A 72,089-nucleotide genomic window follows, 5' to 3' on the forward strand; every position below is an offset into this window, starting at 1 on the left:
AAACAGTTCCATTCAAAATTTTGAGATGGCCATTTTGTTCAACTTATTTGAAAGGTCTGGAAATTCTGTCTTTCAGGATAACAAATCCCCCCAGCCCCTCAAGGCAAGGATTGTAAGTTGTGCCCTGGGGGAATTTAAGGTTATATAGAAATTATCGTCATATAAACTTCTGAGGGGGCTCATTGCTTATATAATTGGTAATCAGGCGCTCTAGTGATCTTTTGAATAGTCAAAGTGATAGGAGAGCAGCTACCCGCTCCTCCCCCCCACACACACACCCAAACACACTTCGTTTTGTCCAGAAATGCATCTAACAGAAAATTTGAGATAGTCATTCTATTCAAAATATTCTAAATATCATAATAAGGCTTTTGGTGTTTAAACAAACCCCAGAAATTAGGGGAAAGGGCTGTAAGTTATGCCCAGGGGGTATTTAAGGTTTTAAAGGAAGGGATGGTTGTTTAACTTTAGAAGAGGCTCATTTGATTGACTATTGGAGGTTTTATTTCCTATTTAAGCGTCAATAGGGATGAACGGCATGTAGCCCCCCCCCCCTCACCCTCTTATACAATCTCTCCTTTCACCCAACGCATCTGATTGAAATGATGAGACAGTAGTTATTTACAAAATAGTCCAAAGAACATATAATAATGTTTTTAAAGACGACACGACCCCCCAGCACCCTGGGGATAGGTTTGTAAGTTATATCCTGAGGGCCTATAAGATTTTTATTGAATGGGCGGTCGTAAAAACATCAGATGGGGCTTATTTGATTTGAAATTATAAGTTATAGTGTCCTTTTTAAGAGTCAAATTCATTTTATAGCAAACAGCCTCCCCCCCTCCAAGCTCAGCCTTTGCCTTAGCACCCACATTCAAAAGTTGAAGATAACAATTTTTGTCATCATAGTTGAAGGTTTCAGAATACAGTTAAATTACAATTTATACAATTATTACAATTTATACAATTTATTTCGATACAGTTACAACATTGCCCAATATTTTCGCCTTGATACCCTTAGGTTTATTAGTTGGAGTAGTAGCACCAGTAAACATAGTAGTAGCATTAAGAGTACAGTTAATAGTAGTAGTCTTAGCTTTAGTACCAGCAGTAGTAGTAGCAGTAATAGTAATAGTAGAAGTCGTTGTAGGACGAGAAGCCTTAGTATTATGATGCAAATATTCACTTGTGATTAGTTCAACATCCACCAAAACAAGCGTTGTAAGGTTTAATTTCACACACGAAACTGTTCCTAAGATATTGCTGATATGCCCTTTTGACAAACTGCATCTGGATGGCAGGTTGTCATCCGTACAAGAGAAATGTTCTCTGTTCATCCTCATAACGTCATAGGGTGTGGATTTTGAGCGAGCCAGAAGACACTGTGTTTATTCATTTAATGCTGCTTCTACGGTTACTGTAACTAATGACACTAATGGAATTAAGTTGGAACTTTTAGGGAACATTTAGAAGGAGTTTCAATTAAACGAAAATCCTGTTTGCATGCAGGTATTGATAGGGCATATAAATACTATAGGGCGTATAAGGACATCAGCAGCGATGCTCTATCGAAGCTAGTAATATCACTGACATTTTAAAGGAGCTAATTTGATTGAAAATTAAAAGTTCTAGTGCTTGCTTAAGAGTAAAAAATGATTGGAGGGCAATCAGCCCTCCTCTTTAGCTCATAATGTTCCAGAGACTGCCAATAAAAATTTTAAGACAATCATTTTGTTCAGCATAGCTGAACGGTCTAGTAACTATATTTCTAGGGTTGTTGGGTAGGTCAATCCCTCCCCCCACAGCTATGTAAATTGCCCATTATGCTTAAAAACTAAATGCCGCTTTAAAATTAAATAAAAACACACTGTTTGTATGCGGGTGGCCAATAAGACATCTCAGCACTATACTAACAATGACTGAGGGTATTAAGTTCAAATTTTCGGGGATACTTCTATCGCTACTTCTGCTCTTAAAATTTTTCTAAATCAAAAGAGTGTAATTGTATCCACGCTGTAAAAGAGCATAGATATAATTTTTTTGGAATGGTATTAACTTTTTTTTATTAGGTCAATTAGATGATGTATTTGACTAAATTAAAGACTACTATTTGCGTCATGATTTTCAAAAGGGTTTATGTTCTTAAAAATTGCTGAAAAAGTTTCTCCAGCATACAAATAGCAGACCAAACTGTAAACTCTTAAAAGAAAACCGGAAAGATTCAAACTATGATTTTCATTTTCCCTGAAAAAGACTATGCAAATATCGAACGAACAGAATTTATTAAAAAAAAACTTTTTCCGAAAAATAAGTTTTTCAAAAAAAGTAAACAACTCCATTAAACAAAAATGAACCAAAACAGAATCAAATAATCTACCAAGCATACCACTAACACAAGTCAGTATCCATAAATAAATGAAATCCAAAAGAAAAGAAATTAAATTAAATAGCAGAGTTAAACTAAAAACGAGCCGAAATTAATAAGAGTTGGGTTCAAAACCCCTATGCTTTCTAAAAGCAAGAATATAATTTGTACTGTACTAAAAAAAAATCTTTCGAACGTTTTCACTTTTATAACTTTAAAAATCAAAAATTAACTAAGATTTTAACGAATAAATATCAGCATATGTATATTAAATTGACAATGCAAATTCATTTGAATAAAAGATGAAAAGCAAAGACACCCACAGTTAGAAGACATGTGACACCGAGCACGTGAGCAAGTCAAAAATGAAAATGAAGGGCAAATACACACGCAGTTGACAGCGGCGGCTTGTCAAAATCGAAAATGAAGAGCAAAGACACGTGGTTAGAAGACATGTGACACCGAACATGTGAACAAGTCAGAAACGAAAACAAAGAGCAAGTAAACACGCGGTTAGAAGACAAGCTAAACCGAAAAAGTGAGCGAATCAATGAAAATCAACCCGGACAGCAAGAATCAAAACGTGTCAAAATTGAAAATGATAGCGATGATGATTAGGTTTGGAATTTAAGATGGATAAGGTCATTAATACCTACCATACCCTTGTTAAAAAAAACAACAAATGTTTGGCGATATGTATTTCATAATGACAAAAGACAATCGAGGCAAAACTTTGACTTTTAGGGGGTGTGTCCCCTTTTTTCAAAAATAAGGCACATTTTCTCAAGCGCACAGTTTTTGATGGGTAAAAATAAACTTGATGCAACTTATATATTTCAAATCAGCATACAAATCTGATTCTTGTGATGTATCTATTGGTATCGAAGATCCTGTTTTAGAGTTTCGGTTACTATCGATGCGGGTCGCTCCTTACTTGCAGTTCGTTACCACAAACTGTTTGATGAAAGACATATCGACGAGCCTTTGTTTATTTTAATTGTTTTGGGGTGGGAAAAAAACTCCTTCTTTTGCGTCGGCTTGTTTTTTGTCGTTATGAAAGACATAAGGCCGAACCATTATTCTTTTAATTGTTCAGGCGGTGGGACAAATATTTCTTTTTTTCAACGTTTTATGTAGTCCAGGTTTTTTATTTTCAAAGGTATGGTAGGACATGATGACCACCTTTGTTTCTTTTAATTGTTCAGGTGGTGGGACAAAAACGTCTTCTTTTGCCTTGCTTGTCTTCTGTCATTATGAAAGACACATTGCCAAAACTTTGTTTCTTTTAACTGTTCGGGTGCTGGGACCAAAACTTCTTTCGAAAAACTTTCTATCGAATGCATTCGATAGATCAACGGTACACACATAAACAGGTGACATTTTAATCTCTGAATCCACTAGTACGTTTGTTAGTAATCTATGTGTCTCTGGGTAACCAACACCTTTTTAGAATCAAAGCTTGTTATCTCCAAAATGTCTGGTGTCTAGCTCGGGAAAAATACCATATCCAAACATTTTACTCAACAACCAGGATACACTGATAGGTCGGTAGGATTTACAAACACTGGGGTCTTTGCCTGTCTTTGTAATCGAGGTTATAATTCCTTTTAGGAAACTGTCGAGAACAATGCCCCTGGTGACGCACATATGAAAAAGAGGTTTAAGATAAGAATAGAAGCTATCCGGTTAGTTTTTAAAGCGCATCATTGAAAGGCCGTCAGCGTCAATCCTGTTCTTAGCTCCAGACAGAACTTTTCTTACGGTTGTTTTAACTTGTTTCAGTGATATTACGTTTAAGAGGTAATTACTTGGCAAAAAAAAAAAAAAAAAAAAAAATGTCGTCCAAAACAAGCAATTTAGACAAATGTGCACTTGAACCAGGCTTTTACCTTACCCATCTATCCAACTACCAAGGACCAAACAGTATACCCGAACCGTCAACCAAATAGAAATGTCCAAATCCATGCAAAGTCGTCATCAATAAATGTAAGTCGTTGTAAATTTACCAGCAAAAGCACCTTAAATCTCGCAAAATATTTTAAAGTAGAACCTTCCATTTAGGGCTCATCAGAAAAAATACCACCTCCCTTAACAGGTTTCAAGGCTTTACATTATTTACCCGGCACGGTGGAGCCTCTACCGTAAGATCTATATGGTAACCCTATGTCAGCTAAAACTTGTGAAATACATGCATACTAGTCAAGCTATTAAAAATTAAATACAAAAAGTGTTTCAATGTTTCCATAATAAAATCCCAGAGGTCACTGAAAGAGACCATTCTGGAACAAATGAAGACATGTCCAGATGTATCTTTTATTGGTATCTGGAACCAATTACAAATTTAAAGATGCTCAAGCTTGTTTGAAAACCCCTACAAACTCAAACATCCAAAAAAGAAAAGCGCAAGAGAAATTATATTAAAATATCATTTCTTTATAATTTCTTTATAATTTTTTGTATATTTACTTAAAAGTTCATGATGCATGAAACTAACTTTTTTGAATTGCCAACTAATTTTTTTGGCAGAAAAACCTCTTAAGATCAGTTTTTTGATCAGCTTTTTACATCTATTTTTAAAATCTATATAATTACTGCATATTTTTGCATACCTAAATAATTGGGAATAATAAGCCGAATAAGTAATATTTGAATGTATATTACTTTCAAGAAATAGAAAATTAATTACTTCAAAATTAAAATCATCCGTTTTATTATAAAATTTAAAAACTAATTTTTTATTATTTGAAATATTAATATTTAAATCTAAGAAATGGTCGGAGTGTCCCATCCCATAGCTAGGCTCAAGAATTAACTCTTGTGGATAAATATTTTTTTAAATCTCAATAAACTCTGCACAATTTATTACTAAGAGGTCGTCCAGATATCTTTTATTATTTGAAAGGTTATATTTTACATTGCTTGGGCTATTTTTATTTATCATATATTCATATTCTAATTGACTTAAAAACAGGTCTGCTATAAATGGACTCGCATTCCCACACATAGGAATACCTACAGTTTGTTTATATAAAATCCCATTGAATCTTATAAATGTACTAAATAGAACAAATTCCAATAAATCGCATACCATATCCAAGCTATAACATCTTGAATTAATAGTACTTCTAAAGAAATTCGTCCATCGGGCTTTTTTATTAAAAGTATCAATTTTCAAAAATCCGATATTAGACAAAATAAAAGATTTATTTATCACCATTTTGAATTTTTCTAATACTAAATTTAGTGACAAATTTTTATACAATTTATTAAAATCAAATGAATCGACTCTTTTAGCTGAAATATTCGCCAAAGAATCTATCACTTCTAACGAGTTATTAACACTCCAATATGGATTAAAGTTAGAAACTATTTTCATTCCGGAGCAATATGCCTTAAATTTATTTCTAATTTCTCCTAAAATTAAAGATAGATCAGTAGCCGCAATTCTGGTTGGACACCTTGCTGCCCCAGCAATAAAACTTGGTTTTGGTGGATTTTTATGAAATTTTATCATCCAATATAAGAAAGGAAACTGTTTATCATTATCATTTATTTTAATATTGAAATTTTTCAAAATTCTGTCTTCTATATTTTCAATTAAACTATTCTCCTCCATATGGGCCTTTTTGTATGTATTTGTTGTTTGTAACTCTTTTGATAAAATATCCCAATAGAGTTTCTGACAAATTACGGCAAAATTATTGCTAGCCTTATCAACTGGTACAATTATAAATTCATTCTGTGTATTAGCAATTGCTTGTTTCATATTGGCATTATAAAATATTGAATTTTTCACAGAATCTGTTGGATTAATTCTATACATGCTATTTCTTACACTAGTCAAAATCAAATTTATCCAATTCTGAAATCTATCTTTAGTAATTTTCTCCTTCTTCCATCATTTATCAATAGATACATTTAAAATGTTATGTAGTCCCCTTAGAATATATGTTGGCAGTCTGCGGTAAAAGAGACGGAACTTATCCTCCATGTTCATTATATTTTGAAAATAACGGTGTTCTATAACATGCAAATCTCACGTTACAATATGCTCATAAGTTTGATCCACAATTCGGTAAAAAGTGCTCACAATTACAAACCGGTTTCCAATTACTCCCCCTGTCCAGTTTTTTAAGTATTGAATTATAGTTAAAAATCCTTTGACCAATTGTTTTTGAAAATTTATATGTTAAAATTGGACTACCATTATACACCAAATTACATGGAAGGGCATTCTTTACTCTCCGCTGGTTTAAGATTCTTGGCAAATTAATATCTTCTATTTGTTTAAAACAAAAATTAATAGACAAATATAATCTATTATCCTTATTTACAATTTTATCAGATTTATTATATTTTGAAATAAATTTTGATTTAGCTAAAATGCAAACTGCATCATAAATTAATTTATTTTTTGAGTTACATGTTGTTCTACTTTTTGCAATCCAGAATACTTTTATTAAATCACTCCTTGTTAACTTATTTAAAGATTTTATTAAACTAATCATTCTATTAGTATCAAATATGTTATCTAAATCGATTAAAATTGCATTTAAATCTAAATAAATTTTTTTTTTATTTTTTCTATGTCATCTTGATCGGTTTTTACGTTTCGTGGAGCAAATAAAAGAAGGGTGCTCAGTTAACCCATTGATACAATCAGCAACTACATTCGACAGATCTCCGTATTTTCCTACTCGATCGTTTAGCCCAAAAAGATACACGGTACCCAGGGCATGGATCCAACACTCTTCTTGTCTGCGTAATTAATTATTTTTTTCTTCTTTAGTAAAGTTTTCTAGGTCCAGATTTTCTAAAATTGTAATAGTTAGATTAGATACTGAGCAAGTACCATTATTACAATGTTGAACTAGATAATTGTTAGTTTTTTCCTTGCTAATTGTAGTTTTATGTCCCAAAAATCTCTTATATATGTTGTTAATTGTTTCCCCCACATATTGTAATTGACAATTTTTACATTCTAGTAAATAGATAATATTATTTGTTTTGCAATTTTCCTATCCAGTTCATAAAAATTTAAAATTTTTATTATATAAAGTGCTTTTAACATAATTTCGAGGGATGAAGTTATCTTGAAAAAGAAAACAACGACCATTACACTTACTAATATTCGGCAGATCCCTTTGAATATAATCCTTACCAATATTATTCAATATAAAATCAGAAATTAAATAAAGCCAAAACGACAAACAATAGAAAAATCCAAAACATCTCCAAAAGCCAAGCCAAAAGTCCACAAGTAATAAGGTTACTCTAACTAATCATACAAAAAAAAAAAAAAAAAAAAAAAAAAAATACACAAAAAAGAAAATTTTCTTATGCTACCCTTTTAAAATAAGTGATAAATTCGCCAAATAATCATAAATTTCAGGTAAAAACTGGACCAGGGTTAAGGTCCGGGAGGAATTTTTGATGATTCCTCCACCAGCACTAGATTCATATTATGTTCCCAAAAAAATACCTAAGTCAGCTAGAAACCTCCCCTCCAAAATTATTAATGATGGCTAGATTTTCAATCCTGTAAACTGACATGTAAACAAGCGAATTCCAATCACCCATAATCAGAGAAGAAATAGGTAAACTTTCGTCAATTTGGATTAGTTTTTGCCACAATGTCTTTTTTCCCATCAAGTGTTATTCAGTTTTACGGTATTTTTCCAGCTCAGCTTTATACTTGCGTTCAGTGCTCCGTTTCTACTCAAATACATTCCCTTATACAGATCTTCCACATGCAATCCAACTACTCAGCAAAATTTTTGCGCGTTGCTTTACTGTCTGAGGTTCAACAGACTCAGACCATCTCGGTTTTTGAATTCCAATCATGACACTTCTTATAGGGACTGGTGTTGATTCGGCAACTTGCATTGCAATCTGATGGAACAATCTCTGAAATATCTAAGTTACGCAAAAGCATAACTATTGTATTTTTCCTAATTTTTAAGTCATGTGGTGGTAATTCTGAACTTTCAGTTGAATTGAGTAATTTTGGTGTAAATTCAGTTCCTCTTTTTTCTTTATCTTTAGCAGAATCGTAACTTTTATACGATTTGTGTTCTCCTTGGAGGCAATCGTCAATTTTCGCAGTTATTTTACTAACTTCTTTGTTTACTGAAGCTAAGTTTACTCGATCCTTCATTAAATTGAGACTTTTTTTAGACAAAGATTCTTCAAAATATTCCTCGATCTTGCCAGTGCGAAATCTTGCCTGTGGAAATTATATCTTCCGATAATTTAATTTCGGTAAGAAGATTTTTAGGAAGAGGACTATTTATGGTTTTATTATCGCTTAAGTCAAAACTTAAAACGAACAGAAATTATTACGTATGTGAAGGGGTCTCTCCCTTCTCCATACCTCGCTTTACGTAATTATTTAAGTACTTTAAAAAGCTTATTATTCTAATTATACTGGCCCTTGTATTTCAGGAATCATTCTTAAAAGTTGGAACAAAAAGTCGAACTTTTTGTTGTCTTACTGAAAACATTAAACCTATTTTATTCTAATATCCAAGTCAAAACAGGGCCATGGGCGCTGTGCTTAAGGACACTCATGGGACATCCGTGTTACAAGCCTGACCTTCAGGGACTATCAATAGACTCAAAAAAAGGCAAAATATTACCGTGACCAACCTAAGGCCGTATCCAGGGGGGTTAGGGGGTTTGAAGTCCCCCCTCCCCGAACTATTGGTCCAACCCCTAAAAACAAATTTGTCTTGCAGCATAAATTTAACACTTTTTGGTCTTCACCTAGTTTCACCATAAACCTGAAAAAAAAGTTGATGATTTAATAATATTAAGTACGTAATAAAATTTGATAATTGTATCATTGTGCAAGAAAAGTAAGTTCTTTCCTTAGAAACCTTTGACAAGGTTCAGAAAGTTAAGCCGCTAAGGCTGGTACATCTTCTACAGGAATATCACCTTTCTTTGGTCTAGCTCCTTTCTTGTTAAACTTCTTCTTGTTTTGTGTTCTCTTCAGTTGGGCTTGGCTTCTCTGTTTGTTCTTGAATTTTGCTGCTTGTATTTGTTGTTTTCTGATTTCTTCGATTTGTTTTATATTCTTCTTAATTTGTTCTTGATCTCTTCTTATTTGTTCTTTTCTGCTTAATTTATTCGGAGTACACCTTTTGTTTTTGCGAATTCTATTAGATGGTCGGCCTCCTTTGTTTGCTCTTCGACCCTCTACATCATCAACTGCATCTTTTTCATCTTTTATTCTTGGCTCAACCGGCTGATCACCTTGCATTTCAGTTACATCATTTTCATCGGGCAGTTCTATATCACCTTCTCTCGGGCATCCCTTTGACACCTTATTTCTGTTTCTATTTCTGTTTCTGTTTCTGTTTTTGTTCCTGTTTCTATTTCTGTTTTTGTTTCTGTTTCTATTTCTATTTCTGTTTCTGTTTCTATTTCTGTTTCTATTTCCGTTTCTATTTCGTTGTTGGTTCTTTTTCTGTTGGGATTTTTTGTTAACGGCTGTTTTTGCTCTCCCTTCTACATCTTTATTATCTTCAGGTTCACTTACGGAGTCTGATACCAAAGACCTAGAATCTTCTCCAGATTCGTCACTTTCAACGGGATCAGCCGGATCAGCATCTTTATTTGCAACATTTTTTAGGGTTTCTGGATCTGCGGGTATTTCATTGAATTCATTTTTATTTGTTTCAATCTTGCTGTCATCAGCAACTTCCCCCACAGAATTGACATCAGAATTTGGCTCATCGACGGGTAAAAGCCTAAGAAAAAGTGATCTTTTAGTAAGGGGCAAATAAAATATATTACGACTTATGGGGCAGAATATTAAGCCGAAATATTCTTAGACACTTTTATGGCAAAACTGAAATGTGATTGCTATGTTACATAAGTTGCTATGATATTTCGGTTTCATTTAACTGATGCTAGAAATAATGATCAGTTCCAGATTTTAAATATGGTATACAGTTGGCTTTCGAATATACGAAGTTGCACCATATTTGTAAAGATCAAATTGTCTCATAATCACAATTGTGAGCCTCCAAATATTTGTATATATAAATCAAGGCCATATCCAGGAAATTATTTCGGGGGGGGGGGAGGTTCTCCTTGGGTTGGACCTAATCCATGTCTAAAAGTAAAAGAAGACAATAGATAGGAACATAAAATATTGTATATTGAAGTTAAGAAACGTAATAGTTACAAAATGAATTCAGAGAACAAAATGAATTCAACGTGTTTATTGAGTTGTGAACATGTCAATAATTGTAGCAGTGTCAATAGGAAGATCCCTGTGCACCAACAGTAACGCTAGACCTGTCAAACGTTCTTCACCGGTTGCATTTCGTAGCCATGTCTTAAGCCATCGCAAGATAGAGAAAGTCTTTTCCGGTGTAGCAGTTGGAACTGGCCAAGTAGCTACAATTGTAAGAAGGCGGCTGATGTTTGGAAAGAAATGAGTATTGCACGTATCAAGTGCGGCCGAAGCCGAGATTAGTCTTTTTTTGTTGTTAACGTTCTGCTTCTTCGCTTTTCAAAATTTCACTTCGTGGCTTACGGTATATGGCCCTGGTAAAATATCAGAGTAAATATCAGTATTCTCACTGATTTATGCGTCAGACAAGTTTCTTTTGTCTAAGTTCGTAGGTATGAAGCCGCTTAAAGTTTTCAAAATTGTACGATGCACCGTATATCTTTCCTTGAGTTTTGACGTGAAGTAGTCCATGAATGGAATGTATATGGAAGCTCTGTACGCTTCTTTCGGCGAACCGATGTCAAAGTGGTCGTTTCGAAAAAGACCAACGCTTAGAAACGTCAATTCTATCTTCAGATTAAATAAAAAAAACAAGTTTTTTTAACTGAAAGTAAGGAGCGCCATTAAAACTTAAAACGAACAGAAATTATTCCGTCTATGAAAGGGGTTGTCCCCTCCTCAACGCCTCGCTCTTTACGCTAAAATTTTTTATTATTTAAAAAAAATAGAGTTGTGAGAAAGTCAAACTTTAGCGTAAAGAGCAAGGCGTTGATGAGGGGACAAACCCTTTCATAGACGGAATAATTTCTGTTCGTTTTAAGTTTTAATGTCGCTCCTCACTTTCAGTTAAAAAACTTGTTTTTTTTTATTTAATTTTTGAACGTTTTTGAATAAATGCAGGTTTTGATCTTGGCTCACAGTACATGAATAATTAAAACAAAATTTTCATATTAATTTGCTTTTATTTGGTTAAATGGCTTTCTCAGAACTTGTTTCATTTTATTTACGAACGTTTTTATTAGTAATAAATATACGTAACTTACGAATGAACTTACGTAACGAACTTCTATATTCATATATTTTTAATACATACATTAGGGGGTTCGCCCCCTAGTCAATAACTTGCTCTTTAAGTGAAAGTTCGAATTTTGTTCCAATTCTTTAAAAATAACCTCTTAATCACAATGGCCGGTAATTATAATAGATAGCTCATATGAAAGTACTAAAAAATCTTTGGCTTTAAGAATGAGGTATTAACCAGGGGGTGAACCCAATCATATATGTAATATTTTCTATTCATTTAAAGTTTTGATGTTACTGCTGTTGCAGTTGAAAAACTAGTTTTTTTATATTTAATTTCTGATCTTTTTTTAAATAATGCTGGGAAGTCCGGCGTCCCATTCATAGCAATGTCCCTTCCCCCATGAAAACTTCATTCCTGGAAAGATCCTCCTACATACCCCCCGACCCCAGGCACGTACGCAGGAATTTGTTTCGGGGGTGGGGGGGCCCAATTTGTTTCGGGGGGGGGGGGCAAATCCTTCAAACCCATTATTCTGTGAGAAAAATCAGAAAATTATGGGAAAATGAAAATAATCGTGAGATTTCGAGGGGGCGGGCCCGGAGGCCCCCCCCTGCGTACGTCCCTGCCCGACCCTCCCCCCCCCCTACCAGGAAAAATCTCCCCTGAAAACGTCTGTACTGTATACTTCCCAATAACCAATACTATATGTTAACATTGGGTAAAGTTCATAACTTTCAGCCCTCCTCCCGGGAAATTCGGGGGATTAAGTCATCCTAAAAGACATACTCATAATATTTTCGAACATGCTGAACAAAATGGCTATCTCAAAATTTTGATCAGGTGACTTTGGGAAAACAATGAGCGTGCGAGGGGGTCTAGTTGCCCTCCATTTTTTTGTCACTTAAAAAGAGCACTAGAACTTTTAATTTCTACTCCAATGAGCCCTCCCACGACATTCTAGGACCACTGGGTCGATGCGAACAACCCTCGAGAAAAAAATAAAACTAAACACGCACGCACCGTAAAATTTCTTCTGGTAAATAATACAAAATTCCACATTTTTGTAGATAGGAGCTTGAAACCTCTACAGTAGGATTTTCTTATACTCGGAGTATGATGGTGTGATTTTCATTAAGGTTCTATAACTTTTAGGGGGTCTTTCCCCCTTTTTTCTAAAATCAGCCAAATTTTCTCAGGCGCGTAACTTTTGATGGGCAAGACTAAACTTGATGAAACTTATATATTTGAGATCAGCAATGAAATCTGATTCTTTTGATGTATCTATTTGTATCAAAATACCGTTTTCTAGAGTTTCGGTTACCATTGAGCCAGGTCCCAATAACCATTACTTTATGTTAACATTGGGTAAAGTTCATAACTTTCAGCCCTCCTCCTGGGGGCTTCGAGGGATTAAGTCATCATAAAAAACATTCTTATAATATTTTCGAACATGCTGAACAAAATGGCTATCTCAAAATTTTGATCAGGTGACTTTGGGAAAACAATGAGCGTGGGAGGGGGCCTAGTTGCCCTCCATTTTTTTGTCACTTAAAAAGAGCACTAGAACTTTTAATTTCTACTCCAATGAGCCCTCCCACGACATTCTAGGACCACTGGGTCGATACGATCACCCCTGGGGAAAAAAAGTAAAAATAAACACGCACCCGTGATCTTTCTTCTGGCAAAAAATGCAAAATTCCACGTTTTTATAGATAGGAGCTTGAAACTTCTACAGTAGGGTTTTCTGATACGCAGAATATGATGGTGTGATTTTCATTCAGGTTATATAACTGTTAAGGGGTCTTTACTCCCTTTTTTCGAAAATCAGCCAAATTTTCTCAGGCGCTTAACTTTTGATGGGCAGGATTAAACTTGATGAAACTTATATGTTTGAAATCAGCATTAAAATCTGATTCTTTTGATGTATCTATTTGTATCAAAATACCGTTTTCTAGAGTTTCAGTTACCATTGAGCCGTGTCCCAATAACCAATACTATATGCTAACATTGGGCAAAGTTCATAACTTTCAGCCCTCCTACTGGGAACTTCGAGGGAATAAGTCATCCTAAAAGACATAGTTATAATATTTTCGACCATGTTGAACAAAATGGCTATCTCAAAATTTTGATCAGATGACTTTGGAAAAAAAATGAGCGTGGGAGGGGGCCTAGTTGCGCTCCATTTTTTTTGGTCACTCAAAAATGGCACTAGAACTTTTAATTTCCATTACAATGAGCCCTCCCACGGTATTATAGGACCACTGGGTATATACGATCACCCCTGAAAAAAAAAAAAAAAAAAAAAAAAAAAAAAAAAAAAACACGCATCCGTGATCTTTCTTCTGGCAAAAAATGGAAAATTCCACATTTTTGTAGATAGGAGCTTGAAACCTCTACAGTAGGGTACTCTGATACGCTGAATATGATGGTGCGATTTTCATTAAGGTTCTATAATTTTTAGGGGGTCTTTCCCCCTTTTTTCGAAAATCAGCCAAATTTTCTCAGGCGCGGAACTTTTTATAGGTAAAATTAAACTTGATGAAACTTATATATTTGAAATCAGAATAAAAATTTGATTCTTTTGATGTATCTATTGGTATCAAAATTCCGTTTTTCAGAGTTTCGGTTACTATTGAGCCGGGTCGCTCCTTACTTACAGTTCGTTACCACGAACTGTTTACCACGATATCTGTCAAAATGTTCAATTTTTGAATAAAACAAGTCGAACGAAGAATCTGCGTCTTCACGTAGGCCAACGACTGTCTGCATCACGGTTTCAACGTGGTCGCATGCTAGCGCCAAGTCATAGTCAACAGCTTGAAGAACTTTACACAGCGGCAACGTAAGACCAAAGAGTTCTTTTGCTATGAATAAACTGGTCAAAAACTGTCCTTGCTCTATTGAGCTTGCTAACTGATGGGTCTTTGCGGAAGTCTAAGCATTCGCGTTTCCTTCTTGAAGTTCTTCCAGTGCTTCTAAAATTGGCTTATAGAGCTCCAAAAGGCGGTTAACGGCATCGTGCCTCTCCACCAACTGTGTTTACAAAGAGAAATGAGTAGTTTTTCTAGATTCTGGCATGCATTGTTGAATTCTGTCTTTGAGTACCTGGGTAAAGGACGGGGATGAGCCAAAAAAGCTGCAGATCAGAGATACTGTCCCAAAACACGTTTTCATGACTGAAATGGAGCAAGCTGAAGCGATCGCTAGGTTTTGTGTATGTGCTCCACAGTGGACATAAATTGCTCGTGGGTACTGCTGTCTAATCCAAGCTTGGGTGCCTCTTAGCGCCCACTCATAGCAGCTGCTCCGTCATATCCCTGTCCTAGACGCTTGCTCAAATCCAAACCATGGTTTTCCAAGGTTTTCTAATATTGTGGTGGCCAGACCTTGTCCGGTTAAATCTGATTCAGAAACAAACCCAAGAAAATTTTCACGCAAAGCTCTATTTGAAACGTACCGAACAAAATGGACAGCTGCTATGTGTTTCTTATGTCAGATGTTTTATCCGCTAAAACCGAATAACAGACACTTTCGTTTACCCTTTTAACAATATCAGCTTGAATCATCTTTCCACAAACACCAATAACCTCATTTTGCACAATTGGGGACAGATACATCCCATTTCCCACACTTTTTTCAATAAACTTTTTCAGCTCGTCATCACCACATCGCATTCTCCGTCTCAAAAGATCCCGGAAACTTCCATCGTTTAAAGCTTGTTCTTTTTCTTCGGGACGCAAGGGACCGTGATCATTCGTGCCACAAAGGGCTAGCTGCTGTCGACCACAAAGAAACAATAGTTTCTTCAACCGGTTTGAGTCTCATGCGATTTTCTTTTGCTTGAGCTTTTCGAGCATCATCTAACTTTAAGAGAATATTGTCTTGTTTGCCTTTCTGTATGGATACAAAGGCCTCCGTTAGTACATCATTTCCTATATGGAAATTGAATTTACTGTGACAAGTGAAAACTTCAATCGCGTCTTTCCACGCTGTAAATGGTTTTAGGACCAGAGCTCCAAGCCTTTGGTGATTTCCTTTAGCGGAGCTTTCAGCTGCAAAGATTACACAGTATTTGCAGGAAGCACCTTAAAATTTATCCGAGTACACAAGCTACAGAAAACAAGCCATCCAGCTTCGCTGAAAGCTTAAATTACGCTTGCCTGATTCTGGAAACGAGTAGCTGTCGTCTGGCAGCCATGGAGATTCAAGTAACTGCAACTTCGCAGTAACGTCTAAATCAAAGGCTTTACTCACAGCTTCTAAAATTTCGTTATGTGGGATGTGAAGATGGTTGCTGCCTTGGGAAGTCCCCTGCGTTGACGAGTTGTCATCCCTGGAGAAAACTTTCGAAGCTAGAGCTGGTGTAAGGCGTTTCCGAAGATACACCTAAGAGTCCTAAGACAACGATCCCCGTTTCACTAACAGTTTTTTAAGATAAAACTCTCAGGCGCTCAGTGCAACTAACTTGATATCTCTGAAACTAACATTTTTATCGCGGATAATAAAGCACCTTCTTTATACCAGACAATTAGTTGTGGCTTGGTTGGAAAATAAATTGTAGCTATATTTTATTTAAGTATTTCTTTGGTATGTTTTGGTAATTTTATTTGGTATTTATTTGGTATAAAAAAGGGGGGGTCAGTTTTTATATATATGTTGGAAAGCTAATTTGTTGTTTTTTCACCTTTTTTCAGTGGAATAATCCACATTTTCAATAACAATATTGTAAACATTACATTTGATTTCTAGATGGAGCACCCCTATCCTTACCCAAAAGGGCTGCCTGTGGTTATTCTATTTTTTTTCACCCTCATATCTACATAAAATAAAACACTTTTCCATTAAAGAATGCATTTTCAAAATCTACCTTCATTGGAAAACAAAAGATTACCCTATTCCCCTTGAGTATTGATAAATATATTGTTCTACCATTCTCTTTATTGTCAAACAGTTCGTGGTAACGAACTGTAAGTAAGGAGCGACCCGGCTCAATGGTAACCGAAATCCTAAAAAAAGGTATTTTGATATAAATAGGTGCATTAAAAGAATCAGATTTTAATGCTGATTTCAAATTTATAATTTTCATTAAGTTTAGTCCTGCCCATCTAAAGTTACCTGCCTGAGAAAATTTGCCTGATTTTCAAAAAAAGGGGGAAACACCCCCTAAAAGTTATAGAACCTTAATGAAAATCACACCATCAGATTCAGCGTATCAGAGAACCCTACTGTAGAGGTTTCCAAGCTCCTATCGACAAAAATGTGAAATTTTGCATTTTTTGCCAAAAGAAAGATCACGGATGGTGTTTATTTGTTTGTTTGTTTTTGTTTTTTTTCTTTTTCCCAGGGGTGATCGTATCGACCCAGTGGTCCTAGAATATCGTGGGAGGGCTCATTGGAATGGAAATTAAAAGTTCCCATGCTCATTTTTTCTCAAAGTCACCCAAATAAAATTTTGAGATAGCCATTTTGTTTAGCATAGTCAGAAATCTAATAGATATGTCTTTTAGGATGCCTTAATCCCCCACAGTTCCCAGGGGAAGGGCTGCAAGTTATGAACTTTGCCCATTGCTTACATATTGTATTGGTTACTGGGACGTATACAGACATTTTCAGGAAGGATTTTTTCTGGTGGGGGGGGGGGGACGGGCGGAGGGGGTTACTCGGGAGAATCTTGCCGTGGAGGATGTTTCTTTGGGGTAAGGGACATTTCTATGAAGGGGGCGCCGGATTTCCAAGCATTATTTAAAAAACGATCAGAAATTAAATTTTTCAACTGAAAGTAAGAAGCAACATTAGAACTTAAAACGAACATAAATTATTACGTATATGAGGGGGTTCTCCCCCAAGTCAATACCTCGCACTTTACGCTACAGTTTTTTTTTAGGGCTTTCAAAAGACCTATCTATTCTAATTAAACGGCCTGTGTGATTCAGGAGTTTGTGAATTGATTTTTGTTAACTTTTAAAGTAAAGAGCGGGGTATTTAATAAAGGGAGAACCCCCTCATATACGTAATAACAAATACGTAATAAAAAAAACAATCTATACGGCTAAAAAGTGATCGAAACTTTTTAAAACAGAATTTTGATGTCAATAAATATATCAAAAGAATGGGATTATAATGCTGATTCTAAATATATAAACTTTTTTTAAGTTTAGTATTACTCATCAAAGGCTACGAGCCTGAGAAAATTTACCTGATTTTTTAAAGAGGGGGAACCATCCCCTACAACTGAAAGAATTTTAATGAAAATCACACCGTCAGATTCAGCGTATCAAAAAACCCTATTACATAAGTACTAAAAGATTTTTTAGTACTTTCATAAGAGCTATTTATTCTAATTAACGGCCTTTGTGATTAAGGGGTCATTTTTAAGGAATTGGAACAAAATTCGAACTTTAGCTTAAAGAGCAAGGTATTGACTAGGGTTACGTAAGTTAATTTGTAAATTACGTCAGAATCCAATTTAGAGACAGCCATTTAGCAAAAGAAAAGTAAAATTTTTATGCAAATTTTGTTTACTTATTCAATGACGGTGAGCCAAAATAAAAGCTGCATTAACTAAAAAACGATCAGAAATTAAATTAAAAAAAAACAAGTTTTTTAAACTGAAAGTAAGGAGCGAAATTAAAACTTAAAATAAACAGAAATTATTCCTTATATGAAAGGGGCTGTCCCCTCCTCAGTGCCTCACTCTTTACGCTAAAGTTTGACTTTATCACAACTCTATTTTTTTTAAACAATAAAAAACTTTAGCGTAAAGAGCAAGGCGCTGAGGAGGGGACAGCCCCTTTCATATACGGAATAATTTCTGTTCGTTTTAAGTTTTAATGTCGCTCCTTACTTTCAGTTTAAAAACTTGTTTTTTTTATTTAATTGCTAATAGGTTCAATTCGACTGTCATCTTGAGAAACATGTCCTGTACTAGCCTAATTACAGTTACAGAATAGGTAAAGACAACTCTTATTCGTCTTTAGGGTGGACTCAGCCAACCACGTGCTCAGGGGTTGGACACAGCCAACCACCCTCTTGGTTCATCCCAGTGAGAGCAATTTGTCGTCATAAATTCAAAATGTGGTCTCAGCTTTGACAAGCAATAGAAAAGGATAAATTATATTTAATATTTGTGATTTATAGAACAAATATCAAGCAATAAAAGTTAAATTTTTTAAATCAGTAGACAATCAGCTTTCTGTTAATATGTAAAAAAACCTGAAACACTGAAAGGATATATACATCAAAATACGACAATTAGTATTTCCGAAAAGAGGTTCTTAGAGGTAAGTCAATAAACTAATAATTTCAAACGATCAATCTAGAATAATTTTATTAATAACTATATTCATGGATAGCTTAGATTTTTAGCTATTCATTGATATATACAATTCTTCTCAATTCCTCTTTGGTAACAAGATGTGAGGGTTTAATTTTCACATATCGGATACTGGTCTTTTACCCTAACGTACCTGTTCTGAGATTCACGTTCTAGCTCTGCTTGCCGGGTATCCATGCTTTCTATTGCAGGCCTTTTCTCTTGAAAGTATCGAAATAAATCGTTATCCGCTTGTCGCTTCCTGATTGCTTCAGTGTTAGTTACAAACTGACCTTGGATTGGATTGCAGCAGCTAAGAGAAGGCTGAGCTGAGGAAGAGGATATGCTGCCTAATCCTAATAATTGACTTTATTTTTCACTCAACGGCAACTAGTTAAAGTTAAGCCGGTAATTATGGTGACCTTGTGATTTAGTAAGCTTATAATATTCGAGTTTCATAAAGAGGTAAAATTGTTGAAAAAGCAATTTTCTTAGACATTCGGGAAGGGGGCGGGGGCAAACCCCCTAACCCTCTGGATACGGCCTTGATATCTATGGTTGTTTCATATCATATTGAATTTAAACACTTGCGGTGAGACATGTTTAGTAAAGGTTAGACCAAAAGAGAAAAGAGGAGATTATTTTCGTTTATAATTTTGGGGTAAAATATGTATTTTATTTTGCATGATTTCACCTGCAACATAATTTCAAAGGGTAATCACGTTACTTCGTTTTATTTCATAGGCTGCGCGCCAGCGCTGCCAAAGTAAAGAACGATGTGGGCACAATATGTTTTTTTTCTCCGTACCCGGGCAATTCGTATCGAAGGAGTTGTCTTAGAAATTTTGAGAAGGGCTCATACGATTGGAAATTAGAGCGGCTAGTGCCCTTTTTAATAGTCGAAAGTGATTAGAGGGCAACTAGCCCCTCCCACGCCCATCATTCCCCCAAACACATCCAATCAAAATTTTGAGATAGTCATTTTGTTCAGCGTATTTGATTTCCAAATAGAAAATATGTTTTTGAGGAAGACACTCCCCCAAAACCCTCGGAGCAAGGGTTTTAAATTATGTCCTGGGGGCATTTAAGGTTTTTATAGAAGGAGTTGTCGTAAAAACTTCAAAACAGGCTCATTCGATTGGAAATTCAAAGGTCTAGTACCATTTTTAATAGTCGAAAGTGATTGGAGGGGAACTAGCCACCCCACGCCCATCATTTCCCCGAATATATCCACTAAAAATTTTGAGACGGACATTTTGTTCAGCTTATTTGAGTTCCAGATAGAAAATATCTTTTTGAGCAGAACACTCCCCAACAGCCCTCTGGGCAAGGGTTTCAAGTTATGCCCTGGGGGCATATAAGGTTTTTATAGAAGGTGTTGTCATAGAAACTTCAAAAGAAGCTCATTCGATTGGAAATTCAAAGGGCTAGTGCTCTTTTTAATATTCGAAAGTGATTGGAGGGCACCTAGTCCCCCCCCCTCCCGCCACGCCCATCTTTCCCCCAAACACATCCAATAAAAATTTTGAGATAGCCATTTTGTTCAGCGTAGTTGATTTCCAGATAGAAAATATATTTTTGAGGAGGACTTGTATTTTTGGCCAAAAATACGAATACCATTTCCCCAAACACATCCAATCAAAATTTTTAGATAGCCATTTTATTCAACGTAGTTGAAAGTTTTGGAAATTAGGTGTTTAAGGAGGGTATCAAAGACGTTGTCGTAAAAACTTCGAAAAGGGCTCATTCAATTGGAAATTGAAAGGGCTAGTGCCTTTTTTAATAGTTGAAAGTGATGGGATAGCGACTATCCAATCAAATTTTTGAGATATCCATTTTGTTCAACGTAGTTGAATGTTTTGGAAATTAGGTCTTTTAGGAGTATAACCCCCTCAGAGCCCTTAGTGAAAGGGTTGTAAGTTATGTATATTTTTTTTTTAGTAAAGTGCAAATTTTGTTCTGGCCTTGGGAAGGCATAGGGGTTTTGCGCCCAACTTATGTTAATTTCTGCTCGTTTTCAGTTTGACTCGGTTAATTATTGTAATTTCTGTTCGTTTTGGGTTTCATTTATTTATCGATGCTGATTTATGGTAGTTTCCCCCTTGGTAGATTATTTGACTTTATTTTTGCTCATTTTTTGTTTAATGGGGTTCTTTACTTTTCATTGAAAAACTTATTTTGTGGAAAAAGGTTTTTTAAATTAATATGCAGAAAGAATTAACCACTTTATTTGAAAACCTAACTGGTTTTAAAATCCTCCGCGTGAAATTCAAAGCCATTGAAAAGCAGGAGAAGGGAAATTCCTTCTGATTGCTTCTCGTGTGTGAAAATTCAAGCCAGTAAAACTATGACAAATTTGAATGACAATATTTCTTACAAGCAGTCACTCTGTTTACCCATGATCAAGATAAAACAAGAATTAATTATCTAATCCATGTTTGAAATTTGTTATATGCTTGGTTTTTGAATGAACACCATTGTACCGTAATTGAAGGGCCCAAAATTTTGGACCCATGTAATTTTAAGGAGTTAGAAGAAAGTTAAAACATGTGTAGAATATTGAATATTAAAATATTTTTAATTATTCATGGATGCTTCATATCCTAGAGGCCAGTAAAGAGTACCTCCAAAATGAAAAACTTAAGAGTACTTTCTGACAATCCCATGGTATAATGCTATGCTTTAAGCTTAATGGTTTATATTAGTGACGACTTTTCGAGAACCAATTAGGTTATTCATCATTTTTCTTATGAAAAAAAAAGAAGAAAAAGTAATAAATAAAAATTAAATCAAATAGCCAAGATAAACCAGGGTACTGTCAGCCAGCGGAAAAATATGAGGTGAATATAAAAAGATATTTAGACAAAGACCTCCGCCAGGCGCCAGATCGTCCTCAGTGAAATAAAAAAAAAAAAAACGAAAAAAATTTCACCAGTTAATAAAAATTTGGAGGGGTACACTTTTTCAGGGATGATCATTATTTTCAAAGCATTGTCACATTTATGTTCTGTATATAAGGCATTGTCACATTATTCTGTATATGAGGGCGCTATCCCCTCCTCGACCCTTGCTCGCTAATGTTTTAGTGCTTAAGAAACACCTTCTTACTCATATTGTTTCAGCAGTCTCTTTAAAGATTTGCTAAAAATACAAACTTTAGCGTCAAGAGCAAGAGGTAGAAAACGGGGCCTCCCCCTTCGCCTACTGAATATCCTTATTAAGTTTCAATGTTGCTCCTTATTTTTAGTTGGAAAAAAATTGTTTTTATTCAAGTTCTTATGGTTTTCATACCAATACTGGGAAATCTCCCTCCCCCTCCGTAAGAAATTCTACCTAGTAAATTTCCTCTCCCAAAAAATGCTTCTCAAGAAAAATCTTTCCTGCAAAAAATTCCCTCCCCATAGAGAAAGATCCGTACATTTACAAATAAGATAGCTTACAGCCTTTTTTTCAGGGACTATGGGGGTCAAGCCATCCTCAGAGGCGTAGTCATCGGATTACTTATATAAGTGGAAGAGATAACTATCTCAGAATTTTGATCAGCTTTCTTTGGGTGAAAATCGACGCGAGTGGGGGTTTAGTTGCTCTCTAATCTTTTTGTCACATGAAAGGGGCACAGAAACTTTAAAATTTCGTTAGAATGAACCCAATCCCATTCCTCCAGGACCATTAGCTTGATACGAATACCCCTGGGAGCGAAAAAATTGCCAAATTCCAAATTTTGGTAGATAAGATCTTGAAAGCTATACAGTAGGAATCTCCCATGGTTCTTCTATTTTTTTTTATCTGGCAAGTTCTCTCAGGCTTATCACTTTGATGAGTAACATTTAGCTTAATAATACATTTTGTTATATTTGAAATCAGCAAAAGAAGAAAATTTTTGATGTATTAATTTTTATCAAAAATTATTTTTTAGAGTTTCGGTTACCGTTGGGTCGAGACACTTCTTACTTACTTTTTTTTACCATGAACTCTTTGACTTAATAGCTTGTGCTAATTTACTTTGCATCCAGACAGTGAGTATTTTTAAAGTAATCACTGACATGTTTTTTTTTTACAATTTTACAAATTTATAAAATGTCCTTATGGCGATTTTTCATGTTCCCTTGACAATGTCCCCCTTAAGTATACAAACAATCTTTTGTAGATTCATCAGAAGGGTAAAACTGAACAGGGATATTTTTTATCTGAATACTGCTACAATTTGTCTAAATGCTGATTAACAAGCTGCTCTACTAGAGGATCTAGATCTTTTCCCAGTTCAAAAACCCTTTGAGCTTTATAATACATTTTTACTCCCCTCACCTACCGTTAAGAAAATGGTAAAATATTTTCTCAAATTCAGCTTCACAATTGTGCCAGTTTTTGTGTTTTCCCCGAAAACTTTTTACTTCATTTTGTAATCAGTTTTGGATATTCTTTCTCGTACCCTTTCGGTAGCCTTGTTCCAGGTTTAAACAAAATCATGTTTGCAGCAAAAGCTACAGTCTAGTAGAAAGCAACCAAATGAGAAACGCTGATCAACAAGCGCTGATTCCTATAAAAAAGTTATTATTTAGATTAAACCGATTAGTAATGTGTAACTATGAAACCAATTTTTTTTGAATTTAGAAAAGAGCCTAAGACACCTTGAACGTCACAGACCAGAATTAAAAGTACACCATTAATGTAATCATCGCCCAAAATCTTCCTGATTTTGAGATTTATAGCCCCTATTTGGAAAAACAAGTCCGAAATATTTCAATTCCTGCTTTGGACTCTTATCGAAAAAAAAATTAGAAGGATTTTCCTGCTGACAAACTCATTATGGACTTCAAGAACCAACAATCTCTATAAAAAAAATTCTGAGGTACATAGGCCTACACCATAGATCTACTATTAAGAACACAAGGTTTTGTGAAAGAAATTGACCCGCCTCAAATTTGGAATGTTCTTGTTCCCCGTATAACCTAGGAGTTGATGATATAGCCTACATTCTTGCAGATTACTAGCAACTTCCTGAGTTAAGGGGACGTTTTTTGGACGTATTGACATTTGTGTTAATGAGATCTTACCGGTGACTGTAAAAAGAACAACTGCTCTTGTTTGTAAACATTATGATAGAAAGGATACTAAATACTATTTTTGGGTATGTGAAATTTCTCTTTGACTCTTCAAAAAGTTAATATAAATTCAGAAATACCTAAGACGAATCTAAGGTGAGTAAGACGTGTTTAAACAGAGAAGTTGCACTATTAAACTGATTAAATAAAAAAAACAAGTTTTTTTAACTGAAAGTAAGGAACGACATTAAAACTTAAAACGAACAGAAATTATTCCGTATATGAAAGGGGCTGTCCCCTCCTCAGCGCCTCGCTCTTTACGCTAAAGTTTTTTATTGTTTAAGAAAATAAAGCTGTGAGAAACAGTCAAACTTTAGCGTAAGAAATACGGCACTGAGGAAAGGGCAATTCACTTCATATAAAGAAGATTTTCTGTTTGATCTAAGTTTAAATATTGCTCATTACTTTAAGGTAGAGAAACTTGTTTTTTTTTATTTATTTTCTGAATATTCTTGAATAGATGATGGTTTTTATTTGGTATCAACGTACATGAATTATTAAAACAAAATTTGCATATTATATTTGGTTAAATGGCTTTCTCGAAACTTGTTTAATTTTATTTACGAACGTTCTTATTAGTAATAAATATACGTAACTTAGAATTAACTTACGTAACGAACTTCTATATTCATAAATTTTTAACACGTATATTAGGGGGTTCGCCCCCTAGTCAATACCCTGCTCTTTAAACTATAGTTCGAATTTTTTTTCCAGTTCTTTAAAAATGACCTCTTAATCACAATCAGTTGATCAGTTTAAAAACTTGTTTTTTTTTATTTAATTCCTGATCTTTTTCTTTAATAATGCTGGGAAATCCGGCGCCCCCTTCATAGCAATGTCCCTTCCCCCATGAAAACTTCCTTCATGGAAAGATCCTTCCATATAGCCCCAGACCCGCTCCGTCCCCCACCTACCAGAAAAAATCTCCTCTGAAAAAGTTTGTATACTTCCCAATAACCAATACTATATGTTAACATTGAGTAAAGTTCATAACTTTCAGCCCTCCCCCTGGGAACTTTGGGGGATCAAGTCATCCTAAAAGACATTTTTATCATATTTTCGACCCTGCTGAACAAAATGGCTATCTCAAAATTTTGATCGGGTGACTTTTGGAAAAAAATGAGCGTGGGAGGGGGCCTAGTTGCCCTCCATTTTTTTTGGTCACTTAAAAAGGTCACTAGAACTTTTAATTTCCGTTCCAATGAGCCCTCCCACGATATTCTAGGACCACTGGGTCGATACGATCACCCCTGGGAAAAAAAAACAAAAAAACAAACAAACAAACAAATAAACCCGCATCCGTGATCTTTCTTCTAGCAAAAAATGGAAAATTTCACATTTTTGTAGATAGGAGATTGAAAACTCTACAGTAGGGTTCTCTAATACGCTGAATATGATGGTGTGATGTTCATAAAGGTTCTATAACTCTTAGGGTGTGTTTCTCTCTTTTTTCGAAAATCAGCCAAATTTTTTCAGGCACGTAACTTTTGATGGGTAGGATTAAACTTGATGAAACTTATATATTTTAAATCAGCATTAAAATCTGATTCTTTTGATGTATCTATTGGTATCAAAATCCCGTTTTTTAGAGTTTCGGTTACCATACTTACAGTTCAGAGTTTCTACTTACATACTTACAGAGTTTCGGTTCCTTACTTACAGTTCGTTAACGAACTGTTTGATAGTTGAAAAATTGCTTCAACTATCTACAAAACAACCAGAGTAAGACCTACGGATCTTCTGGTTATCGAAACAACGGTTGTGGATGATTCCAGAAAATTGATTATATCTTCCAACTATGTATATTGGATGGAACTACAAAACCTAAAATAAAACTAAATAACTACTTTCTTTCTATAAAAAAGAAAAAAGTTTAAAAAAAAACTGTGAACCAGAAACCACCCCAATTTTTTACTTACGTTGTAACGTAAGCTAAATGATGTGATTATACAAAAAAGAATAAAAAAAAAATACAAAATGTGGTTATACAAAAATTTTTCAATTAGTGTTCTAAACTAGATCAATTAATGCAAATTCATTATAAAATACTAACCAAATTAATTATCTAACAAACCATAAATACAAACAATCGGCAAAATCTTCTTATTAAAAAGATTTACACTTGAAAACGAATAACACGCTGGATTTACCCATAGGAGAAGAGTTGCAGAGTTTAGATCAAGGGAGCTACCTGAAAATTTTTAGGGAAATCTGATTCTTCAAAGGCTTATTTTGGGTCAATTTTTGTCCTGGGCTGGTCAGAAGTGAATGTAGGAATATTATCTTTTTTTTGGGAGGGGGGGGGGTGTTGGGGAAATTATCATACAAGTGAATTTTAAAGTTCAATTATTCTAGAAAAAAGTGACTAAATTTTCAAATTCCGTCTAAAAATTTTATTTACCATCCAAAATTTCATTTATGAGCAGAAAAACTGAAAAGACCAATCAACTTAAAATGGTTAATCACACAGTTCAACTGCCAGAAATCGGTTTTTTATGGGGTTAGAAAGCCTCGTCTTGGTTCGGCATGGGCACGATGGTAGAATGTGCGTTCTGGACAACGTTGCAGCCATAGGACAAGGTGACCCTCTTAGGCACTCTTGGGAGCAATGAACGCTTAATGAAGGGAGTGGTTGACGAGTCTTCTTATTATAGAGACGTACAGGGGGACGATCTGCAGTTAGGAACAGGGAGGCAAGATGTAGTGAGGTTGATGTCCCCATCTGAATTTCTATCCTATAATACGTAAAGAGCAACGACATGCAGTGAGGTAGAGGAGAGTTGGAAAGATTTTCCCGTCTAAAAGTATGTCTTATAAAAAGCACAGGGCGGCGACATGTAATCAGGAACAAGGTTACGATATGTAGTCAGGGTGGTGTGCCCGTCTTAATGTCTGTTCCATAAAAGGTAAAGAGCAATGATATGCAATCATGAGTAGGGTGACGTTTTTTTGTATAATAAGAATGAATGAAGCCCAATATATCAACTCCCTGTACGTTCTCTCTTTTAAGAAGGTTCTCACTCGTTTAGGACTGTGTTTGTTTTATATCATATCCTGTCTAATTACTTTAGATTGAGGGTTGTCTGTATGTAACTAGAATGGGCGTCGCCCGATATGTCGTCGCACTGTACATTCTCTCTTCGAAGAAGCTCCTTGCTTGCTTAGGATGTATTTTTTTATCATAATGTCTAATGAATGATGATTATCATGTCTAATGAATTTAGATTGGGCTAAGTCTTTGTTTAATAAGAATGGGCATAAGATGTGTTGTAGCCCTTTACGTTTTCTCTTTAAAGGGCAGTGATTATCCTTATTATAAGGATGTACAGGACAACGACATCAAGTGGATAGAGCCTTTAATTGAGATGGGATTGCAGAAAAGGATGGAGGGTTAACTTAGAAAATTTTCAACTTTTTATTTTCATGTCTTAAAGTAGGTAAATAGACAGTTGGAATATAAATCTACTTGTTGGAATCTTCCACGACCGTTGCTTCAATGAACCAAAGATCCACTGGTCTTGTTCAGGTTGTTTCGAAGATAGTTGAAGCAATTCATTAACTATCAGTTCAATAGTGCATCTTCTCTGTTTAAATACGTCTTAAACACCATAGATTCGTCTTAGGTATCTTTGACTTTACATTAAATTTTTGAGGAGTCAAGAGAAACTTCACTGGCCAAAACATCAGTATTTAGTATTCTTCTTTTCACCATGTTTACAGACAAGAGCAATTATCCTTTTTACAGTCGCCCGTAGAAACTTATAAGCACAAATTTAACACGCCCAAAAAATTGTCCCCTCAACTGAAGAAGTTGCTAGCAATTCGTAAAAATATGGGCTATATCATCAACTCTTAAGTTATACGTGGAACAATAGCAATCTGAATCTGTGGCCGGCAAATTTCTATTAGATAGATAGATAGATAGATAGGTTTTATTTTCCATATATCAGTAAAATAATTACATAACAATTTACAAATCCCCACAAAGGCTCCATGGCCTGTAGGAGGGGGATTATGAAAAACTCACATTAACATTAAACATTTAAACGCTTAAAATTTAAACAATATAGACATAACATTAATATTTAAACATATAAACATAAACATTTAAACTCTTGACATGTAAAGCATTTGCTTAAAAAAAACAAAAAAAAAACAAAAAAAAACAAGGACGGTTTGTAAAAAAATTACAAGACCTTTTGTTCTTAATGGTATATATAGAGTGCATCTACCTCAGAATTTTTCTTTATAGGGAATGTGTTTTTGCTCTTGAAGTCCAAGATGGCCAGCCATTTTTTTTTTTACGGTGTCAGTCCAAAGGGAGGCATTTAAATATTTCGAAAAATGTGTGACCATACAATCGCCACGTCGTATTATGCTGTTTTAAAACAGGATCCCATCTCCCTTTATCTCCAGGTGCAGTTTTTTTCTACCTTTTCCTATTTTTTTATACAATTTACCCATTCACATGATTTTCCATCCATTAATTTACCATACAACAATTTCAAAATCCACATTCTAACTACCCACGGCGGCAAGGGGCTGCTCCCATTCATTAGGCCTATAACATATAACATGAAAATACAAAATTCACAATAAATGATCATTTTCGAATTTAAAATACTTTCACTTTTCTTCAAACACTTTAAAACACTTTTCACTACATTTACATAAATAAAAAAAAATAAAACACAACACCAATTTTTTTATATATCACATTTCATCACTTTCTACTCTCGCTGGGCAATGGGATATTGGGTAGTTACAATAATCCCCCCCAAAAATTCCAGAAATTAAACATTTCATAATTCAGGTGAATCGTATCCCCCTCAATATATAAAAAAAATTTTACTAATTCAAATTAAATTTCAAACAATCATTAAAAAGATACTTCAAACCTAAACTCTATAGTCTCAAAACTGAAACAAATTCTTATAAGGGAGAGCGTCCATATTTGGGACACTCCGTACTTGGGACAGACCTAAACAGACACCCATCTTACAGAAGACAGATGACATCTACAAAAGTTAAAATACAAAGTCACCATTTTGTCTTAAACGCGAAGGATCCTGAATCTCAGATACACTCTCAAAAATAAGTTCTGTGAACTGTTTAGGGGGATTTAAGTCTTGAAGTGATCACTTATTTTCTCTTCCTTTCATTAGTTCCTTGTGAAACATATTTGGTGGGTCTTAAGAGTTCTTGTTACCATTTTGGATTAAAATTGAATTATTTCAGTGACAATGGTTGGTTCGATACTTGGGACTGTCCGAAGTATTGGTACTTTGGACATGCAACATGTATGGCAAATAGAGACAAAAATAAAATAGCGAGGGCTATTTTGCTTCAGATGTTAAGATAGCTTAATGGTAAACCCACGAAATCCAAAGACTTTTGCACATAGCCTAGGACTATACATGCCCTGATTACATGTGGACTGACAAGAAAATTTGGGATGACAAGAAAAGAGCAGGTCAAAAATGGTACTATGGATTTATGTCACCAAATCAAAGCTTTTCACTCGGAACACCTGAAGTAACTAGCCTTTCTAGGGCAACCAGTTTCAAACAAGTTAATTGGATTTCTTCATCACTTAATCCAGGTAACAAAAGACAACTATAGGATCATATTGACCTTGTCTCCATATGCGTCACACAAACTGCACCAGCCTGATCTTGGGGTCTTCTGATGTCTGAAACCTCTTTATAACAAAGATATTTCAAGCTGGATGGTGAATAATCCAGGCATTTTAGTTTCTCTGTATCATATTCTCCAAATTTTCTGACATTGCCTACACCCTTTGACTAACCTCATCAAAGATCACTGCAGGTTTTCAAGCAAAAGATATTTGCCCATTTAATGACAACAGTTTTGTCAATGATGATTAGTTGCCATCAGCTGTAACTGACTGACCATTGGGTGAGCCTGTATCTGAGCCAAGAGATTAAGATATGACTTCCTCAAATCCAGCAGAAGGGAAAGGTGTAGTTTCTCCACACGCATAAGCCACCTGCACTTTAATCCAGACAGTTTCGCCTGTCAAGATAAGGCCATATCCAAAAGCCCGTCTAAGGAAGGCCACATCAAGAGGTCAACCAAAAGGAGTCTGTAGAATACTGACGGATACCCCAGAGAAAACAAGACTGAGGTAATGGTTCAAAAAATGTAATAAAGTGAAAGAGGCTCTCACAACCTCTTGTCAATTATCCAAAAAACATGTGAAGTCACTCCATATTAGAAGTGACAGCAGCTAGAAAGAGGTTTCACACTTGAAAGATGTTTCAGAATTCATTGAAACATATCCAAAGGAAGGACATTCAGTTCAGAGGAGCCGTCCTTTTTCTGCTCAAAATGTTGGCAATTTTGTTTTGGTTCTTAAAAAAGAAACAACAAAGAGAAATACCACAGTTTTAGTGAAATCATTTGAAATTTACAAAAGAACAAGAAGTAAAAATTCGGTATTTCAAAAGAATTGTTCCATTCTTAAATATTATCCCTACTGATGCTTCGTATTGGCTGGCAAAGTTCGACTGATATCACAACTCTCTTGTCAAATCCTGAGCGTTCAGAACAGATTACAAGACAAGCAGGACACTTTGAGATTCCTCTCAATCTATCAGAACTTTATACATTGTAAACACATGAACAGCTTATTTCTTAATCCTTGTTTTACACATATGTACTTCTTTCTTCTGTTTTTATAGTTTTACTTCGTTATCTTTATTCAATAGCTGAGTTTTGCATGAAAAAGAAGTAACTATTACTTCTTTTAATAAAGTAACTATTATAATCTAAACATTCAAATCAAAAGTCAAACTCTAAAATCAAACACTTCGCTTACAGTTATAAATATCTAATTTAAATTCTAAATTTATTCAATAAATATATATTCTTTTTCTTATTACCAAACTTAAAACTTCCCTTTTCTACCTAAATTCTTACCACAAAATGAAAAAACAAAAGTAATAAAAATCTAAAACCTTGATCCTTTAAACCCTATATTTTTTTCTCAACTCTCCTCTTGTTTTTTTTTATATTTAAAAATACATCCCTATCCACCAAGACACAAAAACTATTCCCTTCCCCTTTAAACCAAACACTTCTTCAACTTTCATACACTTCATAATCCTTACCCTTTTCCATTCTGTTTCCACACGATTTGTCACATCATAATCTTCCTTCTGCGTTTGTTTTCATTCCACGCGTAACAGCATTATCCACAGTAACATCATCATGTTCACTTTTGTTCTCATATAAGCTTCATCCTCTATTTTTCGGTACACGGCTTTCTTTAAATTCACTTTATCTTTCTTACCTGTAACACTTGCTAATAAATTTCCAAGTCCTGCTATATTTGTTTCTTGTTTTTCACATTTAAACGTTACGTGACATTGTGTTTCTGTTTTTTTTTTTCTCGTATAGCTTACATAGCCCATTGCTTCCACTCATATTCATCTTTACTTCTGACTCCTCCGTGGATACCAAATCATGCATAAAGGAAAACATGAGTTCTTTAACTTTTGGCAGCAACAGGCAAATTTCTAGTTGCATGAAACTTTTGTAGACCTCTTCTTAACTATAAATAACATTTTCACTGATATTTAGTAAAGGAAGCTGTTTCTTATTTTTCATAAAATTCCTGAAGCCTTTCTTTGTAATTTTTTTTAATTTATCTCAAGCGATATTCCTAATTTTTCTGTTTCATTAATTACTTCGAATGTTTGATTAAATTTCGGTGGATGTTTCTTTTCTTTTCTTTTCCATGTTTCTTACCAACCTCTTGTTGGTGATTCTTTTTTCCTTATAATTTGTTCTAGCATTGTCCTGATGAAAAGTTCTTTCATCTTATATTCTACAGGTATAATATGAATACCTCCATGATTTCTATGTATATACATATCTTTATATTTTCTGTTTTCAATTTAGATAGAAGTTTTTCATTTATATATACTGGTTAATTTCACTCACAATTTACTTTAGATGTGCCTTTTTGGGCTGCGAAACAAAGGACAGATAACATAAAACATGGCAAGCATAAGGCATTCACATACTGGGCGTTCTGGTGAACAGTCAAACCTCTTCCATATCCTTGTCTAAGGGCATTTTGAATTTTGATATCGTATTCGCCCAGTAACAATTTCCGTTCGAGTTCCAACTTCTTTGAAATAACACGTCCAATATTTTAATTTTTTCTTTCTTGGGATTCACTCGTACCCCTCTTTTACTTCGTCTCCGATTGATAGCATTTCACATTTATTTCTGTTGAGCTGTACCTTGAAGATTACTACCACTCATATTCATCTTTACTTTTGACTCTTCCGTGGGTACCAAATCATGCATAAAGAAAAACATGAGTTCTATAACTTTTGGCAGCAACAGGCAAATTTCTAGTAGTGTGAAACTTTTGTCAACCTCTTCTTCACTATAACTAACATTTTCATTGATATTTAGTAAAGGAAGCTGTTTCTTTTTTTCATAATATTCCTTAAGCCTTTCTTCGTCATTTTTTAAATGTATCTCAAGCGATATTCCTAATTTTTCTATTTCGTAAATTTCTTCGAATGTTTGACTAAATTTCGGTGGGTATTTCTTTTCTTTTCTTTTCCGTGTTTCATACCAACCTCTTGTTGGTGATTCTTTTTTCTTATAATTTGTTCCAGCATTGTCCTAATAAAAAGTTTTTTCATCTTATATTCTACATGTATGACCTGAATACCTCCATGATTTCTACATATATACATATTTCCATATTTTCTGTTTTCAATTTAGGTGGAAGTTTTTTATTCATATATACTGGCTAATTTCACTCACAATTTGCTTTAGATGTGTCTTTTTGGGTTGGAAAACAAAGGACAGATGCCATAAAATATGGCAAGCATAAGGCATTCACATACTGGGTGCTCTGGAGAACAGTCAAACCTCTTCCATATCCTTGTCTAAGGGCACTTTGAATTTTGATATCGTATTTATCCAGTAACAATTTTCATTGGGTTCCAACTTCTTTGAAAATAACATGTCCTATATTTTAATGTTTATTTTCTTGGGATTTCCTCATGCCCCTCTTTACTTCGTCTCCCATTGATAGCATTTCACACTTATTTCTGCTGAGCTACACCTTGAAGATGTCACAATGTTCATCTATGCATTGAACGGCCACTTCTAAATTTTCTTCCGTTTCCGTGTACGTTGTCTGATCATACACAAAACAATTCAACTTCATGGCCAAATCTTCTAATATAATGTCATTTATTTCTTTTTCTAGACATTTTAGTAACGCATCAAAATACAGTTCAAAGAGTAACAGACCCAGCAAGTATGCTTGGAGCACTTCAGTTTCTGCTTCAAATTCTCCGGTGACACCAAACAAATTACTTGTAAAAAAAATTTCAGTTATACTATTTATCCATTTTATGAATGTCTCGTGGAGACCGTAGTAATTCATGATTCATTCTAGGATTTTTTTCTTATATTATCAAAAGTCTTCTTAATATCATAACTCGTTATCCTGTACTTTATTTTTTTTTACTCCCTGCTTGTATTAATATATCTCTTATAATAGCCCATACATCTGCTGTTTTCCCGTTTTCTAGTCCTCCTCTTTAGTGTACACTTAGTAGCGATGGTAGGACCTTTTTTCGACGGTTTCCTAATGCTTTAGATATAATTCTGTCTCCGTTACCAGTATAGCTTTCTTTATTTCTTCCTTTGTCAATTTAGCAGTTATTATATCATTTTCTTCCTTTTTCACTTGTTTATATTCAATCTTCCTTAAGAATTCTCCCACTCTCTCTTTTTCTTCTCCAGTCTCTCTTGTAAATACATTCTTCTATTTTCTCAGTTATTTCCGTATTTTTCTTTTTAACTCTTTTAAGATTATTTTTCTTTTTGCTTCCTTTTTCTTTTTTCAAATATTTGTTGTTTTTATTTGTTTATTCTTTATCTGGTTCTCAAGTTTCTGCTTTCTTTTGTTCTATTTCTCTTATTTCTAGTAGATACTCGAAATATTCCTTGAATTTTTCCCTTCATTTATATCTCTTTTTATATCTCATAAACCATTCCATAAAGAAAATTCAAACACTTATTGCCAGTTTTTGATAAATCTTTTAAAATTGTATTTACCTTTTGCGTCATTCTGGACTTCATCCACTGTTTCCAGTATTCGGGTAGAAACTTGGTATCTTTTTCCTTCATCGATTTTAGTATATTCCCTATCTTTGTCTTACATTCATCACTTCTTAGGACTGCAGTATTCATTTTTTATGTAGATTTCTTTCTTCTTCCTTGCATTTTTTCATTTTTGTTTGTCACTAATAGTGTGTTGAGGTCCGTAAAAGACACTATCTAGTGTTCTATGTTTGCTATACATTATATCAGTGCTTTTGATGCATAATCTCTGTCAAATCTTGCTCCACCTCCATCTTTTCCTAGCTAGTTTGTTTTTGTAAGGCTATTTATCTTCTTAAATTTCTCCCAGACATCCGCTAGTTCCAGCCAATTTATTAGCTCAACCAATGACCTGGAAATATTCTCTTCTCGGGCTGTGGCATCTTTCTAATATCCAAGTAATAAAATATCCAATAAAAATATTCAAGTAATAAAATATCAAGTAATATCAGTTTATCAGTATTTTTGGGGATAAATAATGCACTGTCTTGCTGGAAAAAATTGCTCTCTGTTTTTCTTGTTTTTGGATCTGAGTGGCGCATAAACATTCAGATATGTTTTTCTATTTATCAAGCAACTGATCATTCTTCCTTCTTTGTTGATTCTGACATTTTTTGGCTCAAACTGAGGTTTATATACAACAGCTAGATTACCGCTGCCAATAAAAGTGTTTGTTACGTATTTGTATTCGGGTTCTACGCTGTTTTAATTATCCTATCGCTCTATTGTATAAAAACTAAATCTATACTTTCTGTCATCAGAAATTCTCTTAAAAGCTGATGTCTCTTTCCTTGCTTCAGTCCATTTACCTTTAAACTTTTAATTTTTTTGATCCAATTCTAATCTCGTTTCATTTTCCTCCCCCATACCAGTTCTCCCTTCTTTGTTTTCTTTTCCTGAACTACTAGGTAATGTTGACATATTTATTTCTACTTCTACCATGTTCACCAATGTATTATCCACGTACTCTTCCATCGTCTGCTATTCAGCTATTCAGGTTTAATTTTATTCCGTATAGCTTCCATATTTTGATGCAGTTCAGCATTCCAGATTCTTCCTCTTTTTCGTCTTTTTTCTTAAACTGTCTGTTTTTATTTCTGCTCATCCCCCTTGTTTTGATTTCTGGTGTAGATTGGCTACGAGGCCGCATATATGTGTTCTCTTCTTCTTTTTCACTATCTTCAGCATTTTCCATTTAGTAAGCTGTCTTCCTTATAGGTTTTTTCCTTATTTCTTTCTTAGCAGCCTCTTTATTTTCTGTTTCAGTTTTTTGTTTCTTTTCTAGCTATTTTCTCATTTTCTGTAATTCTTGCTCTACTCTTCGTTCAATTTTTCTCTCCTCTTTGCTTGAGGATTTGTCCGTATTTGAATCTTTTCACTGGACTTCTTTCGTCAAGGATGAAAATGAGACATAATCATCAAGTTCTACTATCTCCCGTTCTTTTCGTTGATTTGTGACTGGTCTTGATGGAAATAGAGAGCAGTCCGCCGCCATATGTTCTTCTTGGTTGCACCTGATGTGCATTCTTATCAGTCCATTCTACCATACTCGCAATTGTAGTCCATCCGCAAACACGTAAGGTGGAGTGTTCTAAGCTATTTTCATTTTCACTGTAAATCTTGCTTTTGACGTTTTTATATATTCATCTCGCTAGTAAACATCCCTTCTACACTGTAACCGTGTCATACCCAGTCAATGTTTTTTGCACTATTGACCCTTCCACCTCAAATTAAACAAATGAAACTAATTACCAGATTAATTACTTTTACTTAATCCTTCCAGTACTTAACTGTGTGCTACCTACCAGTCCACACAGTTGTATCAGATTCAAATAACTCTTTCCCTCTCTTCTCTATCCCTTATCTCAACACTCTCTACACGCTACCTACTGGTACAAGCTAATCTACAAAATATATACTGTTCACTTTAGACTCTAGGCGTCTTCTTTTTCCAAACATGAAACACATTTGATACCGCGTCAAAAGATTCTGAGCCGTGTCGTCACAGCCTAGTTCAGTTGCTAATCGGCAAAAAAACAGGTTTTTCAATGGGCATACCGTGATGTGTACATCAGAATCACGCATGCGCGCGAAGGCGGAGTATGGATCTAGTGTGGTTTTAAATCTCTTTCACATTTTTTAAAAGAGAGTATAACCTTTGTCGATACTGTATATTCTCTCTACTGTGATACTATTCGATGACGTTCCATATTCCCACCTAATATCTACTTATCCTAAATAACTTACTCCCCCTACTAATCCTTATTAAACCTATCCTAAATAACTTATTCTATTATTAAATAATGTCTCTTTTTACCTTCTATTCTTAAAACTAACCACAACCACTGGATATACTTTGGTGTAAGTCTAGGGTTAGTCCACTACATAAGAAAACATATTAAGAAAACAATTCTTACTTCATAATATGCAGAATAATCCTAGTTAACATATTTTGCAATGGGAGAACCTTTATCTTCACTATTTTCCTTGTATTAATTAAAAAAGAAAATTTCCGAAAAATAAGTTTTTGAAAGAAAAGTTAAGGCCATTTTAAACTTAAGGTCAGCAGATACAAATACCTGCTAAAATTAAATTTCAAAACAACCAGAAATTACTATTAAAGAATTAATGAAATCCAAAACCAACAGAAATTAAATAAACAATCGTAGATAAAAATACAAAAAGTGATAAAAGAAATGAATAAGTAGATCTTAAAGCAAGTAATGCTTAAATGGAATATAAAAATAAAGCTTAAAACGAAAAAAAATTTTGCTATTGAATTAAAAATGAAACTTAAAACGAAAAAAAATTAAATAAAAAATCAATGCAAACAAACATATAATAGAAATTAATGTAAATGAATTAATTTACATTAATATCTATTGTATGTTTGTTTGAATTGATAGTTCATATAATTTCTGTTCATTTTAAGTTTAATTTATACTTCAATAGCAAAATATTTTTTTGGTTTTAAGCTTGATTTTCATATTCAATCTAACCATTACTCGCTTTAAGATCTATTTATTCATTTATATCATTACTTGTTGTATGTTATTTGTTATGATTGTTTATTTAGTTTCTGTTCCTTTTGAGTTTCATTCATTCTTTATTAGTAATTTCAGGTCATTTTGAGTTTGAATTTTAACACGTATTTGTATCTGCTGAGCTTAAGTTTAAAATGGCCTTTACTTTTCTTTCAAAAACTTATTTTTTCAGAAGTTTTTTTTTTAATTTAATCTTTTTTTCGTTTTTGATTGCAAAAAGTTTCAAGTTTTTAAAAATTTCTTGTTTCAAAATCAAGCTATTCTAAAAAAAAATTAAATGTTCATCAAAGTATCAAAACTGGTATCAAAGTCACAATATCAAAGTGAAAAAATAGGCTTGTGTCAAACTCGGAGTTTTTATTATCTGATCTTTGAACTATTTTATTAGAATGGCTATCTTAAAGTATTTATCGGATGGGTTTGGGGAAAAAAGGCGTGGGGTGAGCTAATTGCCCTTAGATCTCTTTTGACTCTTTAAAAGTGAACCAAAACTTTTAATTTTCAATCAAAAGAGCCCTCTCTGAAGTTTATACAAGCATCCCTTCTATAAGAACCATATATACCCCCAGAGTCTAACTTACAACTCCTGTCCCTGAGTCCTGGGAGGTTGTGTCCACCCGGAGTTTTAATATCTGATGTTTGAACTATTTTTAACAAAATAGTCACCTTAACTTTTTATCGGATGGGTTTATCCATCCGATAAACCCAAAGGTGTGGAAACAGGGAGGGGCTAGTTGCCCTCTGATCTTTTTTTTTACTCTGAGAAAATGAACTAGAACTTTTAATTTCCATTCAAATGAGCCCTCTTTGAAGTTTATACAAGCATCCCCTTCATAAGAACCATATACAGCCCCAGAACATAGCTTAAAATGGCTGCCCCCGAGTCCTGGGGGGTTGTGTCGACACCGGAGTTTTTGTTATCTGACCATTGAACTATTTTAAAAAAAATGGCTATCTCAAAATTTGTATCGGATGGGCTTAGGGAAAAAGGGGGTGGGGCTAGGGACCCTGTGATCTCTTTCGAATCTTAAAAAGTGAACTAGAGCTTTCAATTTTTATTCGAATCTACCCTCTCTGAAGTTTATGCGAGCATCCCTTCCATAAGAACCATATATGCCCCCAGGGCTTAACTTGCAACGTCTGTCCCCGGGCCCTGGGTGGTTGCGTCGACACCGGAGTTTTTTTTTATCTGACCTTTGAAATATTTTTAACAAAATGGCTGCCTCAAAATTTTTATAGGATGCTTTTGGGGGAAAAGGGGCGTGGGGAGATAGTTGCCCTCTGATCTCTTTTGACCTCTTAAAACTGAACAAGGACTTTCAATTTCCAATCAAATGAGCCAACTCTGAAATTTATACAAGCATCCCCTACACAACAGCTATATATGCCTCCAGGCATAACTTACAACGCCTACCCCGGGCCCTGAAGGAATGTGTCGAACCCAGAATTTTGTTATATGATCTTTGAACTATTTTGAAAAAATGGCTCTCTCAAAGTTCTTATCGGATGGGTTTGGGGAAAATAGGGCATGGAGAGGGGGGGGGGCTAGTTGCCCTCCAATCTTTTTTGACTCTTAAAAAGTGAACAAGAGCTTTAAATTTCAAATCATATGAGCCCCCCCGAAGTTTACACGAGCATCCTTTCCATAAGAACCATATATGCCCCAAGAGCATTACTTATAACGCCTGCCTCCTGGTCCTGGGGAGTTGTGTCAATCCCTGAGTTTTCATTGTATGATCTTTGAACTATTTTTGAAAAATGGCTTTCTCAAACTTCTTATCGGATGGGTTTGAGGAAAAAAGGGTATGGAGGGGGGAGGTTAGTTGCCCTCCGATGTCTTTTGACTCTTTAAAAGTGAACTCGAACTTTCAATTTCCATTCAAATGAGCCCTCTCCGAATTTTATACGAGCATACCTTTCATAAGAACCATATACGCCCCCTGAGCAATACTTACAACGCCTGCCCTGTGCCCTGGGGAGTTGTGTCGACACATGAGTGTTTCTTATCTGACATTTGAACTACCTTTAACGAAATGGCCATACATAAAGGAGTTTTTGCTATATGATCTTTGAACTATTTTTAACAAAATGGCTACCTCAATTTTTTTTATCAGATGTGTTTTGAAAAATGGCTTGGGGTGGGGGGCTAGTTACCCTCTCATCATTTTAAAAAAATTTGGCAAAATTTTCAAAATTTCAAAATTTGTAGTGAATGCGTTGGGGGGGAAATGGTGTTGGGAGAGCTAGTTGCCCTTAAATCTCTTTTTACCCTTAAAAAGTGAACTAGAACTTTCGATTTCCAATCAAATGAGCCCTCTTTGAATTTTATACCAGCATCTCTTCCATAAGAACTGTATATGCCCCCAGAGCATTACTTACAGCGCCTGCCACCGGCCTGTGGGAGGTTGTATCAACCCCGGAGTTTTAATTGTATGATCTTTGAACCATTTTTGCTATCTCAAAAATCTTATCAGATGGGTTTAAGGAAAAAATGGGCATGCAGGGGGAGGGATGGGCTAGGTGCCCTCCGATATGTTTTGACTCTTTAAAAGTGAACTATAACTTTCAATTTCCAATAAAATGAGCCCTCTCCGAAGTTTATACGAGCATATCTTCCGTAAGAACCGTATATGCTCCCAGAGCAATACTTACAACACCTGCCCCGGGCCCTGGGGGGTTGCGTTGACACAGGAGTTTTTCTTATCTGACCTTTGGACAATTTTTAGAAAAATTGCCATTCTTAAAGTAGTTTTTTTATATGATCTTTGAACTATTTTTAACAAAATGGCTACCTCAAACTTTTTATAAGATTTATTTGGAGGAAAAGGGCTTGGGGGGACTAGTTGACCTCCGATCATTTTGGAATCTTAAAAAGGGTACTAGAACTCTCGATTTCCAATCGAATGAGTCCCCTTTGAAGTTTATACGACGACCTCTTCTATATGAAGTGCCCCTGGGAAAAATAATTGAAATATGTGGTGAGGCTAGCTGCCCTCCGATCGCTTTTGACTCTTAAAAAGTGAATTACAACTTTCAATTTCCAGTCAAACGAGCCCTCTCTTAAGTTTATATGAGCATCCCTTCCATAACAACCATATATGCCCCCAGGGCATAACTTGCAACGCCTACCCCCGGACCCTGATGGGCTGTGTCAACGCCGGAGTTTTTCTTATCTGAACTTTGAACTATTTTAAACAAAATGTCTATCTCAAAATTTTTATCTGATGCATTTAGGACGTGGGGGGGGGGCTAGTTACCCTACGATCTTTTTGACTCTTAAAAAGTGAACAAGAACTTTCAATTTCCAATCAAATGAGCCCTCTCCGAAGTTTTTATGAACATTCCTTCCATAAGAACTATACATGCTCCCAGAGCATTACTCACAACGCCTGCCTCCGAGCCCTGGGGGTTGCGTCGACACGGGAGTTTTTTTTATCGTACCTTTGAACTATTTTTAATGAAATAGCTATTTTTAAAATTGTATCGGATAGACTTGGGGAAAAAATGGTGTGTTGGGGGGGGGGTTTCTAATTGCCCTCGGAAATCTTTTGACTCTTAAAAAGTGAACTAGAACTTTCAATTTCCAATCCAATGAGGTCTCTCTGAAGCTTATACGAGCATCCCTTTCATAAGAACCAAATACGCCCCCATGGCAACACTTACAACGCCTTCCCCCCGGACCCTGGGGGGCTGTGTTGACATAGGAGTTTTTGTTATCTAATTTTTAAACAGTTTTAAACAAAAACTGGCTATCTCAAAATGTGTAGGGAATGGATTTGGGGAAAAAAGAGCGTGGGGCTAGTTGCCCTTAAATCTCTTTTGACTCTTAACAACTGAACTAAAACTTTCAATTTCCAATCAAATAAGCCTTCTTTGAAGTTTATACAAGCATCCCTTCCATAAGAACCTTATATGCACCCAGGGCATAATCTACAACGCCTGCCCAGGGGCCCTGGGGGGTTGTGTCGACACCGGAGTTTCTATTATATGATCTTTGAACTATTTTTAATAAGAAAGCTATCTAAAAATTCTATCGGATGCATTTGGGAAAAAAGGGCGTGGGGGGGGCTGGTTACCCTCCCATACCTTTTGACACTTAAAAAGAGAACTAGAACTTTCAATTTCTAATCAAGTTAGCCCTCTCTGAAGTTTATACGAGCATTCCTTCCATAAGAACTATATTTGCCCACACGGTATAAATTATAACCCTTGCCCTGAAGACTGAAGGGGGAGTGTCCTGCTCAAAGATATAATTTCTGGAACTTTCAACTACGTTGAACAAAATAGCTATCTTAAAATTTCGATTGGATGTGGTTGGGGAAATGGTGGGCTTGGAAGAGGTGTTAGTTGCCTTCCAATAACTTTTGACTATTAAAAAGGACACTGGCCAGTTCAATTTCCGATCGAATGAGTCCTTTTTGAAGTTTCTTTGAGATAGCCATTTTGTTCGGCGTAGTTGATTTCTAGATATAAATTATGTTTTTGAGGAGGACCCTCCCCCACAGCCCTCAGGGCAAGGGTTGTAATTTATGCCCGGGGAGATATAAGATTTTTATAGAAAGCATTGTCGTAGAAACTTCAAAAAAGGCTCATTCGATTGGAAATTCAAAGGGCTAGTGCCCTTTTTAATAGTCGAAAGTGATTGGAGGGCAACTAACCAACATTTTCCTCAAACACACACAATCAAAATATTTAGATAGTCATTTTGTTCAACATATTTGAAAGCTTCGGAAATTACGTCTTTGAGGATGACACCCCCCACAATCCTCAGGGCAAGGGTTGTAAGCTAATGATAGCTGATAGCTGAAAGTAATTGGAGGCAACTAAACCCCCTCTCACGCCCACCATTTTCCCAAACAGATACAATCAAAATTTTGAGATAGCAATATTTTCAACGTCGTTTAAAGGTCTGGAAATTGTGTCTGTGAGGATGACAACCCCACACAGCCCTCGAGACAAGGGCTGTAAGATATACCCTGGGGGCATATGTGGTTCTAGTAGAAAGCGTTGTCGTAAAACTTCAAAAGGGGCTCATTTGATTGAAAATTGAAAGGGCTAGTGCCCTTTTTAATAATTGAAAGTAATTGAAAGGCATCTAACCCCCCTCTCACGCCCGCCATTTCCCCAAACACATCCAATCAAATTTTGAGATATTAATTTTGTTCAACGTAGTTAAAAGTTTTGGAAATTACATCTTTTAGGTTGATAACCCCCTCAGAGACCTCAGGGCAAGGGTATACCCTGGGAGAATATAAGGTTCTTATAGAAAGTATTGTCTTAGAAACTTCAAAAAGGGTTGTTTTGATTGTAAATAGAAAAGGCTATTGCCCTTTTTAATAGTCGAAAGTCAATGGAGAGCAACTATCTCCCCTTTCAGGCCCACCATTTCCCTTAACACATTCAATTAAAATTTTAAGATATCGATTTTGTTTAATGTAGTTGACAGTTCTAGAAATTATGATTTTGAGGATGACAAACCCCCCAACCCCCTCAGGGCAAGGGTTGTAAGTTATGCCAAGGGGGCAAATAAAGTTTTTATAGAAAGTGTTTTCTTAGAGACTTCAAAAAGGGCTCTTTCGATGGGAAATTGAGAGGGCTATTGCCCTTTTTAATATTCAAAAGTAATCAGAGGGAGAATTGCCCCCCCCCCCCTCAACGCCCATAAATTTCCCCAAACATTTCCAATCAAAATTTCGATATGGCCATTTTGTTCAATGAAGTATTAAGCATATCAGAAAAGTATGAAAATTGTGTATTTTAGGATAACAAATCCCCCAGCCTTCAGAGCAAGGGTTGTAAGTTGTTCCCTGGGGGTATATAGGGTTTTGATAGAAATTTTGGTAATATAAACTTCAAAGGGGGCTCATTGGATTAGCAATCAGACGCTCTAGTGCTCTTTTTAAGAGCTAAAGTGATCAGAAGGCAGCTGCCCTCTCACCCTACACACATGTCATTTTGTCCTGAAATGCGTCTAATAGAAATTTTGAGATAGTCATTCTATTCAAAATAGTCTAAATATCATATATAAAGGCCATTGGGGTAGAAACAAACCCAAGAGATTAGGGGCAAGGGTTGTAAGTTATGCCCAGGGGGTATTTAAGGTTTTAATGGAAGTGATGGTTGTTTAACTTTAGAAGAGGCTCAGTGTTTCTCCCTGAAAAAGACTATGTCAATATAAAACGAACAGAAATTATTCAAAAAAATTTTTTGCACAAAACAAATTTAAAAAAAAGTAAAGATCTCCACTAAACCAAAAATGAACATAAATAGAATCAAATAATCTACCAAGCATACAACTACCCCAAATCAGTATCAATAGATAAATGAAACCCAAAACAAACAGAAATTAACATAAGTCGAACTCAAAACGAGCAGAAATTAATATGAGTAGGGTTCTAAACTCCAAGCATTTTAAAAGCCAGAATATAATTTGTACTTTACTGAAAAAAAATCTGCATTGTCAGTTTAATATACATATGCTGATATTTATTCCTTAAAATCTTAATTGATTTTTGATTTCTTAAAGTTAGAAAAGTGAAAACATTCAAAAGAATTTTTCAGTAAAGTACAAATTCTGGCTTTTAGAAACCTTGGGACTTAGAACCCTACTCATATTAATTTCTGCTCGTTTTGTGTTTGACTTATTTTAATTTGTATTTGTTATGGGTTTCATTTATTTGTTGATACTGATTTGTGGTAGTTGTATGCTTGGTAGATTATTTGATTCTATTTATGTTCATTTTTGGTTTATTGGAGTTCTTTACTTTTTTTTGAAAAACTTGTTTTGTGCAAAAAGTTTTCTTTTATTAATAGCAATAAAACATAGGAGCCGTATGGCCTTTACTAAAAGCAACACTAAAGTGTTGCCTCTGTTTTTCAGTTATTCTATGACATTTTTAAATACTTCTGCCTATTCTCTAAGTCTTGAAAATCGGTTATGAACGAACACCCGAGTGTCATCTAAGTAATCTAACCTAACTTGACCTAACATAACTTAACCTAGTTTATCAGTATTTGGTTATGAATATGTTTTGGTAGATGGCACGGATGGTATTTAACTACGAATATAGATCATTTGAAAACGGAAAATGCAGTCCAATTCATGTTATCTTTTTAGAATTGGGTTAAAAAAAATTGTTCAACAGTGAAAGAAGTGAATATAGGGGAGGTCCCACCTCCCCTTGAAAAATATGTTAAAAATATGTTCAGCATTTTATGAAGTGAGAACTATTTTCATAGCGTTTCCTTATGTAGTGGACTTACCCTAGACTTACATCAATACTTTTTAACTTTTTCAATCTATATAATTTTATTTTCGCTACAGAACTTAAAGTCTTATTATCTTAAAAAAAAAGTCTCATTAAAAAAAGAATACAAAGAAAACAAACTTATTAATGCTAAACTTTAAAATTTTTCAGGCCTTATACCGTGATTAGACAGACCAATCATTCGTCAAAAATTGACGAGTCGGTGACAAAGAAAATAGTCTTGTTTAAACAATCGGCTGTTTTTCTTCAAAAGAAAAAGTTAAGCTGCTCGTCGATTATGAAGGAATCGGTTGTTTGAAGAGTAAAAATTTGAAATGTCAGATCACATGAACAAGATTACTGACATATTCACTGTTATTCAGGGGTAAAGGCTTTTCAATGACCCAGCAGATATTCAGTACGAAAAGACAAAAAAGAAGGATAAATTTTGAAATATTTTACTGTGGAATCCTCAAAAAGCGCTTTGCGATCTAAATCAAAAGCTACTAGCCCAAGAAAATCCCCTTCATTTTAAAAAAAAGGGAGAAACGCCCCCAAAATTTTTTACCAAAAGAAAGATCAAGGAGACGTGTTCCCTTTTTTTTGGGGGGGGGGGTAATGGGTAATTGCATCGATATTTTTCCAGAAGTAATCAGTTCAAGAATTTGAAATAGCCATTTGATTCAGCATAGCTGAAAGGTCCAATAACTATGCAATTGGAGATAACCTAACCCCTGTACTACCTGGGGAAAAGGCTGTAAGTTATTCAATTCACCGATTATTCAAATAGAGTAGCTCTTATGCCTAAATATAGGCATATATATATATTTTTTTTTGGGGGGGGGGAGAATTTTCTGCAGGGGAATTTTCCTCGGGGAGAATATTCTTTTGAAAGGAAAGATTTCCTTAGTTTTACAGGAGAAATTCTTAAAGGGGTGAGGAAGAGGGGTTTTCTGGCAACGAAATAAAATAAAAATAAAATAAATAAGAAATAAAATAAAAAAAATCATATTTTTTTCAATTGGAAGTAAGGCGCAACACTAAATTTCAAAACGAACAGAAATGATTCTATATATGCTGACCCTTCCTCAGCCCTCGATCTTTTAAGCTAAAGTTTTGTTTTTTGTCACAGTTCTTTAAGAAAGACTGCTCAAGCACAAGAACCGCTGAATTTGACTGAGAATTAATTTTAAAGAACTTTAAAATTAGCATAAAAGACGAGGGTTAAGGAAGTGGCAGCATATGTAGAATAATTTCTGTTCGTTTTAAGATTTAATGTCGCATCTTGCTTTCAGTTGGAAACAATTGTTTTTTTATACTTAATCTAAATAAAAGTGCATATGTAGAAGCATAAAATCATTAATTTGACATTAAACGATTCCCCTTGAATTTTCAGTAGTCTACTAGTGCTGGCAGAAAAAAGGAAACATGGCTGCTACTGATGCAAAAAAGCAAGTGTCCTTTTTTTTCAAAATAGGCGCTATCAATCTCAAAAATAGGACGATTTTTGGCGATGATTTAATGGCATACTTTTTATTTCAGTCTGTGACGTTCGAGGGGTTTCAGGTTCTTTTCTAAATTCTAAGAAAATTGTTTTCATAGTTACACATTATTAATCGGTTGATAAATAATAACTATTTATTGGAATCAGCTTTTGTTAATAAGTGTTTTTCATTTGGTTGCTCTCTACTAGGCTGTAGCTTTTTCTGCAGCCTTGACTATGTTTAAAACCTAGAACAAGACTACCGAAAGGGTACGAGAAATAATGTCCAAGAATTATTACAAAATGAAGTAGAAAGTTTTCTCGGCAAATACACAGCCTGGCACATATGTTTAGCTGAATTTGAGAAAAAAAAATTTGCAGTTTTTGTTACGGCTGGGGGAGGGGATAAAATTGTATTCTAAAGCCAAAAGGGATGTTGAACTGGGAAAAGATTTGGATCCTCTGATGGAGCAGCTTGTTAATCAGTTTGTTGACAAATTGTAGCAGCACTCAGTTAAAAATTCTCCTTGTTCAGTATTACCTTTCAGTTCAATTTACAAAAGTTATGTTTGTATATTTAAGGAGGTTAATGTCAAGAGAACATGCAAGATTGCCATAAGGAAATTTATGAATTTGTGGAAACAGTATGCAGCTACTAGGAGAGTTGTGCAATTTGCAAAAAAAAATTCTTTGATTACCTTAAAAATATAACACTATGTTGATGCAAAGGAAATTAGCAAAAGCTTTTAAATCAAAGAGTTTATGATAAGAAAATGTAAGTAAGAAGCAACTTGGCCCAATAGTAGCAGAAACATATATGCTTGTATGCTTGATAGATGCTTGTTACATAGATGCTTGTATGATTTTTGATAAAAATAAATATATCAAAAGAACTTGCTTCTTCTGCTGATTTCAGATATATAGAACTTATTAAGCTAATCGTACTCATCAAAAATAACATTTGCGAAATCTAGGGAGGATGGGTAATACTGTCCATTATTACTCTTCTGTTCAATTTACAAAACTTATCTTTGTATATTTAAGGGGGTTATTGTCAATAGAACATACAAAATTGCCATAATAAAATTTATAAATTTGTGGAAAGGGCATGCGGCAACTAGGAGAGCAGAAGTTCTTAAATCAAAGAGTTGATATTTTAAGAAAATGTAAGTAAGAAGCACCTCAACCCAATAGTGACCGAAACTTTAAAAATTAATAAATAAATATATGAAAAGAATTAACTAATGAAAAGAATACATGATAAAATAAATAAATGACAAGAATTGGCTTCTTTTGCTGATTTCAAATATATAAAACCTATTAAGCTAAATGTTACTCATCAAAACTGATATTTGCAAAATCTAGGAGAGAAGGGAGGAAGTTTTGTGTTTTCCAATTATTTTTCGGTGACGTTACAAAAATATATATTTTATAAAATCTAGAGGAGGCAAATCTCGTTCTCCCAGTTGGTGCCCCTAATTCCTTTTTTTTTTTTTTTTTTTTTTTTTTTTTTTTTTTTTGAACGAGTGTTTTCAAGCCTGGGCCACTGTGATAGCTGCTTTCTCATTAGCAGTGGATTCAAAGATGTTCAGTATTCATTTTCTGACTTGTTTCATATTGGCCGAATATACCACCCCAATAATATCTATGAGTTTATTTTCTGTCAGTCTTAGACAAGGTTCGATCATGACAGGTTAAATAAGGTTATAAAAATCAGAAATGGGTTAGTAATTAGGTTAGAATCTCAGAAATACAAAATCTCAGAAATATATATATATATATATATATATATATATATATATATATATATATATATATATATATATATATATATATATATATATATATATATATATATATATATATATATATATATATATATATATATATATATATATATATATATATATATATATATATATATATATATATATATATATATATATATATATATATATATATATATATATATATATATATATATATATATATATATATATATATATATATATATATATATATATATATATATATATATATATAAGTTGTAGATACAACAATTTACTTCTTATTCTTTAAACAAAGTTATCTTACCGGACAGTAGGAAGGCTTACTGCCAAAATAAAAAGGAGAATTAACAGCTTCATTATTAAACTGAAACTGAATTGGAGAAATTCAGACTTTATCGGTTTCTATAACGGGTAACTAAAAAACGTGACAATTACAACAGAGTATCAAAAAAGAGTACTGTAACGGTACAATCTGCTTAATGGTTTTCCCCATTTGACCAGTTTGGCTAATTTTATAATATTTATTCCTCATTCAAGACCTTATTCTTGACTTTTCTATAGTTTTGGTGGGTTGGATTCTACTTTTATTTAAGTTTCCTTGTATTTAATTGTCCTGGAATGGAATTTTGCCAGGGTTGAATTTCCCTTGGTTAAAACTGCCGCAGTTTTACGCAAAACGACTATTTTTGTGCAATCCGCCAACTTTCCTTCATTTTTTTTCCTGCAAGTTTAAAGGGCATAACAATTCAACGGCTGTGTCAAAAAATTTCTATTGAGATGTTGAAAATTACATGGTCAAACCTTTTTTCTATACCAGACAATGGAAATAACTGAAAAAATTATAATTATTTGTAAGAATTCATCCATCATCTTAGAACAAAAGACATCATTACCATTCAAAGAAATATTTCATCCTCCAGATCTGGCAGGACATTTCAAGGAGAATGAACATATAAGGCACGACTTATAGTATTCATTAGGCATAGCTAGTCTAGGCTAATACAGGCTTTTGAATAATTTTTCAGGTTTTCTTGAACTCGAATTAGCCTATTCTTATTTCTACACAATTTAAATATTATATACCCTCTTTCGTTCTTCAGCGGTTGCAAAGTACTGTGTCTGTATGAAGATTTTTGCGATTTCCTGCATCTGTTATGCGTAAAACGTTCAACTGTTAAAAAAAAAAAAAAAAAAAAAAAAAAAAAAAAAAATGTCAGTTTGAGCGAGGGGTTTAGCAATGAAAAGAGTCTTGACTTGGGTAAAGTTTTCAGTCGATTTGAGTTTTATGTCTTTAAAGTTTACTGCGGGTCGAGTTTTAACAAGCTGCTTTTGCATGTGTTAAGATTTGTGTAATGGGATTTTCTACTTTCTATTTGAGTTCTATCAAAGAAGGTACTAGGGGGAGAGTCTAAAAATGGAGTTGATGTGGTAAAACAAGTTAGATTTCAGAGTAAATTTTGGCTTTATCCGGATTGCAGCTGTACCTAGCATCTTAGTAGAGACGATCATGTCTCATACTAGTAGAAATGACCCTATAACTCCGACGATTACCACGTGGTTTATGGTCCTAATATGGGCATACAGTCCCTAGGGGGGATGGATTTCTGAGAAATTGATTGCGTAATCAAAGTGTGTCAATGACCTCTTTTGTCTAGGTGTAATAACTCCGGGGCAAAGGTTGCACATGCGCATTCAATTATAACGGAAACAATGTTATTGATCTAGGTCACGAGGTGGAAGTGAATTTCCAATAACTTGATTGTGTAATCTATCGTGAATGTCAAGGTGTCCAGAAATAGGAAATAGCATTTGTTGTTGTTGTTGTTTCGGCCACGCTCTCAGCGAATGTTAAGAGTTTCCAAAATTAGAAAACAGTTAGATCACGTGTTTACTTCTCAGCCAATCAGAGGGCTTGCTTACATAACAATTTGACCTTGAGATTTCGTATATAACGGGCATGCATTGTGATTAAATTAACAGAAACTATTGTGACACAATGAATATAACAACTGACATAATTGATGAGCTTGAAGCATTGGCAACCTCAATTTACCATGTAAGTTCCGTTTTCATTTTTTATTTTCAAAATAAAATTATTTTCCGTGGTCGCCCTCCAGGATCTTCAGGTAAATCCCCTCTCCCCCCGACTCTAGTACAAACATCACTAGACAATCTTCATACTCGATAGAAAACATAAAAGGTGTTCTTTTTATTATCTAAACCTAACCCCCTCGCTCACTGTTTTTACAACCAAAATTCTCATAATAGACATAATTTTCTTTTCGTTAAATTTATGCAATTTTAAATGTTCTATATCCTGGCTAAACAAGAGCACTGACTTCCGTCAATTTTTAAACGATTATACCGTTCTGTTTTGACATAATGCTCTACGTGAGGTTAAGATTGGCTGTCACCCATTTACTATGTGTTTACGAACGCGGCGGCCAAGTCATAGGAACAGTTTTTCCGGCAAAACTAAAACACTTTGAGACACTTGCAATAATTAAGCACAGACACAATGCTCTATTTTGGAGAAGTTCTGACGGATTATTTTGAAGCTTTCTTTTGATAAAGTTTCCCTTATATTCCCAGGAGGGGAGCGTGAATCCCGGATTTTTGTTGGGGAGGGGGCTAGCACTTTTAATAGTGGCAAAATAGAAATGAAAGATTGTTTTTACCATAATTGTTTTCAACTTCAGTGTCTAACCATTTCTCTTCGAAATTTTAGTGATTTTAGCTATAACATTTGAATAAAAAGGCAGTAAGATATATTCCTTATTGATATGCGTTTCGCTTGAATAAATCGCAAGATTAACTCAATGAGAGGGTAGACCTAGGGTGGGTTAATTTTCCTAAATTTAGGGGGAGAGAGTCAATTTGAATCCAGGATTTTTGTTGGGGAGGGGGTTAGCACTTTTAATAGTGACAAAATAGAAATGAAAAGATAATTGTTTTTGACTTTAGTGTCTAACCATTTCTCTTCGAAATTTTAGTGATTTTAGCTATAACATTTGAATAAAAAGGCAGTAAGATATATTCTTTATTGATATGCCTTTCGCTTGAATAAATCGCAAGATTAACTCAATGAGAGGGTAGACCTAGGGCGGATTAATTTTCCTAAATTTAGGGGGGTAGACAAAATTATGGTTAGTGGGGGTACTAATTTTTATTCTGTAAAAAAGGGAGAAATTATTTATCATACTAAATTTTTTCTCTTCTTTAAGGCAAATTGTGAAGAATGTGCCCCACCTCCGAGTAAGAAAGCAAGAGATGGTGAGACAGCCCCTGTAAGAGCATCAGTTATACAATATGGTCTTCGGCCAAAACCCCCCAGCTCCACGCTGCCTGACCCAATTCAGCCTCTCAGAAAACCAAAAACAGAGTGGGTGGATAGCTACAATGTCGAAGCCCCACCTACGCAAGATTGTGAGCTTGCCTCTCATCATGCTTTTTCAAGGGTATCAGGAGCTGCCCCGGCTGCACAGCCCTGTGACATTGCTGGCTCAGCTGCACAAGAAATTAACGTTGCCCCGTCCGCCATCGAACACACGTTACCTGGACCATCCGGCACCCAAGTGCAGCCAGGATTTGCAAATGGTAGCATTTTTTCCTCAAACTATCTTATATATATATATAAATCTATTTCTTCCAATGTTTTTTCCTTTCACTATTTTTCAACACTGTATAAAAGTGTATCTCAGCGGGATATTAAAATATTAACCCCTCGCCCCCAACCATTGTTTTCTCTGCTCCCCCTCCCTCGGAGATATCTAAATATAATGTAATTTTTTGCAAAGAAACCGCTCTTTTTTTCTAATCTTTGATATTTTCTCTGTTGCTATCGCTTCGATATCTCATAAGCGAATATTTTTAGGTAATTTTCTAGTTTTTACTGCAATCTCTCACCACTATGAAACTCAAAATGCTATTTTTCACAATTGAATATTATCTTGTTTTAATCTTTGACTTAAAGCTCCGCACAGGCACATACATAGATCTGTTTCACCACTTTTCCTGACGTGTCCTATCATTAACGGTTAGGCCGCCAAGTCTAGGACTTTAATGCTTTTAAGTAATTCTGTGTTTATTTCTGAAAATAGCGGAATTGTTTGCAAAATTAGCGTTAGATATTTAGGAAATTGGAATTCTATGTAAGAGCGAAACAAGTTATATTCCCAAAAATAATAATTGCTATTTATGACATTGCTGAAAAGGGGGGGGGCATAGTTGCCCTCGAATCTTTTTGGTCACTTAAAAAGTGCAGTCAATTACTGCTAATGCTCACCGCCTTTGAAACTCTGTGAATGCTATTCCGGTCACAATTGAATATTCCATAGTTTTAAGAGAAGAAGGAACTGAGAGAGATTATTCCCATTTATCTATCTGGCACATATCGGCGTTATAATTTGCACTGAATATTTTTAAAATAGCTTACAACTTGCCGCCATGATTTTAGCGAGTGGAAACCAAGTTAACGGATCCCGGCATTTAATTGTTGCATTTTCCTAGCTGTTGAAGTTCAGTCTTGGAAATCGGAACATACGAGCGGCTTACAAATAATCTAAGCTCATTTGGAGTCCTAGACAACCTGTACGGGAAGTAGGCGAAACGACTTATGCCGTCTAACAATACGGTTTTTTAGGACATTATGTAAACGGTTGGGACCACTACGGCTCCCGGGAAGTGCTGGTGGGCTTGAGAAGCGCCGGGGGAAGCGCCGGGGGAAGCGCCGGTGGGCCCGAGAAGCGCCGCGGGAAGCACTGCGGGAAAGCGCCGCTAAGACCGGCTCGGAGTGGGGGAGCATTAAATAGTGGAAATTTGGTGGGGTTGTTTGAGCAAAATCAAAATTTTGTTCTATGAAAAACGTTTTAGATTTTCGTTAAGTAGAATATCGATAGAGTAAACCAAATGTATTAAGCGTGTTTTAAGCAATAATAATCCAGATTTTAAAAACAGTAGGGATGATTTGAACACTTTGAAAATAAGCTATTTTTTTCATTTATAGATTGGAGTATTGGTCCCTTATTCATTATCCCCATCGTCATCAGTTGGAGGAGAGGAGCTCTCCAACAACAATTGAACATGGGACGGTATCATTAACAATATTCCAGATAATATTGATGAGTTTATAGATGATTTTTTAAATGTAGATTATAGCGCAGTTGGACAGGGGGACTTGAGCCAAAATACACTACAGCTTTTGGAGGATTTTACAAACGAATTAACTGGGAACCCTCCTCCTCTATCCCCCACTGATTACCTACTTCCAATTCAAACAACTGAAGTGGAGCATAACCCAAATATTGTTGAACAACTTAAGGGAGGGAAGGGGATAATATACAAGAGAGGGAGGGGGGTACAACTTTCCCCGATTTTCAATTGTCCAACACAATTTTAAATGCAATAGTTGTTTACACTACGACTTTTGGGGATCCTTTTAATTCTCTAATGGGGGGAAAATTTGTTTTTGACCCCGTAGAAATTGTGCATGCCTATGTAGATAAAATTCGTGCGCTACTGGAGAACCAAATTCAATTGTGGGGGAGGGATTCAACTAAGGTTTCTATTGTTTTAAAGGTGTTCTATTTAAATGAGTGGAAAAGCGAAGTTTATCACCATTATATACATTCCGAGATGCGTTTGGTTTATTCGAATTTAGAAAATTTTGAGGGTGCTTTCATGGATTGGGTAGGTCAAATTATAACGCATCTTGAGAACCTTAACGAAAACGGTAGTGGGTCTCTAGTTCTTTTTGTTGAAAATTTAAGTGTAAATATTTGTAAATTTAAGAAAGATTTTATTTTAAGAGGGGGGACAGGTGGGCATGAATGCGGATTTGTTTTGAAACAGGTCAAAAATGTTTCAAGTATGCTTTCCTCATGTCAGCTTTCCGACCATTGAAAGATGAAGCCACCAAGACGAATTTAGACGACTGGACTGTACATGGGAAGGAAGGGTCCAATTTCCCCATTGTAGATTTCTCTTGTTTAGAGGGGAAATACCCAGTAACGCTTCGATCCATTGATATTTTTGAAAGGGCTTATGCCCAATTAAATATCGGCGTTACTGTGGTTCAGTATGAAACTGAATTTGAAGATGGGGTTCGTTTAAAAAAGAAGGGGGTGGTCTTCCCTGTAAGAGGCCCGTCAATTGATTTGGTCAAACATTGGTTTGGTTGTTGCATACACCATCTAGTGACCCTGCCAATTCAATTGGCCATTTTAATCCTATTACAGACATTAGTAGAGTTCTGGGGGAGCGTAAGACTAGGGGACATGTTTCTACTGTCCAACATGCCTCTCTAGATTTTGGACTGAATTCAAGTTGCAAAATCACATGAGGCATTGTAGCCGACATGGCTACCAGACAGTTGAAACGGTTTCAGGGGGATGGGATATTTTACGTTTCAAAAATTTCCAGAACACCCTCCTCCAGTGCAACAAAATATCTTTAGACTGTGAAGCTAGGGTGATGGAGGTGAACGATCCCCAATTTCTCAACCGAGTCAAAGAACACCAGTCTATTGCTGTGTCCTATGCTCATGCGCAAAGAAACAGTTCTCATACCATGCTGTTGTTAGTAATCGCAGAAACGTTGGATGGGGGGGAGTGCATGGTCAAGGCTTTGACTAAACTAATTAGCACGGCTAATGGTACTATATTTCGCTTGAAAATTACACTTTATCCTATGATGTTGTCTGCAGAGGATCGTCTCGCAATTAAAAATCAAAAAATATGTTGGGTTTGTAAGGGGGAGTTTGTAGAGGGGGATAAGGGGACTAAAGGGAAAAGAGGGGGGAGTGGGAAAGTCAGAGCACAAAAGCACTTGGGGCAGGACCGCGCCTCGGGGGGCTGTAATTTTAGAGGGGTTGCGCATCAATCGTGTAACTTAAATGTTAGCCAGCAGTTTTTTATCCCTGTTTTTATTCACAACTCTAATTATGATTTAAAATTTATTTTACCGGCACTGGCACGTATGCACAGGGAGGGATGGGGAGTAGATAGTCCATGGGTAAACAGTTCATTTACCTATAACATTATTCCCAAATCGGCCGAGAAGTTGTTGCTTCTCGAGCTGAAATGGCAGGCAGTGGACAATAAGCATACGAGTTTGAATAAAATGAGGTTTTTATATTCTTTTAGTTTTTTCCCAAGGCATTGAGTCAATTAATTTAAGTGCAGAGAATCACCCAATTTGACAGCTTTCCCTTACTTAATCAGCACTTTCCAAACGGTGTAGTTTATGACCAGCTGACATGTAAAGCTACCTGTCCATACCACTATTACTGCTCTTGTGCTCGCTTAAGCGAGGTGAAACTACCTTCAATTGAAGCTTTTTACAATTCACTTACCAGCAGTGAATGCACAACCGAGGAGTAGGAATTTGCCAAGAAGGTATGGTGTAAAAGAGAATACAAAAATGAGTGGGATTTTTGTAGACTGTACTTGGCCAGTGACGTTCTAACTCTGTTGGATATAGTCTGTAAGAACACAGACCAAATCTATTCAGAGTTCGGGTTAGATATAGGCTACTATTTTTCCACATCCCAGATGGTGATGGATTTGATTTTAAAAATTAGTAGGGAGGAAATAGGCCTAATCACCGACGTAGATCAGCACCTTTTTGTAGAGCGTTCAATGAGAGGAGGGTATGTTTTTCATGGGGACCGCGTCTTATCAACCGATCAGAGTGGACAAAGCACCGATGCAAAGTCAAATGCAGTGTTCTTGGACATGAACTCATTGTACCCCTCGGCAATGTCTCAATACTCTTTGCCTTGTGGGAACTATCAATGGCTTGAGAATTCTTGTGAGTTACCCGACATTACCACCGTCGAGGACAATGGGCTATAAGGATGGTTCTTTGAAATTGACTGTCACATTCCGATGGCGCTTCACGACTCAGTCAAAGATTTTGTTTTTCCCTGTATCAATCGACCCGTGAGCAGGGACTCTCTGAGCCGCTAAAATCGATCATTGGTTGAGGATATGGGGATGCACTGGACTCCATCTAAAAAAAAACTGGTTGATGATTTAGACTCTAAAGAGAATTTCATTGTTCACTGTATCCTTTTGTACTGGATAGTCAGCAATAATTTCAAGATCCTCAAAATACATAGGGTCCTGCAGTTCAATCACCGACCTTATTTGAAAACGTTTATCGATACTTTTGTCGATAAATGCTCTAGGGAAAACTCAAAGGTGGAGAAGGAAATGTACAAGCACATCCTAAATTCAGCGTTTGGCAAAATGTGTGAAAGCGTACGTAACAGATCTCGCTGCGACGTCGTGAATGACCCTCTAGAGTGTGCACAAATTATTGCCGATCTTAATTTCACATCATTCATGAGCTTAGAGACTGACATGGTTTTTCTAGACAGGCGAAAGCGAAATGTGGTATTGAACAAGAATATTGCAGGTGGCAGTTCAGTACTGGAAATTTCAAAAAAGCTCATGTTGTCGTTCTTTTACAATGTGTGCAAGGTGCAATGGCCACGGGAGGGGGAGGTTCAAGTTTACTATGGGGATACAGATTCTCTGCTGCTAAAGGTAAATGGGACCGAAGATTTATTGGGTGATTTAGAAAAGGGGGAACACATCAGCTCGCGGATGGATTTCACCAACTGGAATCCATCACTCTACCCCGAGTTGGTGAAACGTCAAGCCCCCAACCAACTATTAATGTTAAAATCAGAGACAGGGAGTGATTTGATATCCAGGGGTGTGTTCCCGGGTCCCAAAGTTTATTGCGTTAAAACTCATAATGGGGTTGGAAAGAATGCATGTAAAGGGGAGCCTACACATTTTGTTAAGAGCACTTTCAACATGAGCGTGTACAGAAACTATGTAGAAAGTAGCCTAGTGCCGAGAGCACTAGTACTTGCAATTCGCTCTCTATAGTATAGAAATTATGCTTTGAGAGTGGAAAAGAATGCAATGTCGTGTATATCCAAAAAAGTATATGTGGTCGAGAATGGTGGGAGTGTCCTGCCTCATGGCCACTACCGTATTTCAGACCGAGCTGAATGCATAGACTATCGTAATAAACTTGGTCTGGATAAATTAACCTAATCTGACAAACCTGACAAGCACTAACCATCACACACCTTTCATAAATTAACTCACCACCACCACCACCACTGACCCAACTAACTGATCCAAGCTCAACTAACCTGTAGCAGCAGTGACGACAACTATTGTACTGTTTTTTCACCCTCGCGGTTCCCGGGGGGTGGGGGGCCCTGCCCGCGGCCGGCGCCCGGGGGTTGGGGGGTCCCGCCCGCAGCTCCCGGGGGCTGGAGGGTCCCGCCCGCGGCCGGACGGCCTTTGGCCCCGCGGCCCTGGGGGGGGCCCCACCTTTTAAATTCACTGTAATGTTCAACTGTGCTAGTTCATGTTCCAAGTGTTTTCTGTTTTTCAAGTGTTGTTTTCAAGTGCTTATGTTTTGTACAGAAAAGTGTGTGTTTCCTACTAATGTAAATAAAGTGATTTTGTTGATGGACAAAGTGTTTAAAGACAATAAGTGTTGTTGTTCATGTTGATGGCCAAAAAGTGTTTAAAGACCATAAGTGTCATTTTTATCATTGCAGTTCATGTTGAACAAATAGAGTTTTCATGCAGTGTCGAAATAAATACTGCCATGAAATATTGTCAGGTTCTTGTTGAACATAAAGTGTTATTCTTATGTTGTTGTTCATGTTGAACAAATAGAGTTTTCATGCAGTGTCGAAATAATTGCTGCCTTGAAATATTGTTGTTGTCAACTGTTCTTGTTGAACAAGTATCATTCATATCGTTGTCAATTGCAGTACATCTTGAACAAATTTTTGTTTTAAAGTTACCGAAATTAATGCTGCCATGAAATATTGTTTTTTGTTGTTGTTAACGTACTAGATAGATCTATGGGAAAATTATTACTACTTAATCATTAGACACATTTGATTTACAATTAGTTGTAGTCCAACAGTTGTCAGCAGCAACAACATGTATCAATTTAAAACAGCCTTCAGGTCGTTTCTTTGTGGGCCCTCAATTTTGGTGAAAACAACACTTTTAACTAGAATAACTCGAAATTGTGATAAAATGTTCTTGGAAAAGCTGAAAAAAAATCTACTATTTCTATAGTATTTGGAAGGAGTCCTATGATCAAATAAAAACTATTGCCACAACCTTACCAATACAATTAATACGGGGACTTGATGTTTTCAATAGTATTGAATCGAACTTATGGTTGATTATTGATGATGTGGCTGAATCCATTGAACAGTTCTCACAGGAAATGTTACAACTGTTCACTGTTCGCTCCCACCATGAACACATTTCCATAACCCTAGTTCTACACAATCAGTTTCATCAGAGCAAATGTATGCGAACCCTTGCTTTGAATTGCACTATCTATATTATCTATCGAGTTGTTCGTGATTCTAGCTCACTCATAACTCTCAATAAACAGATATACCCCGGCACCCCTAAATTTTTGTTGTCAGCGTACACTCAGGCAACTAACAAACCCTACGGTTACATTTTGCTGGATCTTAATCAGAGCACACCCGAAGATCTACGTGTAGTCACCGACATTTTCAACAATGAAATTACAGCATATCTTCCGGTGAACAGTAGAAAAGGCTATTAGTTGCCATTATGACACTGAAGAAACTACACGAACAACGGAATTTATTTTCCGTTTTAAGCACTTCAAAACCCTTGCTTAGGAAGGCCATACTCAAACATAGTGTTGACAATGATTTCATTAATCTAATATCTGAACTTTGTTTAAATTTAACTGAGGGCAATGTTCAACTGCCAGAAGGTGTTAGACAACAGACAAAGCAACATCGTTCCTCTTTCCGCGCCTTGTCTTTTAAAAAAAAGTGTAAATTTTTAAAACGAACACGACTCCTTCAAGCGGGCGGGAGCTTCTTCAAACTTTTGCTGCCATTAATTGCAGGACTTGTAAACAGTTTTCTCTAGATAATGCCTAAACCATATTAATTGATACCATTTGAATTTGTCCTCTCGCCCGTCGAACATTTTGAAGACAATCTAAGCAAATTCATTAATGATGAGAATATTGCCGATGACAAAAAACTGCTTTTACTTCAAGATGCATTGCGGACGTGTGGACAAACATAAACCTTATCGTGACAGACCCACCGTCGCCGCCGATCCCTCTAAACAGGAAACATCTCCTCAAGATTCTGCAGCAGCATCAAAGGAGAAAGAATTGAAGTCAATTGTATCGAAAATTGGAAACCTATTGCCACTGACCTATTATGACCAAAGTACAAGAATATTATCTTCTCTTAAACTTGGAACTGCTGGTGATCCATTTCAGGTTGACAGCATTGGTACACAAATTTTAACTAAGACGAAAAGCTATAATCTGGTTGATGTAGTACTTGATATGGGAACAAATCATAGAGGACTTTTATCCTTTGACAATAATCCATACACCTTTCTATGTGTATCAAGCTTACCCAAAAGTCTTATTGGCAATAGGAAAATTCTTAAGAAACTAAGAGAATATAGTCCTCCAACAGCACCGACACCATTTAAAAAAGAAGAAGAAGATTCAATATTTTAAAATGCTAGTAGCAGCAGCAGCACTTAATTTACAACATCTGTGGCTGCTGGTCAAAAGCGAAGACGAATTGATTCACCTTCCAGTGTGCACACGAGGAGTTGTCATTACACTTCATTCCTACGCTAAAAATTGATGAAGTTCTGAAAGGTTAATATGATAACGGTTGTGGGGCGGGACATCTAAATTATACTGCAAATATTTACAGAGTTGTCTCCGGCATCACCCCATTGAAAAAATCAAAAGAGTTTCTAGAGAATGAACCGAGTTACACACTGCATCGGAATCACAGGCTTCGCAGCAAACATCATCGACAAACTAAAGCCTTTTTCCCTCTGCATATAATACAAACGGATCTTTAAACGCTAGACGCAATTCAACGACGTCACAATGCGACCTACAAATATATTCTGGTGGCAATCACTGTTTTTAGTCACTATGCCTATGCCATACCACTGAGATCAAAGAGAGGTGTTGAAGTTGCTCGGGCCATTGAAAGTATTCTTGAACACGATTCGCATAGAAAAATTCAATCGGATCGTGGCAGTGAATTTGTTAATCCCCATTTGCAAAAGGTTCTACTGAAATATAATACAGTACTTTATCTTGGTTAGAGCCCGATAAAGGCTGTATTGGGTGAACGATTAAAAAGAACAATTCGTGTAATAATTCCAAGAAATTGTACACTGAAAAATACACCGGCTTTTATTCATGATTTAGATAAAATCATGCTGATATACAGACATCAATCTCTGTCCACAACACGCCCTTGGGAAGTTCACTACAGTGAAAAAGGATTTGATGCTTTTCTACAGTTATGCTCTATTGATGAAAAAGAAAAAAAAAATGTGAAGAAGAATTCCAATTGCGTTGATAGGGTTCTAGTTGATAGAACCGCAAGCATATTTGAAATGTGGAAGTATATATGGAGATCCGAAAAATTCATATTGTCAAAACGAATGTAAACCGTACTACTAACTTATGTCTTTTGTACCAGAAAAAAGAAAGAGATTCGTGGTGGCTTTTTAGACTATGTATTACAGAAAGTTAGAAACACTAGCGAAATGTATAAAATTTAGAAGATATTAAAGAATCGTACTCATAAGGACAAGAGACAGTTGCTTGTTCGCTGGCTAGGATACAACTCAGATTTTGATTCTTGGGTCAGTGCTGAAGATATTAACAATGCCCAATGATTTCTATGTGACTTTCATGTCCAATGTTTCCGATCCTCTCTACAATGACTTGAATAGAACAAGTGATATTTGGACAAAACTCTCCCCCACCATCAAATTTGACGGAAAGTATGAAGTGGCTCTTGTCGACTGTATTCTTAAAAATACCAACGACATTCTGAGAAAGGATCGTAAATATGAAATAGAAATTAGACCCTATTATTGGCCGCCATCCTCAAGTGATCAAGAACAAATTCAAAAAATCAATTGGATGGATTATCCGTACATCGAATTACCCTACGAGGAACTCACCTGTATGAATGATTTATGTCATTCTATTAATAAAAGAATTTCCGCTCGTAAAAAAAGGAGCTTTTCACTTCAATTATTCAAAGGAGGATGGCAAGATCTACATTAGTTAACCTATTGCCAATTAAAAGTTTATTCTTAATGATAATCTAAAGGATGTTCTTGGCTTTAAGCTCAATATAATCAATGGTAAAAGTGCCGGAAATACTAATTTCATTTTTGGTGACTATCCGCCAGCCTTCTCCACAGGCGTTTGTATATTTCTATATGCTTCATTTGTGGAAACATCTCGGGTCAGTAATTCAAATGTTCCCCTCCTACTAGTTCTTGAACGAAAACCAATGAAGAGTATATTCACCATTACAATATAAAGCATCTTCAATATATTGCCGTAAACACTTCCTATTTGGAACTCTGTCTGTTAACACTAAGAACTGAATTAGGTGATCCCATAACAATTTCAAAAGGTTTGGCTGTGATTACATGCCATTTTCGTCCCATCGTTCAAAAGCAAGATGTCTAATAAAAAAGTGGTATTCACTTGTCCTGATATTGACTGCTATGTTAATACTCTTGGTCCAAGACAAAAGGGTAATGGAATGGACTATTACAAAGGTCGCTCGTCAATGTCTGGCTACGGTCTTGGCAGTTGGTTTGCTAAGCTCTTTTGCTCTTCACTACCACTGGCTAGAAAATATCTTGTACCGGCTGCGACAGGTTTTGCATCCTCTACACTATACGATTGGGGCTCTGGCGAGCATTTTGAAAAATGTGCTTCGGAAAATCTTAGGTCTAGTGTGCGAACCCTTGGCGAGAGATTAAAACAAAATGGTAAAGGCTTAAAAAGGTCGAGCAACAATGCATCACTAATCAGTCTCCACTCAGGTCGGAAACGAAAGACATCATCCCTCTTGTCAAAGAAAAGAAGGAAAAAGCCGACACATGCTGTAAACAGAAGTCCCAGGAAGAGAATTGTTAGATCGAAACTAGATTTCTTCCTCTAAAATGTCCTACCTGCCACATAAGGATTCTCAACCTTCAATCACCGCCTCATTGAATCTATTCAATGCAGAAAATGTTGATGTGAGTGTCAAGCATGGATACTATGAACAATTTTATCCACAACAACCCCTCTCTGATAATATCCACTTTCAAATTTATTCCAATGAAGACTACTTTATGGACATGTCTTCAACATTTATAGATTTGCAAATGAAAGTCCGGAAATCCGATTATACAATGCCGATTCGGGTCGATGGAATATCCTATGAAAATTTTATATTACATAATTTATTTCGTCAAATTAGTGTCTACATCAATGGCACGCTGGTGAGCACAAGCAACAATCTCTCAAATTATACAAGCTATATGCAATTCATGCTGATGACACCCAAGTCATACAAGGAATTGAGAGGCACCTCCAATGGATATGAATATATTACTAATACTGATAGTACAGATGCGCTTAAAAATGCTACAACTAGTGAATTACATCTAGTTGGAAAAATATATCATGAAATATTTAATATACCCCAATGGCTGCAGCCCAATGTTAAAGTGGATATAAAACTAACGCTTGCACCCTCCAATTTCATATTGAGAAAAGAACTTGCTGCCAATCCTGATGTAAGTCTCTCCCTCACCTCGGCAATACTTCATGTACGCAAACAACAGGTCATGAGTTCTGTTGCTTTGGCAGTGGAAAAACTGAGAGCCAATGGCAATAACATTAAACTACTTGTCCCCCATACAATCACCAATTACCGTCATATTGCCTTGGCCTCATGCACCTTGACAGATTCATCCTTTATTAATGGCGAAATTCCGTCAAAAATCGCTTTGGTCTTTGTAAAAAGCGCCAATGCAATAGGATCGTGGACTGAATGCCCACATAAATTCGAGATGTTTGGACTTTCGTCTCTTGTGTGCAAAGTAAACGGCATCCCACTCTACAATCTATCTTTTGATAAATCCTATAGAACAATGTATAAGTTGACCATTCAAACCCTAGATCATGATTCGCAACTATTTGAAAATGGTATAACCGAAGATATGTTTCCTAAAACACATGGTATCATTGTTCTGGATTTGTCTGGTACACAGGATATGAGCATAGTACGTACGGGGAGTGTGCGCTTAGAGTGCACATTTGCCGACCCATTGGCTGAGAGTATTGCCCTAATCTCACTAAATCAATATGAAACCTATTGGGAAATCACTCCCGAAGGCAGTGTTCTACTAGACTTGGCGCCATGAACACCAGTCAAATAATCAATGTATTTAATATGGACCCCTACATGTCCCAATACAAATCCTATTGTCTACCCTCGTACTATCTTGGAAAAATTCAACGTGTCAACAATACCTTGAGTATTGTTATTAGCAGTCCGTCGACTGTGCTGACGGGTCATTGGCTGTGCATCTTTCAAACAATGAAGACGATTGAATTTTTTGATCCTCTTGGTCTACCCTATACATTCTACGCGCCTCACATCAGCAACTATATTGAGAGCAGTGGGAAAACTATTATTCAAAATCGGAAGAGGGTGCAGGATCTAACGACTAAAAGCTGTGGCCTCCATGCACTACTATATTTTGTATTCCGATGTCGCGCCTATCCTTACAAGCAGTATCTCCATATTTATGTTGACAATCCTCGTGGGAACGACTTTCTAGTGGAAAATATCCTCTCAGACCTATACAGTGTTGATTTCAGTACCCTAAGAGTAAAGCGCTTAAGAATTTTATGTGAATTTTTCTATTAATAAAATGCATATATATATACATACAACCATGTCTTTAAATGTTCACTTTATATTTCTTCTTCGATATATAGGCAGCTGTCGTGAACCACTAATGCCGAAAAATCATTTGGATTCACTGTATATTGATCCTGATTGACTGCAAAGTCAGGGTCACATTTTCTACAGTACAATGTAACTTCACTCTTGTCATATCTCTTTGTATAGTCAATGATGCTATTTGCATTCATATTATGAAATTTACGAGTTTCAATCCGTCTATTTGAAGCAATATCACATACAGTGTTTTCAAATGGTGAATCAAATTCGGTAACTGCCAAATAAAAATCACTTGGTTTATAGTCATAGTAGGCAGTGTCGTCACAGTGGTGGAGTAGAAACAAAATAATATTGTGACTCAAGATGCTTAAATGCATGCTAGATTCTTCTGCGTAAAGTGTTCTAACGTCACAACAAGATCGATCTTGTAGCAATAAACAGGAACCACGTGTTTGGTACTTCCCGGGCAAGTTATAATCCGTATTCGCCCACTCATAACATTTATCATGGTGGCAATTGGAGCACAGGTGCCCTCTAGGGTGAGAGTCCCACACCTCTTCAAGACATGAATTACATCCTTTAATTTGTACTGCATAGCCTCTATGTAATTTACAAGGATTACATAATTTGCACTTTTCGCTATACTCATCAATAATTGTACAATTCTCACATTGAGTCCAACTGCCAAAAGTGTACATGCACAATGGACATATATAGAACATTTTTGGTTTCCGATGTCAACTCACTCACAGCTAAAACGAAACTGAGCGTCCTCGCTCCATAAATTCAGTGCAGGGAATGGGGAGAGGAGTAACTCTGTAACGTTACTTCTTTCGAAGGAGGAGCCATTTATATTGAATCCATTGGCAATGTTTTCAAAAGTATATCCACGATATGATTCTGCTTTGTTCCAATTAATATATCAATAAATTGACTATAAGCACTTGAGTCACATTTTAAAAGTTTCATACAATAGTCCAATGGGGGAGAATCACTCCTCATTATATTGTCAAGTGTTCCCTGACAAGAGAATATCCTGCATTGAAGAGATAACTCGAGAAAATCATCATCCAAAATCAAATGTTTTTCCATAAACACTAGATTTGATCTAATTCTCTCTTTCTCATATTTATTCATTTTTCAATCCTTTCACTCTGACTGCTGACTCTAGACTGACCCTGATTGGCTGAGAAGGGATATGTATCCGACTCGCTGATTGGCTGAGAAGGAAACACGTGATCTAACTGTTTCCAGGATTCCATTAGGTCTTGCGTACACATGACCAACACAACAGCCAGATCTTGAAGGAAGTGTTATTGACCCGGTTCCCCATTAGACTCATTAATCCATCAAAGTGAGAAAGTTCCTGTTTTTCTATTCTCACTGACAAAAACCATAAAAACAGACATAAATTGATGTTGACATCCATTAAAGTGAGAAAGTTCCTGTTTTTTCATTCTCACTGACAAAAACCATAAAACAGACATAAATTGATGTTGACATCCATGAAAGTGAGAAAGTTCATGTTTTTCCATTCTCACTGACAAAAACCATAAAACAGACATAAATTACTGTTGACATCCGAGAAAAACATCAAATAAATTGACCAACACACATAACCGTCCAAGAAAACATTCATCAGAGTGAGAAAATTCTTGTTTTTTCAAGTGAGAAAAATTCTGTTTTTTCATTCTCAGTGAGAAAACGATAAACCACGTGGTTCTCGTCAGACCTCCTGAGGCCTTTCTACTCATACTAAGAAATAAAATAGCCCATAACTTCTAAAATTAGAGTCAGCTCGATACAAAGTAGACTATTAGAATTGCCTTATCAGAAACCCATATATAGAAAAATTACCGCTCCTTGGCTTCTATAACGAGGAAAATCCATTGGCTTGAAAAACAAGAAAAGTGGCTGCAAGCACGATATTCCGCATCGACAGCATCTTTTTTTCCCGCTTTTTTCTCTGCAGCTAAGGGTCGCTGAAATATCATAGCGAGCTCTTAAATGGCTTCCTTTAAAGAAAATTGCCACATTTAGTGTCTTTTGTAATAAAAAAATATATTTGAAATAAAATCAGTATTTTCACACAAAAAACTGTAAAGAGCGTACTCTAGCATATAGTAACTGAAAAATTAAAATACAACATTAAAGAAAGACCTATGGCCAATAGTGACTTAAAGTTATATAACGGATTGACAGAGTTCATTGTAAATCCGGGTTGCAGTTGAAGCTAGCAAACTAGTAAGTGGCAATCACGTCCCATAGTAAAACATTAAAATAGCCCATAACTTATAAAAATAGCGTCAGATCGAAACACATAGTACATGATTAGAATCGCCTTTTCCGAAACCCCTGTAGGCTACAGAAAACTAACATCTCCTTGGGTTAAGCAACAAGGAAGATCCATTGGCATGAAAAACAAGAAAAGTGGCTGAATCAACGATATTCTGCATCGAGAATTTTTTTTCCTTTCTGTTTTTTTTTCCGCAACTAGCAGGAAACTGGAACATTATAGAGAGCTGTTTAATGGCTCATTTTAAAAGAAATTGATTCAATTAAAAACATTTCGTGATTAACAAAAATAATTTTTTAAATAGAATCATTTTTTCGCAAAAAACTGCAATTTTGCATTACGCTTGAGTAGCAAATGTTATTAACATTTTCTTGCATACGAAGATAAAAATAGGATTTCATTCTTAACATTATTCTTATAAGAAATTTATATAAAGGCTCAATACAACTATCTATAAAAGGGGATTATGTAAGTTTTTCCATAAAGGATCAGCACACTTCATGATAAATAGAGATTATGTAATATTTTTCGTATCATGGCTGTAGAAATAGCTGACCTAATAAAGAACAAACCACGGGATATAGCAACTAAAAGTTAACATAACTCAGGTATCTTTTAAAAAGTTTCTTTTATAGGGTATGGTGCCATATCTGACTTACTTAACTGTCTGTTTTGCTGACATTCGTCTCTTACTATCCAAACTAAGAAAAAGCCACAGGCTAGTCAGCAACGTAGTAAGAGACGATCTTGTTAAACACTAAGAAATAAAATAGCCCATAACTTATAAAAAGAGAGTCAGATCGAGATACAAAGTACACTATTAGAATTAGCTTGTCTGAAAACCCTATATAGGAAACTTACAGCTCCTTGGCTTGAGTAACGAGAAAAATCCATTGGCTTGAAAAACAAGAAAAGTGGCTGCAACCACGATATTCTATATCGACAGCGTCTTCTTTTTTCATTTTTCCTCCGCATCTAGCGAGACACTGGAATATCATAGAGAGCTTTTAAATGGCTCCTTTTAAAGATTAAATAAAAAAACAAGTTTTTTTTAACTGAAAGTAAGGAGCAACATTAGAATTTAAACGAACAGAAATTATTCCGTATGTGAAAGGAGCTGTCCCCTCCTCTACGCCTCGCTCTTTACGCTAAAGTGTTTTATTGTTTTGAAAAATAGAGTTTTAAGAAACAGTCAAACTTTAGCGTAAAGAACCAGGCGTTGAGGAGGGGACAGCCCCTTTAAGATACGGAATAATTTCTGTTCGTTTTAAATTTTTATGTTGCTCCTTACTTTCAGTTAAAAAAACTTGTTTTTTAAATTTAATTTCTAAACGTATTTTAATTAATGCAGGTTTTGATTTTGGCTCATCGGACATGAATAATTAAAAAGAAATTTGCACAGTAATTTTCCTTTTTTTGGTTAAATTGCTTTCTCGAAAGTTGTTTAATTCTATTTACTAACATTTTTATTAGTAATAAATATACGTAACTTACGAATTAACTTACGTAACGAACTTCTTTATTCATATATTTTTAATATGTATATTAGGGGATTTGCCCCTTAGTCAATACCTCGCTCCTTTACGCTAAAGTTTGAATTTTGTTCTAATTCTTTAAAAATGACTCCTTAATCACAAAAGCCGTTAATTAGAATAAATAGCTCTTATGAAAGTACTAAAATAACTTTAGCGTAAAGAGCGAGGTATTGACCAGTGGTCGAACCCAATCATATACGTAATAATTTCTGTTCTTTTTAAGTTTTGATGTTGCTCCTTACTTTCAGTTGAAAAACCTGTCTTTTTTTATGTAATTTCTGACCGTTTTTCTAATAGTGCTGGGAAATCCGGCACCCCCTTCATAGCAATGTCCCTTCTTCCATGAAAACTTCCTCCATGGAAACATCCTCCCACTTAACCCCCGACCCACCTCTGCCCCCCACCACCGGTGAATATCCCCCTTGAAAACGTCTGTATGCTTCCCAATAACCAATACGATATGTAAACATTGGGCAAAGTTCATTACTTGCAGCCCTTCACCCGGGGACTGTGAGGGATTAAATCATCGTCAAAGACATAGTCAATATTTTTTTTCGATTTTGCTGAACAACATGGCTATGTCAAAATTTTGATCGGGTGACTTTGGGAAAAAAAAGTCCGTGGGAGGGGCCTAGTTACCCTCCATTGTTTTGGTCACTCGAAAAGGGCACTAGAACTTTTAATTTCCGTTCGAATGAGCCCTTTTGCGAAGTTCTAGGACCACTGGTTTGATACGATCACCCTAGGGGAAAAAAAACAAATAAACATGCATCCGTGATTTTTCTTCTGGCAAAAAATAAAAATTCCACATTTTGCAGATAGGAGCTTGAAACCTCATCAGGTTTCAAGGGTTCTCTGATACGCTAAATCTGATGGTGTGACTTTCATTAAAGTTCTATGACTTTTAGGGGGTGTTTCTCCTTTTTAGAAAATCAAGCAAATTTTCTCAGGCACTTAACTTTTGATAGGTAAGACTGAACTTAATGAATTCTATATATTTGAAAACAGCATAAAAATTGAATTCTTTTGATGTATCTGTTGGTGTCAAAATTCTGTTTTCTAGAGTTTTGGTTACCATTGAGCCGAATCGATCCTTATTTACAGTTCGTTACCACGAATTGCTTGAAAATTACCATTTACTATAAGGTTGATGAACCATCTGTAGCGATAAAAGGGATTTGTGGCTATAAGAGAAATAGGTCAAAGGGCTTAATTGTGGTGATAAATATTGACCGCGTCAAATGTAATATTATGCTCAAAAGCCGTGAACTTACACCTTATAAGTTCTCCGGTAGTGCCGCTTATAGCATTAAAGATTGTGCCAACAAGGCCTGCGCCACCCTCAATTAATGAGAGACCATAAAATGTTTAGCCATATAAATGTGACCTCTTTTCCACGACCAATCTGGAGATCAGATTCCCTGGGACTGTACCTTTGAGATATGCGAACTAGTTACCTGTCATTATACTAGATACATACATATAAAATGAAATATACGCAGGCCAAAGGCAATATATTTATTGAGACTTACATGTTTAGGTGAACAGCAGTGGGTCACTTCAAATGACAACAACGGTGACTGAGATAACAACAATGATAGAATTGCAAAGCTTGAACGCCAAAATAATTCTATCTATCAAAAAATGAGAGCACGAAAAACACTTTTCTTCACTATATATTCTAAATTCTGATCATGTGCCGAGGGATCTACCCCACGATTGGCCTTAGTCCTCAGGTGGGCCAAACCCTCCATCCAATAATCTGTCTTAAATATTTATGATGATTAAAACGTTCACATGACTCTTATAATTTGAACTTCCTTAGAAATGTTGTCCGTAGCATCTTTTATATTGCCCACTATCTAAGCGAAATTCAAATCTGGATCTTTATCTGAGGCTAACTGCAATTTTTCTCTATGCTGATTAAGGACTTTTCTTCCTTTTTAAAACTAGATTTAAACTTAATTAGAGGAAGTCGGAATTATCTTTAGAAAGAGGTAACTTTATTCTTTGCATTTTAAATATATCATTTTACTCACGATACATATTACCCTTCTCATTAATTAATGTCGTCCCGACATTAGGATTTGTTTACCTTTGGGCTTTTGAAATGTTCGAAATTTATTAACAATTTATTCTACATAATTTTGATTGGCATTGTATTATTTCATGTTTATATTTTGGCTTACTCATGAGTGCTAAAAATTTTCTCCATTACTCTTCTTATTTTATTCTACATCCCTATCTAAAATTCATCTACCGGACTAATTCATGGTTCTAGGCTAGCTACTATACTAAAGATTTTTTTTATACATCTAACACTGATTACTTTTACGTTTCCAACAAGGTTGGGGCTATTCTACCTTTACATAAGATTTTTTTTTTGAATTCACTTTTTACAAGGCTTTTTTTTATTTTGCTGTCTATGGGACACACTGCTTTCTATTTACGCTGCATTAATCAAAAAGTACTACAACGTAAAGCATAACTTTGTATTGACATCAAACAATACATACGAGAACAATTTAGAACACACAACATTGGACTTACCATGTTCACTGGTAACATTAAAACACTTTCACTGGGGATGTTTGCTACGCAACGTTAAGGATAGGATATTGGAGGTAACATATAGTTAATATATCGTTATTAAGAAGTAACATATGTAAATTCACATCTATTTCATCACCATTCGAGCCTTTTACTCAATCCTTCTGTTTTAAATTATTGTCCTTCACTCTTTTCGTCTTGGCAAAAATTTTTTAAAGCACTTACAATATAGTTTCTTCATGGAACAGTTCGAGCATGATTGTCTTCACACGACGAGCTTTCTCTAATTGTCAATTGGGAAATGATGCTCCCAACTACAGGTGTGGGAATATGCTATCAGAGTTCATTCTCACCTGCTTTTTGACAGTTCATAGGGTACCTTATCATTAAGGGGTTGAACACTGGGAGTGCGTTTATTTTCTTCTCAGCATATCATTTTTGGGATATTTTGAGGCACATAGAGAATGTATTCTAGTATAAAATTGTTCATTTGTGTCTCTTATACAATTGTTAGCTCATGGCTTGCGCCTATTAACCTTTGTGGTGATTCCTAGGTTAATCACGGGGGAATTGAAGTTTGGATTTGCAACAGGTCGAAATCAAACTATAGTGAATCCTTCAACATATTGTCTTTAACTTGTGGGAGGGGCATTTTGTCACTGAAGGGTTGGTCACTGGGGTTAATTCTGGTTTCCAGGTCCATTTTTCAGAAATTATCTCGCAATATTTATGGGATAACAGAGATATGAACTTTCCACACAGAGGGGATAGGATGGGTTCCGAGAGATGGTCAAAAGGGATTCGACGCGTGAGTCTGTGACACGTAAATAGTTTTTGGGGTCATCAAAAATCATGACTATACGGTCATATGGTATATGGGTCCATAATGATTATCAAAGGCGATATTTATGTACTTATATCTTGTACTGATCAATGGGGTTCTCAGAATTTATGTGATTATATAGTTCGATACTGCACTGTATACTGAGATTCAAATATAATGTTACCTGATACGTAATAGAGTTCATGGTTGAGGAAACAACGATCAAAAGGTAACAGTAATTTTCGTAGACGTAGCTGGGATGAAAATTGGCTGGAGTCTATGGTGAGTAGTCTTCGTTGGTTGAGGTATGATGAAAATAGATGCTGCTAGGTTGTATCTGCACTGGACAACTCATTGTAATGCTCGATATCCAATATGTCAATCCACTTCCTGTAATAAAAATAACGAGGCAGAATCACAGGTTTTTAAAGTAAATACTCATAGTACAAATAAATAACCTATCGATTGGGTACATGAATTTTACGCTAAAAGACAGAGTTAAATAAATACACTAATATTAGTACACAAAACGAAATTTTTATCATGTTGGTTGAAATATATATGTAAAGTTCCCATTGGGAAATTCAATACATAGAAGTTTCTTATAAGTTGTTATAGCCTAACGACGATATAAAAGATTAATTCTTTAACTTTAAGTGTGATCTCTTATTATGCTTTCTAATATACACTACTACATACACTTTATTTTAACTTCTTTCAACACTTAGCTAATTTTACATTAGATTTAAAATAATCATTTAAACAGAGTTTATGCTACATGATTAATTTTGAGGTCTAATTTTGCAACATATTTCATGCCTGCATTGTTCACGCATGTCCGTGCTGTTTAAGAAACGCATGTTGCAGTGTCATAACCACACGGTTTTACGTAAACAACCTTACAATGAGGGAACAAGACATAGCAAGGAAGAGTGGAGACGTCTATACCCACTCGTTTTCTAATGTCTTCCCTTTTTCTTGGCTTAGACGTTCTCATGGGGTTCCGGGTTTAACCTCTGCATTTCAGCCGTTTCCCCGTGTTCTTCTCTTGGTTTTCGCCTTCTTAGTCTCAGGATTTTTCCGTAATTACAAGTCAATAGGGTTCTTATGGTCAAGGAAATCGCGAATACGAAACATACGGCCAGTAACATGTTCCACCAGAAATTGGTTGAGAACAATCCGTATCTATTATCCACATACGTTAATCTCTGGTCTTCATTTGTAAATAGGGGAATCTGGGAATC

The 72,089-nt window shown here is 35.5% G+C and overlaps 1 protein-coding gene across 1 annotated transcript; it reads right to left on the bottom strand.

The window, feature by feature from the left end:
• Nucleotides 1–9,154: 9,154 nt before the first annotated feature.
• LOC148950736 (uncharacterized) lies at nt 9,155–48,159 on the bottom strand. The gene is made up of 2 exons (XM_089092611.1): nt 48,081–48,159; nt 9,155–10,119 (listed from the first exon to the last, which is right to left on the bottom strand). The coding sequence occupies exons 1-2, from the start codon at nt 48,131–48,133 to the stop codon at nt 9,264–9,266; spliced, it is 909 nt and encodes a 302-aa protein (XP_088948737.1). The 5' UTR covers nt 48,134–48,159; the 3' UTR covers nt 9,155–9,263.
• Between the last annotated feature and the right edge of the window lie 23,930 nt (nt 48,160–72,089).

This window comes from Artemia sp. Qi Xiang Cuo, chromosome 7 (assembly GCF_049724085.1).
Source record: "Artemia sp. Qi Xiang Cuo chromosome 7, ASM4972408v1, whole genome shotgun sequence".
Classification (NCBI taxonomy): domain Eukaryota; kingdom Metazoa; phylum Arthropoda; class Branchiopoda; order Anostraca; family Artemiidae; genus Artemia; species Artemia sp. Qi Xiang Cuo.

Excerpts from the sequence above, each read along its gene's own strand:
- LOC148950736 (XM_089092611.1), bottom strand. The coding sequence starts at position 48,133 with ATGAAGCTGTTAATTCTCCTTTTTATTTTGGCAGTAAGCCTTCCTACT. Across the intron at positions 10,120-48,080 it reads GTAAGCCTTCCTACTGTCCG|GCTTTTACCCGTCGATGAGC; the intron begins GTAAGATAACTT and ends ACTTTTTCTTAG.